At 30.8% G+C, this 72,089-nt stretch overlaps 6 protein-coding genes and 1 long non-coding RNA gene across 9 annotated transcripts; all 7 read right to left on the reverse strand.

The window, feature by feature from the left end:
* Nucleotides 1-4,555: 4,555 nt before the first annotated feature.
* LOC148199813 (uncharacterized) lies at nucleotides 4,556-8,198 on the reverse strand. Of its 3 annotated transcripts, none has more exons than XM_088113502.1 (2): nucleotides 7,488-8,198; nucleotides 4,556-4,744 (listed from the first exon to the last, which is right to left on the reverse strand). In XM_088113502.1, exon 1 carries the CDS (start codon nucleotides 8,072-8,074, stop codon nucleotides 7,538-7,540), a length of 537 nt encoding a protein of 178 aa, XP_087969628.1. In that variant the 5' UTR covers nucleotides 8,075-8,198; the 3' UTR covers nucleotides 4,556-4,744; nucleotides 7,488-7,537. The 3 variants fall into 3 exon arrangements, with proteins under 3 accessions (XP_087969628.1, XP_087969629.1, XP_087969627.1); XM_088113503.1 differs by lacking the exon at nucleotides 4,556-4,744 and adding an exon at nucleotides 4,787-4,896; XM_088113501.1 differs by lacking the exon at nucleotides 4,556-4,744 and adding an exon at nucleotides 7,025-7,278 and having other exon boundaries at nucleotides 7,488-8,197.
* A 5,592-nt stretch (nucleotides 8,199-13,790) lies between these two features.
* Nucleotides 13,791-14,844, reverse strand: LOC124831448 (thaumatin-like protein). The gene is made up of 2 exons (XM_047305437.2): nucleotides 14,710-14,844; nucleotides 13,791-14,591 (listed from the first exon to the last, which is right to left on the reverse strand). Exons 1-2 carry the CDS (start codon nucleotides 14,765-14,767, stop codon nucleotides 13,885-13,887), a joined length of 765 nt encoding a protein of 254 aa, XP_047161393.1. The 5' UTR covers nucleotides 14,768-14,844; the 3' UTR covers nucleotides 13,791-13,884.
* Nucleotides 14,845-17,165: 2,321 nt separating this feature from the next.
* Nucleotides 17,166-18,247, reverse strand: LOC148199814 (thaumatin-like protein). Its single transcript, XM_088111329.1, has 2 exons — nucleotides 18,127-18,247; nucleotides 17,166-17,847 (listed from the first exon to the last, which is right to left on the reverse strand). The coding sequence occupies exons 1-2, from the start codon at nucleotides 18,182-18,184 to the stop codon at nucleotides 17,192-17,194; spliced, it is 714 nt and encodes a 237-aa protein (XP_087967455.1). The 5' UTR covers nucleotides 18,185-18,247; the 3' UTR covers nucleotides 17,166-17,191.
* A 6,638-nt stretch (nucleotides 18,248-24,885) lies between these two features.
* LOC148199815 (thaumatin-like protein) lies at nucleotides 24,886-25,928 on the reverse strand. The gene is made up of 2 exons (XM_088111441.1): nucleotides 25,822-25,928; nucleotides 24,886-25,623 (listed from the first exon to the last, which is right to left on the reverse strand). Exons 1-2 carry the CDS (start codon nucleotides 25,877-25,879, stop codon nucleotides 24,968-24,970), a joined length of 714 nt encoding a protein of 237 aa, XP_087967567.1. The 5' UTR covers nucleotides 25,880-25,928; the 3' UTR covers nucleotides 24,886-24,967.
* Nucleotides 25,929-35,985: 10,057 nt separating this feature from the next.
* LOC148199816 (WUSCHEL-related homeobox 1-like) lies at nucleotides 35,986-38,333 on the reverse strand. The gene is made up of 4 exons (XM_088114080.1): nucleotides 38,044-38,333; nucleotides 37,663-37,959; nucleotides 37,421-37,497; nucleotides 35,986-36,571 (listed from the first exon to the last, which is right to left on the reverse strand). The coding sequence occupies exons 1-4, from the start codon at nucleotides 38,231-38,233 to the stop codon at nucleotides 36,050-36,052; spliced, it is 1,086 nt and encodes a 361-aa protein (XP_087970206.1). The 5' UTR covers nucleotides 38,234-38,333; the 3' UTR covers nucleotides 35,986-36,049.
* Nucleotides 38,334-56,210: 17,877 nt separating this feature from the next.
* Nucleotides 56,211-59,181, reverse strand: LOC148199817 (uncharacterized). The gene is made up of 2 exons (XR_015785658.1): nucleotides 57,083-59,181; nucleotides 56,211-56,990 (listed from the first exon to the last, which is right to left on the reverse strand). It is a non-coding gene; the product is annotated as an uncharacterized LOC148199817 (long non-coding RNA).
* Nucleotides 59,182-65,635: 6,454 nt separating this feature from the next.
* On the reverse strand, nucleotides 65,636-70,960 carry LOC148199818 (mitogen-activated protein kinase 9-like). Its single transcript, XM_047303576.2, has 11 exons — nucleotides 70,635-70,960; nucleotides 69,688-70,096; nucleotides 69,490-69,617; nucleotides 69,277-69,336; nucleotides 68,760-68,909; nucleotides 68,366-68,521; nucleotides 68,122-68,259; nucleotides 67,951-68,024; nucleotides 67,067-67,168; nucleotides 66,449-66,653; nucleotides 65,636-65,996 (listed from the first exon to the last, which is right to left on the reverse strand). The coding sequence occupies exons 1-11, from the start codon at nucleotides 70,650-70,652 to the stop codon at nucleotides 65,925-65,927; spliced, it is 1,512 nt and encodes a 503-aa protein (XP_047159532.1). The 5' UTR covers nucleotides 70,653-70,960; the 3' UTR covers nucleotides 65,636-65,924.
* Nucleotides 70,961-72,089: the final 1,129 nt, after the last annotated feature.

The following is a 72,089-nucleotide window of genomic DNA, read 5'->3' on the forward strand; positions in this document are numbered from 1 at the left end:
AATGGATTTTAGGGTAAATTTTTTTCTGTTTACTTGAGTGGATTTGGAGGTAATTGAGAGTGGATTTAGAGGTAAAGTTTGTGAAAATTAGTGTAGGATTTGATTGATGTGATAATTTAAAAAAATTTGTTTAACTGGTAAAAAATAAAGTTTACCAAAATGCCCTTAGTTATTAAAGTAATATAATAAGCAAATTGTCATTTAATACATTCACAGACAAGTAAGCAATTTAATCGTCTAAATGGTGAAGAATTAAGTTAACATTCTAATTAAGGTGAGCAAATTGTCGGTTCATGATGGATAAATTTGCCAAGTTTTCTTCAATACGCTGAACCCACACCTATATTTGTTTCATACCTTGCATTCTGTGTTGCAAGTCTTGAACCCCCTCCCACATTTAATTCATCAAATTAGGATTTGATTGATGTGGAGGAGGTTGCACAAGGTTCTCATGATGGTGTGGTTGGTCTTCTTCTTGATCATCACGACATTGTGTTGCCAAACACCGTTTACATGAACAATATTCAACTTCTTCAAAGAATTAATTGAAAAATGATGTTTGGTCCCAATATGAGTGTTGACATCGACATTAACATGTATGCCACAATATTGCAGGATTTGGGTGATAAGGACATCGTATGGTAGGGGTGTGTCACCGGTCTTGCATTTAAGCATATGTTGCATGATGTGATGAGGCCAATTGATAACTATATTATTTTTCAGCACCCATAACATGAAGATATTCTTCTGCAATAACTTTGCAAAATTTCCAGGTCGTTGAGTCAACATGTGCACAACAACCGCAAAAGTCTATCATTAATATTCAAACAACCAATTGTTTTAAGTCATTGACACCGCATTTCTGGTCTAACCATAGTTGCTAATGTCATATCTCGATCATATGAAAAGTCATATGAGATATTTGAATAACACAATTTTTGACCATCATACTTCATATTAGCAACATTGAACCAATCAGCAGGTTTCAATCTAATTCTTTTCTTGTTGACTTCACTAAGTAAATATCCATTACCAGAAATCTTCATATTTGAATAAAAAACTTTTATCAAATCCGGATAGAAGGGTGTCTGCAATGTCAAAAATTCAACTACTCCTTGAAATAGAAGATGATGTTGAAAATATAAGGTTGAACCGACAAATGATTCGAAATTCATTATTTTTGGGACAACAATATTCCTTGTGTAGAAATCACCTGCATAGTTTTCCATCTGATGGCCGTGACTGAAGAAACGATGCTGGTCTAATTGTTCTTCAACAGATGGTCTAACATAGGTTTCAACTTCTGCCTTAGTTACGGTCCCTTGTCCCTTACGACTTTTTCTAGGCCTTTTGATTGATAATGAGGCCATTTAACAATTTCTTCAACAAATTATTGAATAAGTCATAACAAATTATTGAATACTAATAATAACAATAAGCAAAGACAAAGCATTAGATCATAACCATAACTTAAAAATTGAACATTGATGCAAAACCAAAAAGTCACAATTACAAAACAGGTACAGTAAACATATAATAGTATAATTGTAATACAACTAATCATTGAAGACATCCCTAACCGTCACCACCGGAGATCATTTTACATAACTTATTCTACCTCTTGTGTGGTGGAAGTCTCATCAACCTCTTTGTACATGTGGGGTTTTCACATAAGGAATTATAACATTGCTCGAGCAAGTTTTCATTAGCAATATTCATAGCACTCAACATTTCATAAATGTCGCCCTCTATGTATGTGTACGTCGAGGTGCGACGGAGTATTTGATTTCTATCTTCCATTGCTAAGACTTGACACACGGTTGCATCAAAACTTACACCAAAATGAACATTTGTAGAGCCAAGGACATTTGTGAAACCATCTAGGCTGGTCGTCAACTTATTAAATTAAGCATCTATCACATCAACCATAGGTGTCTTCCTTTTGGAACCTCGTGAGGATGAAGTTCCTATGGATTCAGAAGGCACAGATTGAGTATGTCCTAGACTATACTCATCCATAGATGGAGGAGGTGATGGTGGAATTGGGTCTCTATACCCCGGATAGATAGGCTCTTTAGGAATGTATTCCATATTCTGATTTAGATCAACTTGTACACAAGGCCCAACCCGCTGTTGACGTGCTTGACGAGCGGTCTGAACACCGCTCCCAGTAGCTCGATCCGCCGCCCATAACTCCACCATTAAATCGTAGTGTCTGATAGTGTCAACTCTCCACTTTTTTGCACTTAGCCTCGACTGAAACAACATACATTAAACAGATAGTGGTTGACCTTATGTATTTTAACATCCACCAAATCTGAATATTTAAGAAATACCTTAATGAGGTTAGCCAGCTTCGTCCTCAGCTTCAAATCTAATACTTAGGGCGTTCCAATCAAATCCACTCAATCCAGCAAAGAGGTCATGAACCTCACGTCGTCTGTCTTTCAACACCTTTTGACGATTTTTGACATTACTATGAGTGAATATGTAAATTTATCATTTAAATCATTTGAATCGGTCAATGAAAATGTAAATTTATCAAACGATGTTAATGTTATTCAGTTGTATGATGACTTCTTAATTCAATGTTTAGGATTGCTTAGGTGTCATAGATGGTACTCATGTTCGTGCAAGAGTGTCAAGAACAAATGCTCTGAGATTTCGTGGAAGAAAAGATTTGCCAACTCAAAATGTGTTTACCGCATGTGACTTTGAAATGAAATTCACATACGTTCTAGCTGGGTAGGAAGGCGGGAAGGCACACAATCTGATTCTAGAATCTTAAAAAATGCTCTTCATCGAGATGATTTGTTGGTGATCCCCCAAGGTAAGTGTCTTCATTGGGATGTTATGATTTGTTCTTTATTAGTGACAAAATACTGATGTGTATAACATTGTAGGAAAATACTATCTTGGCGACGCCGAATTTATGCTGAAAGGTACGGTTATGACACCATATAGAGGCGTCAAATATCACCTTAAAGAATTTACACGCAGAGAACCACAAATATCACCTTAAAAATCGTCAAAAGATGTTGAAAGACAGATGGCGTGAGGTTCATGACCTCTTTGCTGGATTTAGTGGATTTGCTTGGAAAGCGTAAGTATGAGATTTGAAGCTGAGGATGAAGTATGGGCTGACCTCGTTCAGGTATTTGTTAAATATTCAGATTTGGTAGATTGTTAAAATACATAAGTTCAACCATTATCTGTTTAATGTATGTTGTTTCAATCGAGGCCAAGTGCAACAAAGTGAAAAATTAACATTATGGAACACTATGATTTAATGGTGGAGTTATAGGCGGTGGATCGAGCTACTGGGAGTGGTGTTCGGACCGCTCGTCAAGCACGTCGATAGCGGGTTGGGCCTCGTGTACAGGTTGATCTGAATCAGAATATGGAGTACATTCCTGAAGAGCCTATCTATCCGAGGTATAGAGACCCAACTCCACCATCACCTCCTCCATCTGTGGATGAGTATAGTCCAGGACAAACTCAATTTGTGCCTTCCGTTCCATCCGGAGGAACTTCATACTCACGAGGTTCCAAAAGGAAGACACATATGGTCGATGTGATAGATGCTCAATTTGATAAGTTGACGATCAGCCTGGATGGTTTTACAAATGTCCTTGGCTTTACAAATGTTCATTTTGGTGTAATTTCTGATGCAGCCGTATGTCAAGTCTCAGCAATGGAAGATAGAAATCAAATACTCCGTCGCACCTCGACGTACACATACACAGAGGGCGACATTTATGAAATGTTGAGTGCTATGAATATTGCTAATAAAAACTTGCTCGAGCAATGTTATGATTTCTTATGTGTAAACCCGACATGTACAAAGAAGTTGATGAGACTTTCACCAGACAAGAGGTGGAATAAGTTATGTAAAATGATCTCCGGTGGTGACTGTTAGGGATGTCTTCAATGATTAGTTGTATTACAATTATACTATTATATGTTTAATGTACCTGTTTTGTAATTGTGACTTATTGGTTTTGCATCAATATTCAACTTTTAAGTTATGGTTATGGTTATGATCTAATGTTTTATCTTTGCTTATTGTTATTATTAGTATGTAATAATTTGTTATGACTTAACTTGTTATTGTTTTTATTTATGGTTTTATTGAAGAAATTGTTAAATGGCCTCATCATCAACCAAAAGGCCTAAAAAAAGTCGTAAGGGAAATGAGACTGTAACTGAGGCAGAAGCTGCAACCTATGTCAGACAATTTGAAGAACAATTAAATCAGCATCGTTTCTTCAGTCACAGCCATAAGATAAAAAACTATGCAGCTGATTTCTACACAAGGAATATTGTTGTCCCCAAAAAGAGAATTTCGAATCATTTGTCGGTTCAACCTTATATTTTCAACATCATCTTCTATTTCAAGGAGTGGTTCAATTTCTGACATTGCAGACATCCTTCTATCCGGATTTAATAAAAGTTTTTTATTCAAATCTGAAGATTTCTGGTAATGGATATTTGCTTAGTGAGGTCAACAAGAAAAGAATTAGATTGAAACATGTTAATTGGTTCAATGTTGCTAATATGAAGTATGAGGGTCACAAATTGTGTTATTCAAATATCTCAGATGACTTTCCATATGATCGGGATATGACATTAGCAACTATGGTTAGACCATAAATGCATGGTCAATGACTTAAAACAGTTGGTTGTTTGAATATTAATGATAGACTTCTGCATTATGTTGTTGTGCACATGTTGACTCCACAACCTGAAAATTTTGCAAAGTTATTGCAGGAGGATATCTTCATGTTATGGGTGTTGAAAAATAATATAGCTATCAATTAACTTCATCACATCATGCTGCTTAAATGCAAGGCCGGTGACACACCCCTACCATACGGTATCCTTATCACCCAAATCCTGCAATATTGTGAAGTACATGTTGATGTCGATGCCAGCACTCATATTGGGACCAAACATCAATTTTTAAATAATTCTTTAAAGAAGTTGAATATTGTTAATGTAAACTGTGTTTGGCAACACAATGTCGGTGATGATGAAGAAGAAGACCAACCACGCCATCATGAGAACCATGTGCAACCTCCTCCACATCAATCAAATCCTAATATGATCACTTAAATGTGGGAGGTGATTCAAGACTTGCAACACAGAATGCAAGGTATGGAACAAATACAAGTGCGAGTTCAGCGTATTGAAGATAACTTAACAAACCTATCCATCGACATGAACCGACAATTTGCTCACCTAAATCAGAATGTTAACTTAATTCTTCACCATTTAGATGATTAAGTTACTTACTTGTCCGTGAATGTATTAGATGACTATTTTGCTTAAATTCACTTATGGTTATTCATACTTACATTATGTTCGCACTTTTTATTTTATGTCATATAATATTATAACTTCGTTTAATTATCGGCTGTATACAAAATTAATAAATCTCATTTCCATACCAAATAAATTCATATGTCTTAGAACTAAATTATATTACAAACAAATACTACATTTAAAAATAAATTCATTTTACTAAATTATAATTTTTTTACTTTTTAAAAATTAATTTTAATTAATATTTTTAATTTTTTAATCTTTATAAACGTTTTTACAAATTAAAAATAACATTAACAATTATCATCTTATATTATTTTAATAACTAGGGGCATTTGGGTAATCTTTATTTTCTACCATTCAAACAAATTTTTTTAAAATTGTCACATCAATCAAATCCTAGAGTAATTCTCACAAACTTTACCTCTAAATTCACTCTCAATTACCTTCAAATTCACTCAAGTAAACATAAAAAGATTTTCCCTCAAATCCATTCACTCACTCTCCCCAAATCATCTCTCCCAAGTGAACACAACATTATAGATTTCATGCACATTAGACTTTGAAAGTTTTTTGGTTTTCCATCTAAGTTCCTCCTTTACGAGACTCTTATATAAGTTCACATTACATTTAAATGTCACTATAACATGTTTTTTACTCCTACGTAACTCCTAGGTTGTGTTACTTGTTAAATGTCACTCTAACATGTTTTTCACTCCTACATAACTCCTAGGTGTTTTACTTTTTGAACGAACCCTTATTGTAAACTCAAACTCTTCATCACTTTGAACAAACCCTCTTCCTCTGCTCAAAATGAGGAGAGAGGAGGTGAAGAAAGGAATGCTCACAAGCTTTCCCTGTTAAAGAGTAGTATCTAGAATAATGTTGGAGGACTAGATTTCATAGGAAAGAGAAAGAATTTCTAAGCCATTTGAAATCAGGTTGTTGTGACTTGGATTACAAGGTTCTTAGCTGCAACTTGAAATTAGGAATCAAGCAATTGGCCCCAGGGGGATTCCGTTATGAAAGTGGATAATCAACTTTGAAAGACTTGATGTAAATTCTCATTACTTTATCATCCTGACCATATATTAGCTTCAACTCATTCTAGCCCTTCCTTTTTCAAAACCTTTGGTATCGTCTAGGTCGATGTGCAATGCAGTGTCAGGAGCATCTCATTAGATCTATGTTAATTCAACAATATCGACAAGCCAAAGTGTAAGACTTTAAGGTCTTTATTGTCATCTAAGAGCAGATTCTCTGACTTTAAATGATATTGATGAGTCGTTGAAAGTACTTTTTAGTGATGTTTATCTTCATTTTTCCCTTCACCACCTTGGCGAAGGGTTCCCCTCCTTTAATAGATTCTATGAAGATTTTGGCTTTAATGGTGATCACCTCTATGAACTCCAAGATATGAAAGATGAGACATTAAGTGCATGAGACAAAGCTTTGCGTTTTATCAGAAAAGAGAACAATGTTGTTAATCTACATGTTATTCTTAAAAAGGGGGGAGAAGAATTGTCCAATTTGATTAGAGTTTTTACACGAGTGTTTCTTTGACAAAATTTTAAAAATAATATAAAACATATATGTAAGATAAATTATTTAATCACTAATTTACGTGCATAACTCCAATATTTGTGTCTCACACAGGAATAAAATAGAATTAACAGTCCTATGATTGAAGAAACTCTAATACAAGAAAACAACTTTCAATGACCCATTTGGATATAAATAAAGTTTATACATAGACCTATGGGTAGCACTTTTTTAAAGCACCAAGATATTTCATCTAATAATATTGTCCTTACATTTTTATTTTCTCCGTTCAACGTCTCTCCCATCTTTCTACCCAAACTGACCCCATACACACCGATGGCGTCAACGTTTTTCACGACTCGTTGAAATCTAAGCAAAAAATCTTCCGCTACCTAGTTTGATTGAGCTTTTCTGGGGAATATAAATTTAAAATTAAGAATATTAAGCATGAACAACAAGAGCTTGTTTGCAAATTACGAATCACAAGAAAATTTCCATTTCCAATTTTCCACCATGATTCGGATTCGATCTATGTCTAATGTTTCACTGGAGCAATTCACCAGAACAATAATTATACAAAGAGAAGAAAAAGTAAAAGAGGAAAGAAAGAAAAATCGTACTCTGGAAGTAGGCACCGGAGACGCCTCGGATTTTGAATCGGCGGCTGAGACTAATGGGCGGAGCCATTGGTGGCGCCGCGGTTCTTGGAGGTCGTCATCATCGTCTTGAACTCCTCAAAGTTGACGAATCCATCGCCGTCGGCGTCGACGGACTTGATCATGTCGCGGCATTCATCGACGGAGCACTTGAGGCCGAGGCGGTTGAGCGCGAGGTGGAGCTCCTCAGCTGAGATGAGTCCGTTTTTGTCGCGGTCGTAGAGGTCGAAGGCGTCGCGGAACTCTCCGACTCCGCCGTCCGCGGAGTCGGAGCGGCAGAAGGCGGCGAACTCGGTGAGGCTGATGAAGCCGTCGCGGTCAGTGTCGAGGTCCTCCATGACGCGGCGGAGGTCTTCCGGCGAGACGCCGGATCCGAGCGTCCGGAGCACGCTGTCCAGCTCGTCCGCGGAGATCTTGCCATCGCCGTTGGTGTCGAAGCGGTTGAAGACTTTCTCCAGTTCGTTCATGTCTTCGAAGTAAGGAAATGAGTCGGGATCCGATTTAGGTTTCGGGTCGGATTCTGAAGGCACGGGTGGGTTCTTTGTTGCCATAGCTTCTTTCGTCCGGATTTAGCTTTTGGTTTGGATGAACGGTTTACGGTGCTCTTGATTGTGGGTTTGGTTTTATAGGGGTTTGGTTTGCGATTAGTGTCTGGTATGGGACCACAACAGATTCGAAAAGTAGAACAGATTCGAAAAGTAGAACGTTGCAGACTTGTGAAGGACAACGTGCTTCAAATAAAAATAATCAAAATGTAAAAATGGAAAGTGTACATTTAAAATATAATTAATACACTTTTCTTGGAAGGAAGAAAATATACCACTTGCCATACAATTTTTTCCATTCTAAGTAGAATATATTGAATAAAATTATATTTATAATAAATTTTAATGAATAAAACTTTTTCATTCATTTTTATGGTATATATATACACATAAGTTAAAATTAGTTTATTTATAAATAAATTATGAGATTATTGAATATGTCAAAACTTAATCGAAAGTTTGAAAAAACTTCCTTCAACTAATGAATTTGATATAGTGTCTATTTTAATGTTTGAATTTATATAATAATGTAAAATTGTATGTGATTTTATTATAATTTTGAACATAAATTTATAATAAAATGGTAAAATTTTAGTGGTAGTTTAATGTTTTGATGATCAAAATTAAATCTCTTATTATTCAAATGAAAAAAATATATATGAACACTTACCTCATATATATAATACTAAAGTATATAATAATAATATATTGATATCTCATACGAATAATAATTATAATACTAAATTATTAAAATTAATTATGATATGTGAATATTATTTCAATATATAATTTGAGTTATTTTATAATTGAGAGAGTCTAATAAATTTTAGAATATCTAATGAATTAAGTAGGATGAATATAAAATAATAATAATAATGTTTAGTACTTATTATAAAAAAAAATAGTATATTGACACAGTATATATTTCAATGATAAGATGATAATAAAAAGATAAATTTTTATATTTAAAAAAAAATAAGAAAAAAAACATAAAAAATAAATATAAAAAAATTGTGCGACACAAAAGTATATTTTTTTTTATAGAAGAACATTGATGCGAGATATGGTTGTGTTGAGTAACCGTGTTTGTGAAGGGGAAGATTGCAAAAGGAGGAAGAATGGCACATTCTGATGCCAAAAAAGTTAAATTAGTTGCTTGAAGGATGAAGATTGGAATTTAGTTTCCCCACTGAGTATTGAACAAAATGCGTGTACTTTAAGGGATGGGTGTCTGCTATGAATCACAGCATGTGACTCTGCCAACCCTTCAATGCATGCCTTTGACTTTCACATGTGGAGACCACCTACTATTAAATATATTTGGTATTCCATCTTATTTTAACTTGTAGGTAACCAGACAAAATCTCATTTAATTTTGCTTTTATCAAAAAGTCTAATGAGAATTTAGTATTTTAATCTAGAACATTCAATATTATATTTATCTAAATGATAATCTAAGAGTATTTATAAATTTTAAAACACTCATGTATAGTTTCTTTTAGGGATAATAAGCCTTGGATAATAAGGTACTAGCTATTTTTAATAAAAATAAAGTTATATCATTAAGCATTTCCTATTTATGTAAGTTTTGTCTGGTTATCGATTTTCGTAATTTAGTCTTTAAAAGTAAAAAATTGACCCAATTGGATCTTTCCTATTAAATTGGTTTAATAGAATTAAGTTTTTGATGACCTGTTACGTTAATATGGTAAGTTTTTTATATGTTTGAATTGGTTTAATAGAGTGTTACGTGGAATTTCCTGAGTTTGACACGAAAAATGTTTTCTTCAATACCCTAGACGAGGAGTCCCAACAACTTTTGCATACTCCGAATACACCACGAATTGCAAAAACAAAATATGGCACACCTTTTCCTAAACTTTGATTATCATTTGAAATGTTCGGAAATAGAAAACAAAATTGAAATGAGAAAAGGTTATTAAGATTGATTCACCTCGGAGGGAGAAAATTTCATGCCATTGAAATAGCTATAAAATTCATCGGCGACGAAGTGATCGACAAACTTTATCAACACGCTATACCATCCTGTCGTTCCTGCATGAAACAAGAAAATGAATAGTTAGTTAGGGTTTACACGAAAGGGGGGAGAGTGGAAATGAAGGGAACCTGATGAAGAGAAGGTGGTAAAAGTTGTCGAGGTGGGGCCGCAAAAGGGGATGAAGTCGTGGAAGGAGAGGTAGTTGGGGACAGAGAGGATGAAAAGGAGAGTGGAGGGGGAGGTTTGGGTTGGGATGGAGGAGCGGGGAGAGGTTCGGATCAAGTGGAGTGCGCCTCTACATTTGCTAAATTTAGGGTTGTTGGATTGGGAATGGGATCGAAAGATGGTTTGGGGATCGAAAGATGGTTTGGGGATCGATAACTCCAAGCACACTAGCCAAACCGAGCTTCACCCCCTTCAACGTTGTCGAGGCCTTGCAGGCCCAATCAACCCTGATAGAGGAGGTCATTCCCGGCGCCTACCGTTAGATTGGACTCCACTTCAATCTCGAACCTAATTTGATTTTAATAAATCCTAATTTGGTGGTACTTAATTTCATATTTTACAAACTTATTGGGTTTCATGAAAACCAAATTTTGTGATGAACCTTGAGCATCAATCGTTAGGGTTGAAGATGATGAACCCTAATTTGGGTTTCAATTCTCAGAATTTTTTTTAATTATATATTCCACATATAAAGCTCTGCGAATGTCACGTTTAAAAAATTGTCCACATTAACGTCCAGGTCATCAAAAACTTAATCTCGTTAAGTCAATTTAACGGCATGGACTCAATTGAGTCAATTTTTCACTTTTAAGGACTAAATTGAGAAAACTGATAATACAAGGATCTAACTAGGAAAAACTCACATAAATAGGAACTCCGAAAGTGGTTTAGCCTAAAAATAATGTACCTTTTGGTCATTAATAGGATTCTTAAATATCAAGTACTTTGAATCAGAGTTAAATATCAAATATCATGCACCATTGTCACACCTCACCTTTTAAAGGACAATATGTCACTTTAGCCTTAAATGGGAATTTTGTCTCAATATTTCTCTTTAAGCATCAAACTATAATCACTTAAATGATATTTATTTATTAATTATACATTGCTTGAGTGTGCTGTATTAATTCAAGTATATTTTTTTTTATTTAGATTCTTGTAGACTCTACAAATAAGATTCATTTATTTTGTTTTCAAAATAGAGAGTAAATAATATTTCTTACCATATATCCTTTCTTTGTGTGTGTGTATGTTTCCTTTGTTCTCTTCCCCTCTGTTTTTTCTCTTCCAAATCAACAATGGTAGAACAAGGTTCATTATGGGTCTGTGTAGTGAGAAAATGGCAAATGGAGATGAAAATTTTCTGGGTAATCTACTAGAAACTATGAGATACAAGATGTCTTAGAGGGCTGGTCTGGTTTTGACTGGTGTGGGGATAGTAGTGACAGGAGAAGCACTACTGGTTTCTTGTTCAAGTTTATGGGTGCAGTAAAAAGCAACAAGTGGTGGCTTTGTCCACCTATGAGGCAGAATACATAGCTAAATTTGCTATTGCATGTCAAGCTACGTGACTTGCCTCTATTTTGACAACAATAAGGGTGGAATTTAGGAGACACATTCAGTTGTTTGTGGATAACAAATCAGCAATCAATTTGATTAATAATCCAGTGTCACATGGAAGGAGCAAATACATAGAAATTAGATTTCATTTCTTGAGAGAACAAGTTAACAATGGAAGGTTAAAACTAATCTATTGTCCCACTCAGTTACAGCTGACAAATGTTTTTACTAAACCTTTAAAAGAAGGACAGATTTGGTAGCCTAAGATATGAGTTAGGCTTGATTAATTTAGTACTTAAATTAAGGAAAAATGTTGTATTAATTCAAGTATGTTTTTTTGATTTAGACTCTTGTAAACTCTATAAATAAAAGTGATTTATTTCTTTTCAAAATAGAGATTAAATAATACTTCTTACTACATATTCTTTATCTGTGGTGCGTGTGTTTCCTCCGTTCTCTTCCTATTTATTTTTTCTCTTCCAAACCAACAGAGTGACACTTATAACACAAAAAATCATACTTCCAGATTTTGAATACTTGCTTGTTACAATTACAATTTTAGCAAGCATAATTTTCTTTTTGTTCAAAAACATACATTTGAGCATTCTGTAATTGTTGCAAATTACTCTACCTCCACATTCTATTTAGCATGACTTAATTCAATAAACAACTCTTTTTTCTTTTTTTTTTTTAAATAAATATCATATACATAAAATTCCACCTTAATCCAACTAATAATACATTTCACGCATTTAATTTATATCAATTGAATAGATGAAAACTTAATTAGCTCTCCTTATTGAAATGCATCACTGTCTATTAGTAGAAATATTTTTATATATCTTTAGGAGCCAAACGCAATTATATTTATATCTACGAAACTTTTAACTCTACACCATCGATGTCTCTTCCTAAAAAGAATTCAATGAAAAGAAAAAAGGAAAAAAGATTTGAATCAATATTGAATCCCTTGAATCTTGCATGCAAGGGTATCAATGATTTATTACTTGGTCAAATGTTTCATCTGTCTCTCCATTATTGAATATGTAGTAAATTATATTCTTAATATATGAAAATGTCTTTCAATTAGTTAAGTAAGTGAAATATCTATTGATGTTAATCAACAAAATTGACTCAATGTCTATTAATACCATTTTTTAATAGTAAATCTTACTTTAACATTTTTTAGTAAGCAATTTTTTTTTGGATTTTACAGGAAATCCTTCAATTTTAATTTTTAGGTTATGAGAGTATAATAAAAATACCTTTTTAAAATCGTGATAGATTTTCTGTAAGAATCCTCGTTTATGATATAAATTCATCAAGATATTTTAGTGCAAGATCTTGTAAAGTAAGATCATGTACATTTAAGAATTTAAGTAAAAATATTATATTTGAAAATCCCCTGTGAGAATCTTACAATAAACATGATGATATTAAGATATGCAAATGAAGAAATAATTGTACAATAAACCCACATTTACTTAAACTAACTCAAAAAGTAGTTCTCATTAAATAACACCATTTTTAATATTTTCAAACAATTTTTGTTTTTTTTTTCAGTTTCTTGTCATTGTTTATACGTTTCTTTGGTTTTAGTGATGGAAAATCCTGAAAATGAGTTTGTGGTTTTGATCGAGGTTTTGTTTTGTTTGCTAGTTTAGATTATTATTGTAATTTGTATTGGAAGTGGTACCATTTGATTTTGGTGTGGTATGACTTAATAAACATCATTGATTAAACTACTTCCTCAATGATTTATTCCACTATTTAAAGAAAATATACTTTTAAGTTCTTACAATTAAAAGACAAGATATGGCATAAAAACATACATAAAAACATAAGTAAACTTTTCCTTGCACCTCCATATATTTTTTTTTTGCACTTTAATATAAGAAACTTTTCATTTTGTTTTTTTAATGGTGTAATCTAAACATGTTTATTCAAAAATAAGAATTTTGAATTGAACCATTTACATCAAACAAGAATTCAAATGATCCATGATGGTTTATTGTACTATTCTTTTCACCTTATATTTAAAATATACTAATTTTAATATATTAAAAATTAATATATTTTAAAATGTTTTAATTAAAATATATTTTGAAAAGACTAAAAGAAAAACAGTATAAAAAATAAACCGAAACTCAAGAAACATGCATAGAATATAAATTGGACATTAGCACTAAAATATCTCTAGTACAACACATTATTCCATAAATAAAAGTTATTGTTGAATTACCCAATACAATTAATTAGGGCAGAAAGTGATCAGATAATTAACATTGGAACAAGTAAAAAGACTAGAAGGGTCATCATAGGCATAGGAGTAAGCCTTAGGACACGCATTCTTGAAGATTCTAGAATATTTGGTGGGCCCACATGTCTGTGGGTTTGCGTAGGCGCCTGTGCAACAGTAGTTTGGCAAATGAAAGGCCATGCATGCACTCTTGCAGGCCACCACGCGCTTGTTGTCCTGTGACCTCACCTGCAGGCCCGCTGGACACACGGTATTGACATCCCTTATACAGCCTGCAGACTTGCACTTTCTCGGATCTGAGCCTGGACCCGAACCTTTGACTGGGATCATGGTCATGGGGAGGTTGAAACCATCCACCAAACTAATGTCATAGAAATCTAGGTCAGTGCTGCCAATGGAGAATTCAGCAATCGTGATAGGTCCGGTGCCGCCAAGCCCGTTGCAGTAGAGATTTCCACCGCAGTCTCCGGTGGCACATTGGCCACGGCCCGCTGCATCAAAGTTGCAGTCAAGACGGGCCCAAACTCTGCCTTTCCATTGTGCGGGGATTTGGAGGCTCTGGGACTGGTGAGGAGGGAGGAATAAACCACCCCGGGCCACAATGGGCTTTCCTGCATTGGGCTGGATCCCGGGCCAGACCGGATGAGGACAGTTGTTGGTGAGTGTTACTGTAGCTGCTGAAACCCACGGCTTGGACACTGTTGAAAACAAGTAACAAGAGTTTAAGTTCAGTTACAATGTTAGTTGACTGAAACAAAAACGGTAACTTTTTGTGTGGGTTTGAATCTGTAATGAAAAGTGTAGAAAAAAAAATACCTGAAATGTTGAAGAGAAAGATTAGGGTGAAGAAGAGACTGTGGATGATCCTCTGCATGATGAAGAGTACAAGGTGACTGCTAACCCTGCTTTTGGTGAAGAGTAAACTTCTGGCTTCGCATATATATATAAAAAAAAGATGATGAGACTCTCCAAAATAAAATTAAAAAAATTTCGGAACTCATTTTAATAATATAATTATGAAAATTAATAATATATAAGATTAATGTTTTTTTATAGATGCCAAAGTATCATCTGTTTTGAAAAGAATGGGTGTGGACATAGACAAGTTAATTGGAGAAATTATGAATAGAAAAGTCCTTTTTATCTAATGAGTACATTTCCTATCATTTATGATACTATATTATGTTTTATTCAAGTTTAACTGAAAATTATTTTCATTAATAAATAAATAAATGCTCTTATTTTTCTTACAATTTATCTCAACCTTATTGTTCTTATATTCTTACCATACTCTTACATATATTTAAATTTAATCAGTAGTATACTTTTTAAAGTTTTACAATTCTAGTTTTTTTATTTTAACATTATTTAGTTTGTATTTTATATATATTATTTTATTTTCTTTTAGTTTTATACACATAATTGTTTATCATTTTAATATATACAAACTAAATTAAATTAGTGCGTAACTGTACAAAATATTAAAATAAAAATAAATTAATTTAATGAATAAAAATTTAAATCTGAAATTTATTAAATATAGAAGCTAAAACAGTACCATAACGTTATACTTGTTAAAAGTCATACTAGTGTTTACATTTATTGTTATTTAATATTTATAGAAAGAAAAAGAATTAAATTTAATACTTTCTCACTCCAAAGTTATAATGTTTTTTGAAATTTGTAATCTCTTAATTCTACTCTTGTTTGTATTTGGTAAAACATTAAATTTTACAACCTGTTACTGATAAATGATTAAATAGGAACATTTTAATTGGTTTGACAATTAATTATATTTTTAGTGTCTGACGAAATTTATTATTATATAAAATGTGAATACATTTAATTTTCAAACTCTCATAATAATAGATATAATTTTTTAATTTTAAGTTAAGACTTCCTGTGTCAACGTTTGAGTTGTCTACAGCCTTTAACACTTCTTTCAATATCTATTAAAAACTATATTTAAAACTTTAAAAATATTTAATATAATTAAATTAAAAAAATCATATTTTTTAATTTAAAAAAAATTAAAATTTAAGATACGAATGCAAGACTAAATCATATTTATGTATATAATAAATACACTAAGCTTAAACCAGTTTGAAAAACCAATAGACGACTATGTAAAATTAACCCTGTGTGTCTTTTACCTGCATCCAACTTAAATGTTTATTTATTAGAAAAAATGTAAATATAATATATAGTTTAATATGATATAATAAAAAATAAAATTAAAATCTTTACTCGTATATATACCAGAATCTCAATTCAATCTCGATTTTAAATAGTTTCAATTGAATTATTTCTTTTAAATATGTAATAAATAAATTTTTATGTTAATTTCATTAAAACAGCGTGAAGAGTTGGTAAGTTGTAACATTTAATCAATTACTTGTTTTCTTGTTTAATAATGCACTATAGGTGATGTGTTCAATTACATGTTTATTTTACCTATTCACCTAGCGCAAGTATAAAAACAATGATGGTGACGACATGGTCAGTCGAGATGCTCAATTTAAACTGCTTCATTCAATTTGGCTATTTTAACAAATAATTATACTTCAAAATATTTCTATCAACCTCTTGGCATCACAAGACTTTTAAAAAAAAACTCAATCAAAAAAATACACGAAATTTGACGAAAAGAGATTCCAATTTTTACCACCTATAGTGGAATAAGCTCTTCAGATTCTTCATCTTGGTGGAAAATAATGGTTTATATATATATATATATTGTGATAAACAAACAAACTCATATGAATGTAATTATTATGTAATGTAATTAATGACCATCTTTATTCATTCTCGTATAACAAGTAGTTGATAAACAGTAATAATTGCATTTAATCAAATACTTTACACCTTTCTTGTTTTATATATTAATTACAATTGTTGTCCTTTTTTTTATAGAAATTAAAAAATTCTATTCGAAATTCATTAAGTATTTAAGAATAACTTATGTAAAATACACAACACAAATGTACAATAAAATTTGGTTCATTTACTTATTGTAAGGACAATATATTGTTGTATCTAGATCTTGACTGACTCTATAAGTGATAAATATGGTTCAATGTTGGTTTTGTGTTGAAATTGTGTGATTATGTGCAAATTTAGTATTTAGGCAGAAACAAAAACAAAAATGATATTTAGATTTTTTTTTTAAAGTCTTATTTTAGATCTAATGATCTTGGAGTATTGTTTTTATAACTTTTTTTCCTTATTCTTTTTTTTTTTTGAATTTCTAAACTCATTGTGTCCAAAATGACTTATATGTTGATAACAAGGTTCACCTTCATTTATTTTTAGGACAGAAAGTGATCACATAACCAACATTGGCACAAGGAACAACACTAGAAGGGGTTTTATCAAAGGTATAAGTATAAGCTTTAGGACAATATTTCTTAAAGAGTCTAGAATATTTGTTGGGCCCACATGTTTTTGCATTTTCACATGGACTATTGCACGCCACCACACTCTTATTGTCCGCTGAGCGCACCTGCAGGGCGGCGGGGCACACGGTGTTGAGGTCTTTGGTACAGCCCACAATCCCACATTTAGAATCATCTGGGCCTGTGAATGATTTTATGGTGATGGGGACGTTATAACCGTTCACAAAACTCACATTGTAGTATTGTTGATCATCTTGTATAGAAAGACTGACAATGGTGACTGGCGGGACACAGCTAAGCTTGTTGCAGTAGAGGCCGCTGCCACAGTCTCCGGTTATACATTTGCCACGGCCTGCGGCATCAAAATTGCAGCCCAAGCGGCCCCAAATACGGCCTGACCACAGATCGGAAAAACCAATCCATTGTTCCGAGTTAGGAGGGAGGAAAAAGCCCCCGCGGGCCACAACGGGGTACTGTGGACTGGATTGAATCCCAGGCCAGACTGGGTAGGAACAATTGTTGGCAATTGTTAATCCTGCTGAAGCCCAAGGTTTGGGCACTGTTAAAAACAAGGAAAAGATTGTAAGCTCAGTCACAATGTGGTTTGTTGAAGGAAAATTATATGATTTTTCTGATAATTTTTTTTATAGGCTTTAAAATATGTAACAATAAACAAATAATAAATTAGTAAAAAATAAGATAACTGTTATATTAAAATATATTTTTTTGTTGAAAGTATATGATTTTCATTGGATGAGTGTGTGAGGAAAATCATAAAAATTGTGAAAAATTTTGTATGGGTTTTAATCTGTAATGAAAAATATTAGAGAGGAAATACCTGAAATTTGGAAGAGAATAAAGAGGGCTAAGAAATTAGTGAAAAAGGATCTCAACATAATGAAGAGTTAATGTGATTGTTTTGTATTTTCTAACTCTTCTTTGGGAGAAAAATAAATTTGTTGTTTTGGGTACATATAAAAAAACAAAATTGATGAGAATGAAAGAAAAAATTAAAATTCATTCTACAAGTCATTTTAATAAAGGTATATCAACAGTTTAAATTAAAATATTAATATATTAAATTATTGAATGTTTTTTTGCTTTTTTCTTTATAATCATCTCTTTGAAATAACAGGTGTGCCAGTAAACAATTTGACATTGAAAAATCAAGAATGAAAAAATGTCCATTGCTATTTCATGAGTATATTTCCTATCATATAACACACTATTTTTTATATTTAACTCTAACTAATCACTTTGTTTCATAAATAAATAAATAAGTATTTCTTTTTATCCTACAGCTACTTTTGTCCGTGTGCATTTTTTTAATGTTTTTTTATATTATTTTATTAAATTAAAAATATTTGATTTATAATTATAACATGTTCAATATATTATCTGTATAATTTTTCTTTTATTTCTTTATTAATTTTTTTACTTGATATGCATATAATATAAGAAATTGTTTTAAAGTGTATATATATATATATATATATATATATATATATATATATATATATTATGATTTTATACATCATAGGAATAATTAATGTACAATTTTATATATTTTATGATTAATTATACATTAACTAATGTATATAATTTATTTATTGATATACATTAAAGATATATAATGGTACACTAATGGTATATGTTAATAATAGGAATAGTCAATATATATTAATTATACAATTAATTACGCATTGAAAATTTATCATATATATAATTAATATAAAAACTTAATTACAAATATTAATTGTACATTTAATAAACGTACATTTTATCGTCAGTTAGTCATAGGTATAATTATATAAAATTTAATTATACATTTAAGAAAGATAATTAACAATTTGATTAAAAAAATAATTTTAAATGTTATTCATAAATAACATAGGATTACAGTTACATGTTTTAGAAATTTTTAATTACCTTTTATATTTCAGTATTTTATTTAATAAATAAGTATGTGTATTGTTTATTTATTGATAATTGAAATTTTTGTATCGGTATATGTTATGTGTTTGATTAAATTCATGTCAAAATTTTAATATAATTGTTCATTTATAGTTGTTACTGACTCTGTTAATTACTCATTAATCATTGTCGTTACTGTTTTAATGACTATCGTTTTATGACTCTAATGTATGTCTCTTGTTCAGTTCTTTTATGACTAGTCATCCGGACACAATTTGTTATACTTTTTAATTATATTGTATTTTTCACTTACTTTTATATGTACTTTAAAAATATATATAATTTGTTCAAATGTTTATAAATATAACTTAAAATTACCAATTTGAATAAATAACATGTGAGTATTTAAAATGGTCAAAATAGTTATTTTAACAAATACATGACGAAATAAGTTGTTACTTATCATATTTTATTTATTTCACTTTTAAAAGTAAGATGTCAAATATTGAATTAGTTTTGCATAAACAAATTATGATATTATTTTTGTTTTAAAAAATCTTATCACAATCCAAATAATTCAAATTAAATTAAATTCAAATCCATTTCAAGCCATCTAACAGTTGAATTGAAATAACATGATTTATATTTTGTTAGAATTTGAATTTGATTGATTTAAAATCAAATAATTGAATTGTAGTTTACTCTATTTTAAATCCATATTTTGTAAATTAAATTTTACATGATATTTATAATTTGTTTTTTTTTTAAATTAAAACTAGATATTGAAGTGTAAGAAGAAGAGAATTGTAAAAAAAAAATTAATATGGAGGGTGATTCAATGATAAAGGAAAAGATACGAGAGATTGTAGGTTTAATCTCCACTATACAAGTTAGAACAGTGACTAATTGTTGTATTTATTTTAAAAATAATGTTTATATTTTCTATTGAATATTTATTAACACAATATTTTTATTTTAAAAAATCTTATCACAATTTAAATAATTGAAATTAAATTAAATTTAAATCCCGTCCAAAAAATCTAAAACTTGAATTGAAATAACATATTATTTATGTTGTGTAAAAAAAATTGAATTTTATTAATTTAAAATCAAATAATAGAATTGTATTACAATCATTTTAAATTAAAGTTTAATAAATGTTTATAACTTGGTTTATTTAAGTTTAAAATTAGATATTGAATTGTAGGAGGAAGAAAATTTTGCTATAACAAAGTTAAATGTTTACATTTATTGCTATTTAATATGGTTTAACTTTCTTCAAATTAGCAACTGAGCAGTTACATTTATTAAAAGTCAAATGAATGTTTACATTTATTGCTATTTAATATGGTTTAACTTTCTTCAAAATACCAACTGAACCGTTACAAAGTCAAATGAATGTTTACATTTAATGCTATTTAATATTTAAAGAAAGAAAAAAATTAAATATAATACTTTTGTTTTGAAAAGCCTTATCACTTTATAAATTATAATTTGAATGTATAGGTATAGATAAGAGAAGTATGTTAATGAATTTTAATTCAATAAACTTATTATTATTATTATTATTATTGTTGTTGTTTTCTTCTATAATAATTTTTAGAAAATACAATTTCTTAAAAAAATTGAAAACAATAAATAATTTTCGTATTAATTTCACATGCTAAATTAAGACTAATTTGATATAATAACAATATCAAATAAAACAAAATAAATCAATATATTTAGTTATATAACTAATCACATGTCTAAATATAAAAATTAAATTTCTCCATTACAAAAATTAGTTATAGACTCATAAGCAACAAAATAACACAACATTTTCTAGGCAATATGTATTGATTTTTTATTATATTTTTGTTATTAGAAATGCTAAATTTATTTTATTTATTATGTTAAATTTTTTAATATAAATAAAGTATTTTTGATTTAAGAAAAACACATAATTTCATTTTAATGTTATCTTCTTATGTTTGATATTTAAAGATAGATTTGAGAAAAAAAAAGAAAAAAGATGAAAGTGAAGTAATTTGGATTTACGAAAAAAGGGTGAAAATTTAAGACATATGAGATAAAAGTTTATGAAAATGGGTTAGTGATGAGGTATATTTGATATATTAATGTTTTAATTGAAGGGAAAGAAAGATGAAAATGAAGTAATATGGATATAGAAAAAGATGATGAAAAAATGGATATATTTGAAATAAAAGTTTATAAAAATGGGTTAGTGATGAAATACATTTGATAGATTAAAAAAATATATTAATTGATAAAATTAAAAGATTACTATTTTATTTTTAATCATTAAAGTATTTTAAAATAAAATATAATTTATATAAAATATATTATAATAAAATGTATATTATTATTTAAAATAAAAGTTAGAATGAATGAAATTTGTAAATTCTCAATGTTTTAAAAGTGAAAATAGTTGAACCATAGTAAGACTTAGTTATTTTAATATTAAATTGTTCAGTTATAAATGATTTTATTATAAATGAGTTTTATTATTTTAAAACGTTCTAGACTTCTCTACATTCTCTCAAAGAGTTTTAATTCTTGAGTCATCTCTTCGACGATCAGGAGGTATCTAATCGATCACGACGACAAGGTGTACATTTCAAGCCGATCAATTTATGTCATAGAGCAAGTAATTTTTGACTCATTTTTCCTTTCTCGTTCTTAATATATTTTTGGAAGAAGCAAGTGTTGTTACATGTGTAATCTTGATTCTTCTACTAATTATTGGTTAATCTAAAGTCCTAAGGACTTTGTCCGCTTTTAATATGGTGTTTCGTACGTTCATCTAGAAATTTCTTGCGTTTCAAAGCCAGTGATAGGACATTCTTTAGAGTTGGGCAGTTCTTTATGAGGTAAGTGAAGCTAAAACTTGTTTCAATTATGTTTGTCGTGCTAAAATAGTATCTATGAGAATAATATGATGAATTAAATGCAATAGTGTAGTATTTTCTATGTTTAAATAATGATATTTGGTAGTTTGATGTGTGTATAATTGGAATTGTGTGAAATTGAGGTTCTATGTTGTCATGAATGTGTGTGATGCAATTGTATTGTTGTTTGAAACTAAATTTAAAGTGTTTGGGATGAGTAGTGGTCAAATTCTTGAGTTTTAAGTCTAAAAAGGGGGTTTGGATGAGTGAGGTTGAGAAAAAAAGGCTAGTTGAGAAAAAAAGGCTAGGTGAGAAAGTAACTCTTTAGGTGCTATGATGAGATAATTTGAGACTTGTTAGAGGTGTTGTTAGATTGAAACCTGTTAGGGAAACAAAGGGATAGTGCTATGTTGAAGTCATAGGGTGTTTTAGTATAAAAATGGGGGTTTTGAGTAGTGGAATTTGGTATGAGTGGTATAAACTCTTTCGGGACATTTGTGGTATGTTAATAGGCCAATTATGACTTGTTTAAGCATCTAAATCAGTAAAATTGGGGTAGGAAGTGATAGAAGTGAGTTTAGGTAGTTTAGAAAGGATCAATTTGGGTTTGGAGTGGTCAATTCAAGTTAGAGGTCTGTTTTTAGATGTTTCTCAGCGTCTTAGAGTGTTTAGGAATCGTTTAAACTTGGGTAGAGGGTCACCAAATTCAAAATAGGAGAGTTTTAGAACCTGGTACAACGTTGGGTGCCCTTTTTGCGAGAGGAATTCGCCTGAGCACCCTTTTAATGGGCATTGAGCGCTACTACACTAGTTTCGGGATTTTTAGGTTTTGAAAATCTCAAATTCAAGGCTCTGAATATAATTTTGGACATTCTTTAGGTGGTTTTGGACCCTTCCGGAGCTGTTGGTGAGGGCTTCAAAGTCATTCTCTTTGCCTAATGTGGGTATCAAGATGCTATGAAAAACATTGTGTTGTTTTTGTGATTTCTGATGACTTGTAAGTGTGTTTCTAGGTCTTCAACGTATTATCAGCAATCTCATGTATTGGTATACTATGTGAATGAAAATGATGCATATGAATATTCTGATGAGTAGTTTGTGAATGAAATAAATGATGTTGATGGACGTAATTCCATAATCCTCGTGGAGGGGTTACATGGTGGTACCATGTATTGTTGTTGTTGTATCAATGTATGAAGTTAATTCGGGGTTTATCCTGAAGCTCTCAATAACCTCAATCTCAAGTAGAGATGGATTGTTATGTGGTAGAGAGTAGCAGGAGATTGATGGAGAGATTGTTGGGAATCCAAGTGTGAGTCCAAGTCCCACATTGCATATAAATGAGAAAGTAGAGCAATGTATAAAGGTGAAAGACCCATTAACCCATTGCCTTAAGGTTTTGGATAAATAGTGGTGTCGATCTCTTATATAGATGGCTCAGATGTTATTGGTGTTTGTGTAACCCACAGGAAACCTTCTCCTTGATAGACCCAACAGTGGTATCAAAGTCGTATGTTTGTTTCGGTGATCGGCTTAGACGAGTATAATGATCCCTATACCGAAAGTCTTCTTGGCAAAGGGTATTCAGGTAAGCGAGTTCCGTTAAGATGAACGGTGGTTGGAAAGAGCTACTCGTGGTTGTGGTTGGTTGGGAATGCTTCCGCTGGAAGGGGAGTGTACCTATGTAGAAGGGACTCACCCTTGAAGGAGGAGATTGTTGAGAATTCAAGTGTGAGTTCAAGTCCCACATTGCATATAAAGGAGAAAGTAGAGCAATATATAAAGGTGAAAGAACCATTAACCCATTGCCTTAACGTTTTGGGTAAAGAGTGGTGTCGATCCCTTATATAGTTGACTCAGATGTTATTGGTGTTTGTGTAAGCCTAAGTCTGTGACATGTTTATGATGAATGTTTATCTTGTAGATGTAATATAATATAATGTATGATGAAATTTTCTTTGATTAAGATGAATTGTTTATCCACTAGCTTAGCTTACCCTTGCATTTGTGTTGTCTCTCTTTGTGTATGTTTTTTTCTTTTGGGATGATCACCTAAATGGTGTGAGCTTAGGGATGACATCTTTAAGGAGATTCAACGTTTAACTGAGAGAGAAAAATAATAAGAAATAGTCTTTGGTTCGTCAAAGATAAAATCTCTTCTTCTAGTAGTCTCAAATTCCTTGTAAGTTCTCGTCTATATATGTTTTATTTTAATAGTTTTATAATACTAAATTGAAATGTTACATAATTATATTAAGTTAAATCAAAATTAGTAAACTTTAAATTAAAATAGATTATTATTATATATATATATATATAATAAATTATATTTTAGTTTTTTTAGATCTCTCTTTTATGGGTAGAAAGAAAAGAAAAGTATAAATGTACATTGTTTTTCATTTTCTTTCGCCCTTGTTTTTTTGTGCTTTCAACTCTTTTTTTCATTTGTCATGTTTCATTGCAAGTTCGTGTGGTGAAACAAATATAGTTCCAGTTTAGTATGATATTTTTAATTTTTTTTAAATTATATTGGTCTTATTTATAGATACGATGATTGAGAATTTTGTTGTCAACTTCATTTTTCTTATTCATTTTTCTTTAAATATTATATTTTTGTTATTAGAGATATTAAATTTATTTTATTTATTATATTAATTTTTTAAATATAAATAAAGTACTTATTTCATATGAAAAACACATAATTTAATTTTAATGTTCTCTTTTCTTTATAGTTTAATATGATATTTATATTTTTTTAAGTCTTTTTTATAGATCTTGGAGAATTGTTTTTGTAATTTTTTTTCCTTATTTTTTTCTGAATTTCTAAACTCATTGTGTCTAAAATGACTTATATGTTAATAACAAGGTTCACTTTCATTTTTTTTTAGGACAGAAAGTGACCACATAACCAACATTGGCACAAGGAACAACACTAGAAGGGGTTTTATCAAAGGTATAGGTATAAGCTTTAGGACAATATTTCTTGAAGATTTTAGAATATTGGTTGGGCCCACATGTCTTTGCATTTCCACATGGACTCTTGCACGCGACTACACTCTTATGGTCCGTTGAACGCACCTGCAGGGCAGCAGGGCACACAGTGTTGAGGTCTTTGGTACAGCCCACAATCCCACACTTAGAATCATCTGGGCCTGTGAATGATTTTATGGTGATGGGGACGTTATAGCCGTTCACAAAACTCACATTGTAGTATTGTTGATCATCTTGTATAGCAAGACTGACAATGGTGGCTGGCGGAGCACCGCTGAGCCCGTTGCAGTAGAGGCCGTTGCCACAGTCTCCGGTGACACATTTGCCACGGCCCGCGACATCAAAATTACAGCCCAAGCGGCCCCAAATACTGCCTGACCAGATCGCGGGAAAATCAACCCACTGCTCCGTGTTAGGAGGGAGGAAAAAGCCCCCGCGGGCCACGACAGGGTATTTTGGACTGGACTGAATTCCTGGCCAGACTGGATAGGAACAATTGTTGGCTATTGTTATCCCTGCTGAAGCCCAAGGCTTGGGCACTGTTAAAAGCAAGAGACAAGATTGTAAGTTCAGTTACAATGTTAGTATAATAATAAATAAATAATAAAGTAGTAAAAATATTTTTTTATTGAAAGTATACTATTTTCATTGGATGAGTGTGTGAGGAAAATAATGAAAATTGTGAAAACTTTTGTGTGTGTTTGAATCTGTAATGAAAAATATTAAAAAGAAAATACCTGAAATTTGAAAGAGAAGAAAGAGGGCTAAGAAAACAGTGAAGAAGGATCTCAACATAATGAAGAGTTAATGTGATTGTTTTGTCTTTGCTAACTCTTCTTTGGGTGAAGAATAAATTTGTTGCTTTGGTTATATATAAAAAAAAAGAAAAAAAAATCAAAACTGATGAGAATGAAAGATAATTTTAATAAATGTATATCAACAGTTTAAATTAAAATATTAAAATATTAATATATTAAATTATTAAATGTTTGTTTGTTTTTTTTCTTTATGATCACCCCTTTGAAATAACAGGTGTGAAAAATCATGACTATAGTAAACAATTTGACACTGAAAAATCATGAATGAAAAAAAGTCCATTGCTATTTCATGACTATATTTCCTATTATAGAGCACACTATTTTTTATATTAATTATACAATTAATTACATATTAAAAAATTATCATATATACAATTAATATAAAAAATTTAATTACAAATATTAACTGTACATTTAATAAATGTACATTTTATCTTCAATTAGTCGTAGGTGTAATTTTATAAAAATTCATTGTACATTTAAGAAAGATAATTAGATATTGAGTTGTAAGAGGAATAAAATTGTATAATAACAAAAAAAATAATAATATGGAGGGTGGTTTAGTGATAAAGATTATAAAAGAGGATGGTTTAGTGATAAAGATTATAAAAGAGGTTTCAAGAGTGTGTTCAATGTTCTTACTATAGAAATTAAAATAGTAACTGAAAAAAAGTATTAATTAAAAATTAAATGAAAAATAGTAAGTGAACAAATGTATTTATTAAATGTCAAATGAATGTTTACATTTATTGCTATTTAATATTTAAATATAATATAACAAAAAAATTAGTATGGAAAGTGACTTAGTCATAAAAGTTTGAAAGAAGCATATATTGAGAGATTATGGATTTAACTCTCGCACTGTATAAATTATAAATTAAAAGAGTTTATTGCAATTTAATATTTAAATAAAGAAAAATAAAAAATATTTAAATATATTATTTTTTTAAAAAAAATCTTATCACAATCCAAATAATTAAAATTAAATTAACTTGAAATTAAGAGCCATCTAAAAGTTGAATTGAAATAACATAATTTATATTTTATTAGAAAAACTAATTTGAATTTGATTGATTTAAAATCAAATAATTGAATTGTATTACTCTATTTTAAATCCATATTTTGTAAATTAAAGTTTAGATGATGCTTATAATTTGTTTTTTTAATTAAAATTAGATATTGAGTTGTAAGAGGAAGAAAATTATACAACAAAAAAAAAAGAATAAAAATATATAGGGTGATGCAATGATAAAAGGTAAAAAGAAAAATGTGAGAGATTGCGGGTTTAATCTCCACTGGACAAGTTAAAATAGTAACTAATTATTGTACTTATTTTAAAAATAATGTTTATATTTATTTCTATTGAATATTTAAACATAATATTTTTTTTAAAAAAAATCTTATCACAATTTAAATAATTGCAATAACATATTATTTATGTTGTGTAAAACAAAGCTAATTTGAATTTTATTAATTTAAAATCAAATAATAGAATTGTATTACAATCTTTTCAAATTAAAGTTTAAATGTTTATGACTTGGTTTATTTAAACTTAAGATTAGATATTGAATTGTAAGAGGAAGAAAATTGTACAATAAGAAAAAACTATCAAGGAGAATGACTTAATAATAAATGTTAGGAAAGATACTGTGAAAGATTATGGGTTTAACTTTCTTTAACTGAACCCTTATATTTATTAAAAGTCAAATGAATGTTAACATTTACTGCTATTTAATATTAAAAAAGAGAAAAAAAAATTAAATATCAATACTTTTGTTTTATAAAAAGATTTAAAGAATAATTTTTATTTATTATTTTAGACAGTAAAGTAATATATATATATATATATATATATATATATATATATATATATATATATATATATATATATATATATATATATAAAAGGGTCTCAATTCCTCATATGTTAAAAAGAATACAATTTGCATATAATATAATAATGTCAAAATTATAGTCAATACAATATTTGATTACTTGATATTTAATAGAATATTTGTTATATTTTAACATTTTTAATTTGAATACAAATTTATTAAACAATCTTTTTTGATGAAAACACTAGTCAACTCCAATTATGATCTTATAGAAGAAAAATAAATTATTCTAACTTCATGCTTCTCTTTGATGAAATGTCTATCAATCTCCACATACTTTGTTCTAACATCTTGCATAGGATTCTGAGCAATTGTTATAGCCGACGTATTGTCATAGTACAAATTCATAGCTTTATTTGGTTTAAAGCCCAATTCTAATAGCACATTTTTAATCCACAAAAGTTCACATACACCTACCTAGTGTCATGCTTCTAAATTCTGCTTCAGCATTAGATCTTGCTACTGCAGACTGTTGTTACTCCTCCAAGTTACAAGATCTCCTCCTACAAAAGTAGAGCTATCAAAATGGGTCACAACCTGCAGGCCAACCCAACCCACCACGGGTTCAAGCCGGATTGGTTTTGAAAAAATTGTATTTTTTTTATGCGGGTTGGATTTCAATCCGGCTCATTTAAACCCGGCTCATGCGGGTTGAACCCGTGGTGGGCCGGGTTGGCCCACCAATCCACCTACCTAATTTTATTTTATTAAAATTTAATTTTAATTTTATAAAAATATATTTTTTTTTGCTTGAAAAAAATATTTAAATTCCTTATTTTCAAAATTAATTAAACACCCATGTTAGAGTGAAATTTGGGAGTGAAATTTGTTTAGATTTGAATTATAGAAAGTTTGTAAATTTTTTTATTTAAAAATATTCTAGTTAAGTGAGTCAGTGAGCTAACCCGTTTACCCACCAACCCATGGTTGGTCGGGCCGGGTTCGAATTTTTCTAACTCGCTAATAAATGAGTCGGGTTGGGTTGGCTCATTAAGTGACCAACTCGTGGTGAGCCGGAGTGAGTGACCCGTTTAGACAGCTGTATACAAAAGTAAAGTATTTAGAGGTAGATCTTCTATCATCTTTTGAACCTGCCTAATCTGCATCAGTGTACCCTTCTACCTTTAAGTTTCCATGATTTGAGAACAAAATTCTTTTTACAGGAGCAGACTTCAAATCTCAAAATCCTCTCAACAACATCCATATGAAGTTTTCGTGGGTCATGCATAAATTGACTAACAACACTCACTGCATAGGTAATATCTGAACATGTATGGGACAAATAAATTATATTTCCTAGCCTTTGGTATCTCCCTCTGTCTATGCTTGCTGAATTTGAACAATGAAAGAGTTTATGATTTTGTTCAATTGGTGTCAATTAGTTTACTCCCAAGAAACTCAGTTTCTGATAGTAAGTCAATAGTAGATTTTCTTTGGCCTAGGAAAATATCATGTTTTGTTCTAGCTACTTCAATACCCAAAAAATATTTGAGGGTTTTGCATCATCTTAAATTCAGAAGATATTGTTGTAAACTAGAAATCTCATCTTGTTCATTTCTTGTAACAATTATGTCATCTACATATAAAATCAAAACTTTAATTTTTTTCTTTCCTCTCTTCAAAAATAATGTGTGATCAGAGTTACTTTCTTTATAGCCAAAAACCTTCATAGACTTGGTAAACCTTCCAAACCTTGTTCTTAGAGATTGTTTTAAAGATATTTGTTTCTCTTTTTTTATTTTTTATTTTTTGTTTTAAACTATATAGACTTATTATGTCAAAAATGATTTATTTTTTGGTGCACTTTTTCCCAAATCTCATTGTTTTGATATCCTTTCTAAAGATTCCCTATCCTTTAACTCTTAAGGAAAAAAATGTCTCTTAACACATCATCAACCTTCATAGTAGATTTTTTTTCCTATTTTTTAACCATATTGCTAATATTGAGAAAACATATGGAACCAACTATTATATTGATACTATTGAGTTACTTAGTGTTCCTATATTAGTGATTGATCCATCTCTTGCGATACTTGGAGGCTTTATCAAATGGTGTGTGACACACCAATCAATTAATATTATTACTTTAGTTACATGTTGATCATTTATATATTTATCTTCTTGGTCCCTGTATTATTGACTAAAGTTATTACCTGTGGTGCAATTAGTCACATATATTTGGTAATTATTTTATTCTTTCTCTCTTCACTAAAGCTTTCAATTTTTCTTTTATAGTTGTTATCAATGGTTCACAAACACATGCTTGCAACATTGGTATTAGCCAATCCATTCCATCTCTTATTGTTGATTCAATTCTTTATGACCATAAATGCTCTTTTAATTTATTACTTGTTACTCAGATTGACATATCCGATGATATTACCCTCACTTTCAATAAAAATAATATTTTGTACCAAATATTAGATCCGACAATTGACATTATGAGTCACGTAACCTTTACTATCTTTATACATTACCACAAGTATAAGTATGTGCATGAAGGATCTATTCAATGATGATTCATGCTCAATTATGACATATCTCATTTTAACGAAATTGTAGATGGTGTCAATTTTAAAATATTTGTCTACTTTGAATTATGAGTCATGTCAATTAGGAAAACATATTTAATACTATTTACCTAATATTCTTAATAAATTATCTCTTTTTTTTAGTTTACTTTGATATTTGAGGCTTTTTTAGTATTGTTACTCTTATTGGTTTTAAATATTTTGAGATATATTTAGATTTAGTTAATAAAGATCTTATCATAAATGTTTTTTTATATTTTAAACATTTTTTAATGAAATGAAAACACGATTTGATTTATCAATAAGTGTTTATCATAATATTTGTCTAATCAATTTTAGCAATTCATGAAATAGTATGGTATCCTTCGTTAAACTTTAAGTTCTCATCCTCGTCAACAAAACAAAGTGGTTGAAGGCAAAAACAAACATTTTATTGAAACTACTTGCATTTCTTCTTCACTTCATCTTCCTTTCCATTTTTGGGGAATGTTCTTACAACATGTTGTTTCATTACTTAGTTATGATGTCAATTTTTACCTATTTTTGTGTGTCTATTATCATGAATAAATAAAAAATTTCCTAGATTTTATCCTCAAGTTTAGTGTGTCTTGTATTATTTTTTGTTTTAGTTTTTTTTATGCTTGTTTTACCTCTTTGTTTAAGTATGTGAAATAAATTAATAAGAATCAATTCTGGTGGAGCAAAACACGCAAAAGCTCAATGGAACATGATAAGAAAAGATCAATTTAAAGCAAATACCTGCATTGGGCATCACTAGGATCACGCATAATGCTTCAATTACAGAATATTGTCAAACTGTCTAGGGTTTAGCGACACCAGCCTTTGCACAGGCATAGTTGAGCTGTGGAAAAAGGGCACTGAGCACCAGTTAAGACTAAAGAACTTGCACTGAGATGTAGAAAATGGAAATGAGTGGTGGAAAGTGGCGTTGAGTGCTAGTTAATATGAAAGAAATTGCACTGAGCGGTGGAAACTAGTTTGCATTTTTACTGATAATGCTTAGCAGTGTTGAGCGGTGGTATCATTTACATGTAAAAATTGAGTATTTATTCATATTTTACTAGAGGTTTTGGAGAATTCTCTTCCTTCCACACTTTCTCTCCACTTTGAGCGACCATGAGAGGTCCTTGGAGACTATTTAGGTTGTTGGGAAGGTCTCCCATTTCCCTTTGGGGTTTCAATTTTCATTTATGTGTTTTCCCACTTTTGTGGTTGATGAGGGAGAGAATTTATGAATGAGAGATGTGGATGCGAATAGGGAGCGCAAATGAAGCTTAGAGTAACTGCTTAGTTTTTTGGAAAAGGGCTTTCTCTTCTTTTTGGTTCAAATTTCTTCCTTATTTATGTTATTTGTAAAGCCTAAGTTTTCCACCATGAAGAGCTAACCTTGTTGTTATGATTATATGTAATAAATTGAATCTTTTGTATTTTGTTATGTATGGATATGTTTTTTCACTTAAATGTTAATATTTGATTTTTATGCTTAATGCTTAGTTTGGTTTGGCCAATCATAGTTTGACACTTGGTTCTTGAGGTATTAGAAAATGTCTTTTGAACCTAGAATTGAAATTATTTTCCTAATAGAGCTTCTATCTAGGGATAGAATATGATTCATTCTTTAAGACTCTTGAACTTAATGCATGGTTGCTTATGATTCAAGGGATTGGACTTTAATGAGTTATCATAGGCTCAAGGTCTAGAAATAATATTTGAGTAATCTTGTGAGTTGATTTTGACTTGAATATGAAATTGAGATGATTGTGTATCCATGAGAATGAAGTTGATGAAATCTAGTCTTAACAATTGTAAATATCTTATGTTAAATTTCCTCTTGCACACCAACTGTTCGATAAAAATAAAAAAGAAAATTCGGTGTTTTTGTGAGATTTGTTGTTTATTTGAGTTGTGTTGTGAAAGTTGTCATGTGTTGCACAAGTCCTTATGGAGAGAAAAATATTTATTACTTGCTATGTGCAATGAGTGCACTTATCACAATTAATGCACTTGTCGTTTTCCACTAACAATACAATTATCTTTCCTTTTTGGCTCTACATACTTTGTACATAACCTCACACTTGGTCAAGATAAACATTATCCCTAGTCATTCAAATGTGTCTTTGTAGGATATCATTGCTCTAAAAAAGGGTATCAATGTCTATCTTTTAATCTTTATAGGTATTTTATGTTTGTTGATGTATCTTTCTTTGAGTTTGTTTCATATTATACAACTTTTCATTTGAATGAAGATGCATGTACTCACCTTCCCACCATTTTCATTTTTCTTCATCAACACCATATGACTTTGTCATAACTCAGGATGTTTCTCCTACATCACTTTAAGTAATTCAATATCATTCATGCCGTATTGATATTTCAGTAATCCAATTTTGCAAATAATAGTATAGTGAAGTCTATACACGATAAACCACCTCCATATCAGATTTGTTCGCGTTTGAAAATAATTTGCCTACCCCACTATACAAACCTCAATTATCATAGACTTTTCTCCATACACTATACTTGTTTGTCTTTATTATCTTTTATTCTTATGTCTAAGTGTTCAGGTGAAACTTTATCTCACCAGAGTGACAACAAACAATGATTAATGAGATGTATGTCTTTCAAAGTAGTGATATTTTGGAATTTCCTCTTTTAGCTAACAAATCAATTATATTGGATATCTATAGTTGTATATTCTTAAAACAAGACTAGATAGTACATTGATATCAATATAAAATTGGACTAGCTGTCAAATGATACACCCAAATCTATGGCTAAAATTATACTGACACTTTCTCTCTTGTTGCCTTGGCAATATAATCAAATGTATACCGTTCGAGTGACACCACCTTTTCAAATAGAAGAAATCTTCATCACTTAAGTAACTTTACATTGATTGACTGACAATTCAGAGGTGTGAAAATTGGTTCAACTTGTCCCTTACGTCCAATATTCGCTTAAACAACCACCACCCTTTCTTGTTGGTCAAACATCACATAATTAAGCAATAAGCAAGAAGGCTTGTTATATAATCCAATAAGTTATAGAAACATCAAACACTCATTAAAGTTTAAGCAATCACATTGTTATTTGAGTGACTATATATTTATTTAACAACAACTATATCTCAAACTAGCTATAAATTTCACATATTTAATTAATCTAACATTAATCCACTAAACGAATCTTGATTTACTCTCCTTACCCCAATACCTATTGTCTATTTCCAAAAACACAAACTATGTTGCTATATCTCAATGTTTTAATTCTATACAACAAATATCTCTTTACAATAAATTTAAAGAAATAAAAATGTTAAATCAATAGTAAGAAATTAAATACTTACTCTATATCTAATAAAATTAGACTATTGATCTAATTACTACCTTCCAAGAGACATAAATATATTTGAAAAATAAATACCTTTAGAAAACATAAAAGCTTAAAAAGATACAAATTCTAATAAACAATATACATATACTTTTTTTATTCTTTTATCCATTAAAACTTATTTTTTTAAAATTAGTCTTATAAAATTTGTCTGATGAATGACTTAGAATGGTATTACCTGTCTGCTCGTATAATCTTAAAAGAATATATAAGAAAAACTCATGCATTTTATGTAATAATGCTCAACCGTGTCTCCAAAAACTTACAAGCTTCATATTATACCTGGTGCTTGTTAGAATTTATTTATAATTTCTCATAAATTTAAATTTGTAAATATATATATATATATAATGTTTGGTGTACATTTCAAAAAATAACATCAACAGAAAATTGCGTTTTTAAATGTTTTTTTGCCAATTTTCTTACCAAAGAATCAAATAACTATTTGATTTTAAAAAAAGTATATTTTCAATAATATTTTTTCAGTGAAGCAAAATTCAACATTCTTAGAAATTGTAATCTTCAAAATTCAGTGAATCCTAAATTTCCAGACATAAAAAAATGTTTTGATTCATTAAAAGGAAAAACAAACAGTATAATAACATATAGAAAACTATAAAATATATACACACATTTCTTTTTCTCATTTTAGTTTCTCTAGCATAGTTTTAGTTTGCCAGTAGACATAATAATTTTTTTTTCTGCAAAAGGATGCAGGATTCAAGTTTGAAGATGTATTCTTCTCATGAGCCTTGGTGGCAAGTAAAAAAGTGAAAAACTTTTTGCCCTAAGTTTCCAAAAGCAGAACGTGATTCTCTTGCTCATTGTTTTGCTTTGTTCAGTTCAGTTACCTTTAAAAGCTATCAGTTCCTGCTACACTGCACTGGTTATGTATGAATATATATATATATATATATATATATATATATATATATATATATATATATATATATATGGAATCAATGGATGCTGTGAGAAAGGACCAGGAACTGAACTTGTACGGATTAATAGTTAAGTGAGGAAGAGGAAGCCATCAATATATGAGATCAATCATTTTCACAAAACCTTGAATTGCATGCTCGTTATTCACCCGTGATCATTTTCTAAAGATACTTAAATTAGATAACCAATGTTACATATATAATTATTTTCATTGGGTAAATCTCACATTAAATGATTTTAAAGTATAACAAAATTAAATTAAATTTAAAGTTTATTTTTTAATATAATATTAAAAGTATGATGTAAAATTTATTCTAACAAAATTGGATGTTTATCTGATTTATTTTTCAACTTGGATTACTGTTGTATCAATCGTTTATGTATATGTAAGTCTAAATCTCAATGAGTGTGAAATTGAGTTTAAAATTTATTTTTTAATCTATTCAATAAATGTAATATGATCTAAAATATATGCAGAAATTATATTTCTCTACTGTTTTTCCATCCATTGGTCTCCTTCAACATAATCTTTATGAGTTTATATTATCATGCATTTTGTTTCGTTATAGCTGATATAGATGTCATAATATGTACTTAGAGAAACATCATGTGTTCTTTTTCAATCACAGTTACAGACCTAATACCTTTCACTTTGTGTAATGATATATTGTGGTCCCTGGTAATTTTTGTTGAGGATTCTTTGTTATACTGCAACCTATGACCCTGTACAATTAGTTTTGCTTTCATTTTTTCTACTTTCACTGTACAAATACACAAGAATCTAAAAACACGTTTAAAATGATTCTTTCTTTGTTCATAGAACTTGTCTACAGAAACAATAAAACAGATTTTTTCAAACAAAAACTGTAAAACCAGTTTAAATTTTTAGATAGCTCTTGAAACAAGTTTATGAAAAGGGTTCTCACTTGATATTGCATATATTCATGTCTTTGTTTGAACAGCCATTATCAAACGCAAATAACTTTGAATTGAATACAAGATTTTCACTCTCTTTCATTGATGTGATTTCTTAATTTGTCGTAAACGCACTATAAAGTTTACTTACTCCACCAGAATTAAATTAATGCAAGAAAAGAAGAAAAATCATAATTGTTCTGTCACATCTTATTCCCATTTTCATGTCTTAAAATCAAATACTAAGTTTTGATTCAACCAACATAGTCCAAATGCAGTTTAAGGTAAAATGCATTACCTTCATTCAAAGTCAGTGTCATATTACAGCACCAATTCCTTGAAACATAACATCATCTAACACCTAACAATAAAAGCAGTGCCATTTTTCAACAAAACAACAACATCAAAACACATTCCCATCATTTTACAAACATAGCATATGTGTCTCTGATATTACTCCTTCATAGGAAGGAACTCAAAAAACTGGCTTGGGGTCAAGTTATTGCAATTCATTGCTGAAGCTGATATCTCTGTCTCTTTATCCCTCATGTTGTCACTGCTAACATCACCACCACTCCTTAATGGGAAAAACTGAAGGGTTTGAGACTCCACACAGTTATCATCTTCGCTAGTACTACTGCTACTGCTTAAGTATATAACACTGTTTTCCCTCTGGGGTGAAATGAAAAAGCTGAGATCATGTGTCTTTATGAGGTTAGGGTCCATTTTTGTTGTTGTTACTGTAGTTGTTGTAGTAGCCATACTAATAGCTGAAGAGGTGTTAGGAGGGCTGTTTATGAGGTCTGTGACAGCTGCAGCAGGAGAAGGACAAGGTAACTGCATCACATGCCACGTGGCATTCCTCTCCAAAAGGTTTCTTCTTTCTTGTAATTCCCCTTCCTCGAATTGGAACCATCCAACTGTTCTACTCTCTACGGCCACTGCTTTTGCAGTCCTCTGTGTTGAAACAGATTCCTGTGGATTTGAATTGCAGCCATGCAAACGCATCAAATTGAAAACCACAGTATCTATCTCTATGTCCAAAATCAAAACCAGAAAACGAAAAGGAGAAAAAGGTATTGGCTAGCACATATTTTAATTGAGCACTCCAAGTTCCTAGAAAAATATACTTGTTAATATACACAACACAACCAATAGAAGTTTATATATACGTAGATAATGTTAAAGTGAATTCTGCACGGTTTTTGATATGAACTTTATCATAAACAATTATTGTGATTCAAATTTATATTCATTCAATTAAAGGGTGCATGCATGGTCTAAAAGAGAAGTCAAATAAAAGTAGGGCTAAGGTTGTCTTTTCCATCACAAAAGTTGGTCAGTCGGATAGAATATTATATCGGGATGCCCTTAAAACTACTGACCTAAATGACATGAATGAGCACAACACCGAAAAGCAAAGCTAAATTGCATAACAGCAGAGCCGACAGAAGGGAAGGAATTCAGCTTTTAGGCCCTTTTCATTTCCCAACAAACGAAGCTTTTGTTGGGTCCTTTCCCTATACCTAGTGCAGATCTTTCCATAATATACATATTTCCAACATCAACTTCATCTCTAGTAATCATATGCTAATAATCACCACTTAATGGATATGATTATAAACTTTTTACCATTAAGCAAATCCCAAGTTAAAAAACAAACAAACAAAAAGGCTAAGGTAAGGTAGATAGATACTATAAATTAGTCCATGAACAAGACAAATCTACACACATATATATAAATATATATATATATATATATATATATATATATATATATATATATAGCAGAATCAGGATATTAGACATGGAATATTATTAGACCTCTGCAACAGTACTGCAGTTTGTTGAGGGTGTCCAATTCTTGGTCTGTTTAACTTCAAAAACTGCCCTACTTGCAGCTGTGGACAAAGGGAAAAACAAAACAACACATGACATGAGCAACAATCAGAACAAGAAAAAGAAAAAGAAAATCTACACACATAATACCGATCTGTAACAAACTAATTATGACTAAATGATTATGGATTGATTGCGAATGGCATGAGGGTGTCATGCTAAGTTACCTGACTCTTTCTTCTCAGGAGTTTCAGCCTCTGATTCCATTTGGCGGCGACGTTTTTGCCTTTCCCTGGCTTTGTGATTCTGAAACCAATAGAACACATTCTTGCCTTCGATGTTACCAAACCTTCTAAGCTGTGAAGTGATATGTTGGATTTGCTCAGCAGACGGTGTCCTTGTTCCTCTTCTATACAACTCTTCAAGGGCTCTCAGTTGCTCTCGGGTTGGATTCCACCTGGAGCTCACCACAACAGGTGCTGCACCATTGAACTGCTCTCTCTTGTTTTGTTCTGTCACTGAGGCTAACGAAAACAACGCATTGGAAAAGGCAAAACAACAAATGCATATTAACAGAAACTGGGGAAAGAGAGAAGTTATATAAATACCAAGATGGTGATAATCATATTGTGAAGGGAAATCATTGCCATGGTGGTGAGTTAAGCTAAGAGTGGTTGTTGGTGGTGCAGTGTTAGAAGAAATCATTGGCCTTGGCATGAGGGGCCTGAGTTTCCTTCCATTGAAAGAATGATCAACCATACTGAAGTCACCACCTTCGTTGTCACCAACCATCCACATTCTGGTAGAGGCAATGAGAGCAAAAAGGCTAGGGTTTTTGGTCTCTCCCTTTTGAGTGGTCACAAGGGTGATGGTAGAAAAAGGTTATAAATAGCACAGAATGAAGCTACTAGGTACCATAGCTTTATGAGCTTATATACATACAAGATTAGAAGTAATGAAAGAGAATATATGCTAAAACAATGAAAGGGGTGTGTTATATCTGTATAAAGTGGGAGTGCTTTAAATAGATTTATTTATCTGTCTCCATCACCCCTTGTCACTTGGCAATGGGAATTGAAACGATGGAGCATAGTAGAATAGTGTTGAAGTTGAAAAAAGCAAAAACAAAGAAAATGAAGTGAGAATGTGTAGAGGTAGCATGCAAGGAGGTTTTTGTGATGAAGAGAAGACAGAAAAATGGTAAGTCGTAGCTACTTGAAATGAAAAGTAGAGAAAGTTGATGCATATAGTATATATGGATGGTAATAAAGCAGAAAACGTTGTTGTTGGAAAATGAGTTGGTTGATATGGAGAGATTGGTGTGGTGTTGGTGTAACATGGGACAAAAGTGAAGGTGTCTAGGGAGAGAAATTATGAAATGAGAAGGAAAGTAGAAAGAAGAAGAGAAGAAAACGTGGAATTCTGGTATATTTTTGGGAGTAGAGAATGAAAAACGACGTAACGATCATGAGGGTTATGAACCCTTGACCCTTTTTTTCTACTCTTCTCATTCATTTATTGGTCTCCTTTTGTCTCGTGCCTTTCACACTAATTCTCAATCCAAACTGCCCCTCTCCATCTCTCAGCTTATCCTTACCCTTTTCTCTGTCCATTATGCTGTCCAACCACACCTTCTCTCTCTCTCTCTCTTGCATATCACTGTACGGATTTTTGTCTCTTCTCTCATTTTCACCTTCACACTCACACATGCATCTTCACCCTTTTCTTTTCTATATTAAAAAACTGTAAGTTCTGGGAATTTCTTAATGCAGACTACAGTATATACTTTATACATATATGTAACAGTTTAACCAAGTTCAAGTGCAAGGTTTTGAAGATAAACTTACAAAATCATTGAATGATTACTTTTTTCCATTGACAGCAAGATTTGAACTGATATATACAAGGTTAACTATGGTTTAAGTGCTAGATTATGAGTTAAGAAAATGGTTAAGCATATTAGGATGAGTTAATTATGCAGTATATACTGCATACAAAATCAATGTATGGTCATTGAGTTAGGAAAAGCACAAGAAAGTATGAAAGAAAATCAGAGCATCAGAGAATCATTAATTATGCAGAAAAGATTAGCAAAGTAATAAAGAAACTTTTGCAGAACATTAATTAGCAAATTTCTTTTGCATGGATAGCAGTTTTCAATCAACTTCCATATAATTAATTCTATCTTTACTAAATGAACACAACTTTAAGTACAATTACTTCGAATAATATATAGTACTGTATGTTTTTTTTTTTTAATTATGTTTTGTAAAGTAGAGTTTGAAACGGGGCACGCAGTCAAATGTGTTTTTGCTTGCACACAAAATATGTCTGGTTTTTCATTTTATCTACTAGAACGTGTTTATTTCGTTGTAGATCCCGTTGCATAATATTTTTTAATATTTTTTTAAAATTTATCAAAATGGACAATTTTTAAAATGTTATTAACAAAGTTGTGTTGTTTAGAATTCAACTTTAAAAATCTTTTGAAATAAGTTATCCATATCATAATTTATATTAAAGTTGCACATTATAATAAATTAAAATAAATTACATTACTTTGGTAAAAAGACATGCATAATCATCCTTTTAATAAATCTTAAATATATCCTAGGACAAAAAAATTTAAACTATTATATATTGTTAGATATGATCTGTTATAAAATAATTTGTTATTATTTAAGTAGATTTTGTAGAATTAGTTGCCTAAAGGTTAGCCTCAATTATAGCTTGTCAGTTATAATGACAACCTAAATTATAGGTTGCAATTTGTATATATTCCTTATCAATGAATATGCAAAGTACGGATGATTTCCTCCATGGTATCAGATTAGGTTACCTTCCTCAAATCCTAAAAACCTAGCCGTCACTGTTCTTCTCTTCTTCCAAGCAATTTTTTTTCTCCTTCCTTCTTCCCATTGTTGCCCATCAATGGCCGAAAACTCCAAATTTCACTCCGCCCTAGCTGTCACCAACGTGAAGCATCTTATTCCAATCACCTTGGACATGGAAACCGGCCAATATCACTCATGGACAACCTTATTTAAGGTCCAAGCTAAAGTTCATTCCGTGCTTGAACATATCATCCCCCTACGGATGCCGCAGCCATAACAGCATATCAAACAGCCAAGGTCGCTGATCTCCCACTATGGAACCGTCTTGATGCTGTTGTCCTTCAATGGATTTATGCGACTATATCTCCTGATATTCTCACATCGATTCTCGTGGCTGATGATTCGGCTGAAAGAGCCTGGCAGCGTGTCGCTGATCTATTCCAAGATAACAAAAACTCTAGGGCGATGTATCTTGAAACTCAGTTCACAAACACGTGCTTGACTGATTTCTCCTCAACCTCCGCCTATTGCAACCACCTCAAATCTCTTGCTGACCAATTATCTAATGTCGGGGCTCCTGTTTCAGATCAACGTCTTGTGCTCCGCTTGCTCGCTGGATTAACCGAAGCCTATGCTAGTTTTGTCACGGTTATGCAACAGAAAGATGAATTGCCCAATTTTGCCACAACATGTTCTCGCTTAAAGATGGAAGAGACCACAATTAAGGAGCGAGCAACCCGTGAATCTGGTTCCACTGCCCTCTTAACCGTGGATGAAGGCTTCTCTTCACAGCCGCAACACCATAACAGCAACATCACTTCATCACAGGGTCGTAATAATTCTAATCGAGGCAAGAAAAACAACCGCGGTAGAGGCAACAACAACCGCGGTGGCAAAGGCGGACGTGGTGGTGCCTGGGTTGCAGGCGCTGGAAAGGGCGGTGCACCACAACAGCAGCCGTACCAAACCTACCCACCGTACCAGCATCCCTTCTTTAATCCTTGGGCAGGGTGGGCCCAACCTCCCTGTCCTTATCCAGCAGCCTCATGGCAACCTAGACCTCAACGCAAAGCTGGTCTTCTTGGATCAAGACCACCACAACAAGCATACAATGCATCTGTAGCACCATCCAATGTTGGTTACACACCTACAGATATTAATGCGGCCATGCATAGCCTTTCACTATCTCAACCAGATGAGAACTGGTATATGGACACTGGTGCTACCTCTCATATGACGGCGGACCAAGGTACACTCTCATCTTATTTTTATTCGAGCAAAGATCATAATATTGTTGTTGGTAATGGTCATTTGATTCCTATTCATGGTCATGGAAGCACTACACTATCCCCACCCCACCCTCCTTTAAACCTAAAAAATGTGTTGCATGCCCCAAAACTCATTAAAAACCTAATATCTGTTCGTAAATTTACTACTGACAATTTGGTTTCTGTTGAGTTTGATCCATTTGGATTTTCTGTTAAGGACTTGCAGACGGGGAACCATCTAATGAGATGTAACAGCTCCGGAGATCTCTACCCCATCCCTTCCAAAAATCAGGCCATATCTTCCCCAACATTTCCTTCAGTCTTAACTGTCTTGTCTCCTAATTTGTGGCACAATCGCTTAGGCCACCCAGGACCTACTATTCTCCGTTCTCTTTGTCGTCAAAATTTTATCAATTGTAATAAAGGCAGTAATGATTTTTGCAATTCTTGTCCTCTTGGTAAACATGTGAAATTGCCATTTAATGCGTCTTGTTCGTTCACTGAATTTCCTTTTGATATTATTCATAGTGATATTTGGACATCACCTTTATCTAGCTCTTCTGGCCATCGATATTATGTATTGTTTCTTGACGATTTTAGCAAATTCTTGTGGACTTTTCCCATTTCTAAAAAATCACAAGTTTTCCCCTCTTTCAATCGTTCAAAACTCTAATTAAAACACAATTTGAAAGAGACATCAAGAATTTCCAATGTGATAATGGCAAGGAATTTGCTAATAGTCAATTTCAAAAATTATGCCAACAAAGTGGAATGCAATTTCGATTCTCCTGTCCTCACACCTCTCCTCAAAATGGCAAAGCTGAAAGGCAAATTAAATCAATCAATAACATTATGCGGACCTTATTAGTACACTCATCCATGCCACCTTCTTTTTGGCACCATGCTCTTCAAATGGCCACTTATCTTCTAAACATTCTTCCCACCAAAGTTCTCGGATATTGTTCCCCAACGCAAGTCCTCTATCGGAAAGATCCCATCTATTCCCATCTTCGTGTCTTTGGTTGTCTATGCTACCCACTCTTTCCCGCCACTACAATTCATAAGTTGCAAGCAAGGTCAACCCCATGTGCTTTTCTTGGCTACCCATCACATCATAGAGGTTACAAGTGCTATGATCTTTCGAGTGGAAAAATTATTATTTCCCGTCATGTAATTTTTGATGAGACACAATTTCCTTTCTCAAAAATCCATGATCCATCCCCAAGTGTGTATGACCATTTAGGTGAAGACACCTCTCCACATTTAACTCATCACCTATGGCCCACTCTCCCTGTTACAAACCCCACCACACATCCAGGCCAAGACTCTCGATCACCTTCTCCTCAACCAACCCCACCAGCTCCCACCATTCAAATCTTAGCCTCACCAAATACTCCTCTTTCCTCTCTGACCACTAGCCATCAGCCCCCAGTACCCAATCCCAGGCCTCACCAAATGACCACTCGTAGTCAACATGGCATAGTTAAACCAAACCCCAAATATGCCCATAATTTGAGTACTTCCACCACCACCTCTATTTCCCCTTTACCTAAAAATCCGGTGAGTGCTCTTCATGACTTAAATTGGAAAAATGCCATGACTGATGAATATAATGCTCTAATTAAAAATAAGACATGGGAGTTGGTACCCCGACCTCTTGATGTGAATGTAATTCGGTCTATGTGGATTTTTCGACATAAACACAACTCTGATGGTTCTTTTGAGAGGCATAAAGCCCGTCTTGTAGGTGATGGCAGGTCACAAAAGAAAGGAGTAGATTGTGATGAAACATTCAGCCCGGTAGTGAAGCCGGCGACCATTCGCACAGTTTTGAGCATTGCTTTATCAAAGTCATGGCCCATTCATCAGTTGGACGTCAAAAATGCCTTTTTACATGGTACTCTCAATGAAACAGTTTATATGCATCAACCCATGGGTTTTAAAGATTCATCTCATCCTGATTATGTTTGCTTGTTAAAGAAATCACTCTATGGTCTAAAGCAAGCCCCTCGTGCTTGGTACAAGCGTTTTGCAGATCATGTGGCCACAATCGGTTTCAATCATAGTAAATCTGATCACTCCCTTTTCATATATCATAAGGAATCTGACATTGCATATATTCTGTTGTATGTTGATGATATTATCCTAATAGCCTCCTCTGACTCTCTTAGAAATTCAATTATGTCATTATTAAGTGCAGAGTTCGCTATGAAGGACCTTGGTCCACTGAGCTATTTTTTAGGGATTGCAGTTACCCGTAATGCAACCGGTATGTTTCTCTCGCAGAAAAAGTATGCGGAAGAAATTCTTGAAAGAGCGGGGATGACTAATTGTAAAACTTGTCCCACACCGGTTGATACAAAGCCCAAACTTGGTACCTCTAATGACATTCCCTATGAGGATCCTACTAAGTATAGACGTCTTGCAGGTGCATTACAATATCTTACTCTTACAAGGCCTGACATTTCTTATGCGGTGCAACAAGTATGTCTACATATGCATGATCCCAAGGAAAATCACATGAATGCTCTCAAGCGTATTTTACGTTACATTCAGGGTACTATTGATTTTGGCCTGCATCTGTATAAATCCACCATTGGCAACCTCCTCTCCTACACAGATGCCGATTGGGGTGGATGTCCGGATACTAGACGATCTACCTCTGGATATTGTATTTTCTTCGGTGATAATTTGATTTCATGGTCATCCAAACGACAACCTACATTATCCCGCTCTAGTGCTGAGGCCGAATACCGAGGAGTAGCTAATGTTGTTTCTGAATCTTGTTGGATTCGAAACCTCCTTCTTGAGCTTCATTGCCCAATTCACAAAGCTACAATGGTGTATTGTGACAATATGAGTGCCATTTATCTATCAGGTAATCCAATTCAGCATCAACGCACAAAACACATTGAAATGGACATTCACTTTGTACGTGAAAAAGTTGCGCGTGGCGAAGTCCGTGTCCTTCATGTTCCGTCCCGCTATCAAATTGCCGATATCTTCACCAAAGGCCTTCCGCGCATACTCTTTGATGATTTTCGGGACAGTCTAAGCGTTTGTAAACCTTCCGCTTCGACTGCGGAGGTGTGTTAGATATGATCTGTTATAAAATAATTTGTTATTATTTAAGTAGATTTTGTAGAATTAGTTGCCTAAAGGTTAGCCTCAATTATAGCTTGTCAGTTATAATGACAACCTAAATTATAGGTTGCAATTTGTATATATTCCTTATCAATGAATATGCAAAGTACGGATGATTTCCTCCATATATATAAAAGGGATGATAAAAGAATTTAATGATGAAAGTTAAATGGATATTTTTAATGAATATTTACATATAATGAGTATTGTAAAGATTTAGAAAATGATATTTTAGAAGTGGTAGTGGTTTAAAAATACTAAAACTTAATTATTTTAATATTAAATGGTTTTAATATAAATAGTTTCGTGGTGAACGAGTTTCATTATTTTAAAACACATAATCTCTCTAGAAATCATTTTTCTAGAATTCTTTGACTTTTCTCTAAGGGTTCTTGCTGAAATCTGAGATGTAAGTATGCTAAGTTGGTAGTTGGGCTATGGTAAGTGTGAGCTTAATCTAATGGGTTGAGTCATTGATTCGTGTTTAATCATATGATTGGTTGTTTTGGACATCTAGGGTTAGTGTTAGACTATTTTATAGGGTTGGAATAACATAAATCTACATAATTCTATTATGCAGAATTATGCAGACTTGTTGGACGAGCATATACTCATCGAGCGAAGTCAAAATCAGAGAGTTATTGACTTGGTGATAGCTAGACGAGCAAAATCTCACTAGATAAGACCAAAATCAGATAGTTCACTAGCTTAATAGTCATTAGGCAAGAATAGGGAGAATTTAAGTTTGTAAGTTCCAGTGGTTTCTTGTTGAGCGAGAAGACTTAGTTGATAAGCGAGTGTGTTGTCAAGCACTATTAGCTGAGCAAGCAGATCTGGTGGCTACACAAGAGGGCTTTAATTGAGCAAGTAAATCCTATGGCTGAGCGAGAAGGCTTTAGCTGAGCAAGTAGACCTGGTGGATGGGTTAGAGTCCTTTCACTAAGCAAGTAAACTTGGTGGCTAAGCGAAAATATCATAATTTTTAACAAAATTTTCATATACTTCTTATGATGTGTTTTATGTGTAGTTATGTGAATGTTAAAAACAATGATTGATTTATAATATGATTGTGAGCATATATAGTGGTTATGCATGTATGATTGATGTGATGACGAGTATGTTATTGATTATATGCATAATATTAATGTTTGATGTAATTTCATGGACTTCATGGTGAGACTTTATAGTGTCGTTTAGTAGTATGTTGTATTGATATATGGACTCAATCTTGAAGTTATTTTGACGCTTTAATAATCATTCTATCTCAAATAGAGAATGAGAATTATGTGGTGAGAAGTAGTAGGAGGTCCTAGTCTATTGTTTGATTCGTTGACAATAGGTGGTAGATGAATTAACCTTGTGTGCAACTTGGGTAGGCAAACAGTTTTACCACTACAAGTGCAAAACTTGTCATAGTTTGACATCAATACACATATCCAGATGATAAAGTCTAGATGTTATAATCTGTTTAAGTTCTTGTTTGAATTAAGAATGAAATTATTATGTATACTTGATTTAATTGTTTGATTGTTTCTTTGTAAAAGCTAGCTTACTGTTATGTTCTGTTTGTACGTTTTTTTTGTGGTTCTTTTTTGGAATGATAACCTAATTGGTGTGAGCAAAAGAGAATGTTTCTAGTGAGTAGGTGCTAAGAAGAGATGGAGTTTAGGCATAAAGATAAAAAATTTGTTTTAGTTTCATCTGTTGGTAAAAAACCCTATTGCACTTTTAGTTCAGTGTAATATCTCATAGTAGTATAAGATCTTATATATATTTTTTGCTATTATAAGTTATATTTGGATATCTGTATAGCATCTTATATATTTTTTGATTTAACTGTTTTGTATTAATGAAGGTATGATGAATTTCATGCTACTTGAATGTTGTGAAAATTTGTATTAATGAAGGTATGATGAATCTCATGCTACTTGAATGTTATGAAAATTTGGAATGTTACAAGTACAAGGTATATGGTATCATGATATCATACTAATAATTATTATTGAATTTTATTTAAGTATGTTATTTTTAAATTGACCAAAAAAAATTATCAGTGAAAAAAGTATTAACCATTGAAAAATTGTTTAAATTTTAATTTCATGTATTTCTATTTTTTTTATTTAGACCTATGAAGTTATCTTTTAAAAGTTTATTTTTTTTTTAAATTTATATGTTGGCGCAAATTATTTAAATATCTTTTTAGAAAACCCAATTTTTTTTTGCATTAATATTTTAGTGAGTAATTTGTTTTAAATTATACTTCAAAATAAATTTTTTTATCTAAATTTATATTTTAAATATTTGTTAATAATTTTATTTCAAATTAAAAATAATAAAATATAAAAGTATTTACAAATATCTATAGATAGTTGTATGTATAAAAAAAAATTACAAATATTTTTTTATGAGTGTTGTAATGGAACGATGTTTTTTTTAAATGGACCAGACGCTACTCTTAGCCTACTTATTCTCTTGTCATAAATGCAATAATTTTGCGTTGTACTTTCTTTGTATTAAAAATTTTACAAGAAAAAATTATATAAAATAGTAAACGACATTAAAAAATTATAAAGTATATACGGTCGGAAATTTTATTAAATCTTGTTTTATAATCTTGAATTAGATTTAAAGTCAATTTTCGCCGTATATATTTAATTCGTTGAAATTAGGTGACATGGTCTAAACTTTTAGCACAGAATATCAACTTCTAAGACTTATAATTCCTTGATTTTGAAAATTCTTTAGTATTTCAAGAATCTATTTTTTAATATTATTTAGTCTAATAAAGAAAAAAAAATATAACCTTTTCGGAACTACCTCATGCCTTTTATTCTTCAAAAGCATAAGATTCATCTAAATTGCTCATCATATATAAAAAATTACTATTCCAAATCTTTGCAAAGTGAAAAAAAAAGAGTGGTAAAAGAAAAAAAAAATAGAAGAATGAAGCGACACCAACATGTGATTCTGTAGTACCAACATGTGATTCTGGAGTGATTGAATGAAACAACATACAAATATAAAAACACCTAGAATGATGTCTTTGGCAAGTGAAAATATTTACAATTGTACCCAAATGAAAATTATATAATAGATTTGTTTCAATCTTACTTTTTGAAAAGATTGTGAACTTCCTTGAAAACCAGACAACCTAATTCCTTGAAAACCTACGTATAATTCCAGGAACCTAATTTTCATGGTCCAGACCTATAAGGGCTTGTTGGGGTCCTGATTGTGCAGCTGGGTTTGCATATCCCTATTTCCTTGCTTCTGCTTCTGTCTCTGTACATGATCTCTCTCACACAATGGTCCTTCTGTCATTAAAGAAACTGTATTCAATTATTCATACAGAAATTTTACTCAAAAAAAAGTTATACTACAGAGAGATAGACAGATAGAAAACAGAAGAAAGAAAGATATAACTTTTTCTCATCAGAGACATTGAATTGATACAAAAATTTGTGTAATTAAAAAATATTACTATAAGAAATATTGTATGAATAAGTGGCTTCTCTTGTCATCATCATCATCGTTATGAAAAGACTCAGTTGTGTTGTTGAGGTGGAATATTTGGAAAAGGAAAAAGGAGTTATACAGTGCAATTATTGGTTAATTATTTGGTAGGTTTTCTGATGTGCTGAGGGCCTACCATACTGCAAAATTCAGCAGGTTCTGCGATTTTGTGTGTTATTTGCGAGATGTGAGTGCAGAAATTTTGAAGTGGTTTTTCATGCAAAACAAAAGAGAATGCCTCCACCAAGAATCTGTTATCTAGTAGTACTGTGATCATCATAGCTGTAGTAGTGAGATTTTCCTCCTTCTTCTGCAGCTGCAGTACCAATAAAAGCTCTAATCAGTTGCCATTTCTGACTAGAAGAAAACAATTACTTGATGGAAGGCTTATTCTTTAGTAACACCTTTATTATCATTGTCAAAATTTTGGAGATTTTCCTGCTATGTTCAAAGACAGAACTGAACTGTTGGATAACTGAGTTTAAGTTTTACTTTCAGTTAAAATAAACCTTCTTTTTTATGAACTTAACAAGTGAATATTATTTTACATTAAACCTTCAAAATTTAGCTTATACTATCCAAACAAGAGCAAACATCACTGGCATACCAAAATGGCACATATCACCATTTTTTTTTTCTATCTAACATTTGAACTGTATACATTATTGACTGAATACTCGTATTTATTAAGACGATGAAGATGTCTTGGATAAAAAATAAAATGTGTTATACCTAACAACCGACCGGCTGACAGATAAACTAATCAGGAAACGTAAATATCATCAAATGACCAATTAATACGTTTAATAGTCACATTAAGGACGAATATACGATATTTATGAGTGATTGACAAGTTATATCCAGCTAAACAAATATAGACCTCCTTATGAAATATGTCTGACTTGAATGTCGGAATGTCTTCTCCATATCAACAACCCATTAGAGTGGATAGTGTTGTCGGAGATGATGAAAGATCAAAAGAGAGCAGAGAAAAAAAGACGACCGACCATCATACCAATCCAACCAAAACATAAAATTAATTTAAAATATATAAATGGATGTAAATTTTATTGTTTAAATTGATTTTAAAATATTGAATTATACGGTAAAAAAATTTTGTAACCTTAATTAAATTCATTTATATATTATTCATTGGTCCTTAAAAAGTTCAATTAAAAAGTTGTCACTAGTGTGATTCATCTATTAAGATTGTCTTATAAGGTGGATGAAAGTTAGTTAACGAACTTAATTTTTTTGGTGTCATATTAAATGATAACTCATCTTTTATATAAATTCCTAAGTAGATGTTAGTTCATAACAGAGCAATATAAATGGTTAATTCTTTAAGGTATATATATATATAATATATATATATATATTATATATATATATATATATATATTGTTTCATGTTATTTCCTCTTCTGTTTCTTTTTCATATTCTGTTTCTTTTTTATTCATCCTCCATTATGTTAATTTTATTGGAGAAAAGTGAACTTTTTTTTTGTTAATTTGAGTTTAGTTTTCATGTGTACTCATTGTAATGCAACTTAATTCTTCAAGTTTCTCCATACTTTTAATCGAAGTAGTAAATGTAATGAAGAAGAAAATGGAAAGAAAGTGAAAGAAGAATAAGGAAGAATAGAGAAGAACTGGAAGAAAAAGATATGGGGTATCAAGAAGAAGATGGAAAAAAAAAACACAAAAATAGAAAAAAAATGAAAAAGAAAAATAAATTATACAAAACAGTTTGCATTTTTCCATTTGCAAAGTAACAACTTAGAATGAATGGCTAGAACAGAACATGTGGTCGGCTATTACTCCACACAATACTACCAGGGGGTAGAACAGTCATTTTGTTTTTATTTTATTTTATTATGTGTATATATTATCATTTGTTGCCCTATAAATTTTTCTACTTATTTTTTATATTTAATATTTCTCTCATTTAGCAATTTTGTTATTACTTATTAACTATTTTATCATGATTTTGCAACACGATTTTGCAGGGAATTATATCTTATTATCGTATATTTACAATTTAAATTTAAAAAGTTTCATAATTACGACGATTTCCGTACTAATCAACGACAATAGATCATTCAACAAACCCAGTAATTACAACGGGATAGCATTGGCTAGAAGCAGTATTCAGGAGTACAAAAACAAATAAATAACTACATAAAATTTACTGTAGCTTTTTCCTTTATAAAAAAGTTTTGACTTAAATCTAAAAAATTTCACGTTATTGCACTCTATTTTTATTGTTTATATCTCACTTTTTTGACATTCTTTAGTTGACGTACTCTTCACTAAATAATTATGATTTGACAGTTAATCACAAATTTGATATAGTTTGTCATATTCTACAATGAGTTTGATGTCACATTGCTTTGATTAAGAATGATGGAATATTGTTATTAGTATTGATATGATGTTGTTGTTGGAAGTCTAATGAAAAATATACTTGTGAATTGGTTTAATTGTTAGTCTAATAAAAATAAATTATATCTAAATCTTTGTATTTAGATTTAAAATTTATTTCATAATTTGCACGATGAAATGAATCTCATTCATATATAACTGATTAATGTTAATATAGAGGTTATATATATATATATATATATATATATATATATATATATATATATATACTAATAAAATATTATCCATTTCGGGTCAAATTTTTTTAGATTTGTTTTTTATACCATTCTAAAAGTCTTTTACCAATGAAGAAATTTATGTGTATATAAACTCATATTTAACTCTTCTTTTATTCGATACGAAACTTTATTTGTATCCAAAATATAACTCAATAATCATGATGATAAGTGTCAAAATTCTCTTGATCATTCTAACATAACTGTGCAAGGATATGTGCTTTTCTTCTTCCTTGCCCAATTCTGTCTGCCAGATTTGTACTGCAAAATCAATTTGGCTTTTTGAAAGCCCAGAATCATGATTTGAGAAAGTTATAAAACAAGTTCAAAAAAAACACTGGTAGTTCACTTATCTGAAAGTGTTTTTTTTTTCACTTCTTGTATTTTTTTTACATTTATTTGTAAATATATATCCAGTTAAAACAAGTCATCAGTATTATTAACTGATAATGATCAATAATATAAACAATTTAATTTATAAAAACGAAAAAAGGCTTTTGTTGATATGATTTTTCAGAAAATTTGTACATTCACTCGTTTAATAATGAAAACATTTATTATCAAATATATTATCCTGAAAATTTTCAACCAATTTTTTTATAAAAATTAGTTTAGTACTAATTTAATAAAATAAAATAAACCTACGTTCGATATTTTAAAAGTTGAAAAATAAATTTAATTTATAAAATAATGTTTGAATAATAGTTTAAAAATGTATTATTATTATATAAAAGAAAAATGATATATTTTTTTTAACTAAATTTACATAAGTGTAGCATTGAATTTGTATAGAAAAAATATAATATTACCAGTGATTTTTTCTTTCTCGCATATCAAGTAGTTTTGTTTTAAAAAAAAATTAAATAATAAACGTTAAATTTTAATTTTTAACTTATTTTTTTATGACGAAAATAGTTTTATATGCCTAAACGAAATGAATATGTTAACCATTGATTTGTTGGAAATAGCAACATGTGAATACTAAATGACGTCATGCTTCTAACTTTCTAACTTTCAAGATTTGTAGCTTCCATTATTGAAAACATGCATTCTAATTTTGTGCAACAATGCAAAAAAAAATTGAGGATTTCTTATAGTTTATTATTGTGATTATGTATCAAGAATTGAGACGATTGTCAAGTTGATAACTATGTTCTACGTAATTGATTCTAGGTATTCCATTAAGAAAAATCTTTGAATATAAAATTAATATTAATGGTAAAAATATTTTTTTAGTTGTTGAAAACTTAATTCTAATATTTTTAAATGATTTTAGGTCAAAAGAAAGGAAATACTTGAGTTTAGATTGAATTGACTAGTTAAATATTGGAATTGATTATAAGTGAATTTCTCAATTTTTTTAAAACACCTCATGACATTAAATAAAAAATTAAAACAGCCATAATATTATCAAGAAGTATTTTGATTGTCACTATGTTAGCAAATTATGCGATTGAAGTAAGAATTATGTCCCAAAAAGTTTAATAATATAATCTACATTTTAAGATTTTTAATTTTTTTCTTAATCCCATGATATTTCTTTCTAAAATCTTTCTATCTTTTCTCTCTTGTATTTTCATATTTTCATTGATGAAAGGATACCTTTGGAATCATTGCAGCAAAATCTACCTATCAAACCCTTAAGTAGAGTAAATTTCCCTTCATCCCCGATCTAAAGAAATCCAATCTTTTAGGATGTGTTTGTTTGAATATAATTTACTATTTGAAAGAAACGAAGGAGACAGATTAATGATTAAAACCATGTTTGTTTGTGTGAGATGAAAAGAATGGAGAGTGTTGAATTACGGAATTCATTGTTTTAATTTAAACAATATTATTACTATAAAAAAATTTCTCATATATTTATTTTAAACACAATAATTTGACTTTATTTAAATAAAATTTTGTTTTAATTTTTTAATTAATTTTAATTTAACTTTATTATTTAATACTTTTTTACCGATAAACATGTTATGAATAAATATAATTTTATATTACATTTATTATTAAGTGTATTTTGATAATCTTTAATTTTTATTATTCAAAATATTTTTTATTTATCATATCAGTCAACTTCTATACAAACTTGTACAAACTTTATTTTCAAATTCATTCTCAATCACCATCAAATCTTTAGAAAACAACACATAATTTACTCTCAAATTCATTTAATCTCCCTCGAATCTGTCCCTTGAGTGAATACAAAATAATGAAATGAAAAACGAAAAAAAATTACCAAACCAAAGCAAAGTGTTATAACTTTTACATGTATTATTTTATTTTTAAAAAATAGGTTATAACTATATTTTTATAACAAGCACAAACACCAACGTACCAACCCCTTAAGAAAAAATTTATTATATTATTTAACATTAATAAAAAACCAAACAAATATATATATCTACAGTTACATCGTATTGACTTTAACTTTATAAAAAAAAACACTATTCACCAACATGTATTATTATTCCATACGCATAAAAAATGTTCGGTTATCATACTTAATATATATAGCATACATACATACTATAATACATATTATATACAAATCCATATTAACATTGTACTTTGTGTTACATTAATAATCATGTGTACCATAAGTCGTGTAATATTATGATATCATAATAAAAGATTATTATCTACCGTGTTTATAATATTTTAACACAATATTTTTGTGTCATTTCATATAATAACAAAAATCAAAGCATAAATCTCAAAATCACTATTACTTTGTTAATAAAAATCTAAAGTCACTAAATTACTAAAGTATTATACTTTTACTAAAACATAATACCTTTAAAACTAACCATACAAAATAAAATATTGCAATTTCATATGTTTTACTACATAAAAATACCAAACTCGTAATTTTGTTTCTATTGTAAAAAATACTAAATAATCAAATTTCATTCTTGTCAACTTTTTTAAACGAAGCTTAGGCTTTATACTTAAATTTATACCTAACAAAAAGGTTAAATTTATACCTAAATCAACAATCTAAACATACCATCTATTATGAACTAACATTTATTCATTTTAAAAAAAAAAATACATGCAAAGCCCTATCACTAAGTATACAACCATTTTCATTCAATCAACCTAAGAAAAAGAGACACATAAAAATTTACGAAGAATGATTTCTTATCATGTAGAAATATTCTAATCTATACAATGATTTGTGAGGTGAACTTGGATCTAAAAAAATAACAACTAATTCAAAAATTTGAAAAAATAAATAAAGAACAAGTGTTTGGTCCCAAGAGTCATGAGAATTGAACTTATGGAATTGTGTTTATATGTGGTATCACAAAAATATGTTTTGTTTATATATTTTATTCTTGTTGAATATGAGTTGATAAATTGTTTTAATCAATTTGATTGAGTCATACATGTTGATAAATTATTTGAGTTGTGTATTGTTGAGTCGTGTTATTAACTTAAATTATTAATGTACTAAATGGTTTGTGATGATGATATATGAATAAGAGAAGTTGAATGAAAAATTTGTGTAACACAGTGACACAAGTTATTTGTAAATTTTTTTAAATTACTTATTTTAGTAAATAAGAAAAACATTATTTTGATAAAAAAAAAAAAACAGAGACTCAGTGTCTCCATTGTAATTCATATTTGTCGTGTAAAGAATAAAAGACTGATTAAAAAAAACAACAAAAAGTGAAGTTCAATTAATAAAAGTGATGACACAAAAATCTTAGTTAGATAAATTTAAGTATTTTTATTTACTTTATGAAATTTAAATCTGTTGTCTTTGAAAAGTTAAAAATAAATAGTTTTAGTAGTTATTAGCTTATAAATTACAAATTATTTGAGCTGATTTTTCACTTGTAACCTAGTAATTATTTTTTACTAATAATCCGTATATTTAATAAATTTTCTTATTACCTTTAAATTTTCTTTACTTATTTTTATCAGTTTTCAATTTTCTATAGATAAAAGGTATAATGAAATAAATAAAATAAATAAATAAAAAGACTTATCCAAATAACATAATATAAAAATTTAAAAACTAAATATAAACATTATATGTAAAACCTCATAAAATGATATTTTAGAAGTCCTAATGGTTTAAAAAAAAATAGTGAGATTTAGTTATTCTAATATTAAATGATTTATTTATAAATAGTTTTTGTTATAAACGAGTTTCATTATTTTAAAACGTATCATCTCACTAGAAACCATTTTTCTAAAGTTTCATACCTTCCCTCTAAAAGATCTGACTCCTGATTAATCTCTTTGACAATCAGGAGGTACCTAATCGATCACGGTAACAAAATCTACGTTTCTACCCAATCAATTTTTTCAATAGAGCAAGTAAATTTCAATTCTTTTTTCTCTTATCGTTCTTAATTAAGATCATGCTTAATGATCTCTTGTCGCATGTGCGTTGTAATGTTCTTTCCTAGTTTCATGTTGATGAGAGGTCTTAAGGACTTTTGATGATCTTTATTAGGTGTTTTTAGGCATTTTTAAAGTTCCTTGAGCACTAAGCAAGGGTTCGGTGTTTATAGAGCTCTCTTGCTTCGGTGTAAAGTAAGAGAAGCTAGTGTTTTTATTTTAATTTGAGTTACAAAGTATGTTAATTTTGATGTTTGACTCGTGTGTTTTGTTTTAATATGCATGTGTGATTGAATGAAAATGGTTGTATGAATCTGATTAAATGTGATTATTGTCTTGTGTTTGGTTAGTGTTGTGAAGGTTGATGGTATGAAATTAATATAGCATAGAGGAAACAAAATATATGTTGAGATGTTAGTCATTTTGACCTTAAAAAGGGGGTTTTCGGTGTGGGAGTTTTTGAGCTAAGGGTTACATAGAGTAAACTTAATTTTAGAGTTTGTTTATATGTGAATTGTGATTGGTTAAGGTTGTTAATTAGTTGAAATTTGTTTTGGACAGAGGTATTAGTTTTTTGGTGATGTTTTTGGATGGTTTTTAGGTGCGAATTGGGGCTCTTTAGTAGTGAAATTTTGATGTGCATGTTCTAAGATAGGTTGGAGTGGTTGNTTTAATACATTTTGATATTTAAATTTGAAAATTATCATTAATTTTAATAAATTTTGATATTTAAATTTGAAAATGAATATATATACTTATTTGAATTCACCAATGACATTAATTTATTTGTATTTGTTAAACTATGTTTGTTTTAAACTGACATTTAAATTAAAAATGATCAAACGATATATACAATTCAATAATAAAAAATATATTTCACAAGTCAAAAAATTTAACACAATTAAATTAAAAATAATATATATGTTCATTTTTCAATTTTGATATCAAACTCTATCAAAATTTGAAATATAAACAAATTCTAATTATGCATTACTTTCAAATGGAAAATAAGACCGTTATAAAAGAAAAATTAAGGTGATTGGTACAATTGGTACATACTCCCATAAATATTATAGGACACTATATGTTGCAATAATAAGCACTATTATACAAATATACACTAAAATAAGTACATGACTTCTTGTAAATGTAAAAAAAAAAATGATACTTAAATACAAGGATTAAACATGTTTAGTCTCTAAACTATCAAGCGAATTTGCTTTTAGTCCCTCTTTCAAAGTAAGGTACATTTTAGTCCTCCTCCTTAAGGAAACCTTAATTTTTGGTCCTCCAAAACTAACACCGTTAAAAATCAGCTGAGTTGACTGACGGCGCAACGCCCCCCCCACCCCCCACCGCGCTTGAGATGTTCCCACCGCCCCTCAGCCACCGATGACCCTCCCCTCCCTTCGGGATCTCCTCCTCACGGTTCTATCCGTCTGCTTCCTCATCTCCTCCTCCAAGCCCAACATCGCTTCCACCCGCTGCCCCTTCCCGCGCCGCTTCCTCAAATTCCCCACCATGTCCCTCACCACAACACCTTCCAAAAATACCACCACAGCCACTGCCCTCAACACCCTACCCCCACACCGCATCTCCCCAATCCCTCTCCGACTGGCTCAAACCATGCCTCCCCTCCGAGTCCTTCGCCTCGTGGGGCGTCAAGCCCGACATAAAAAACGTGCACAACCTCTGACTCGAACTCTCCCAGGGAGAAACCTCCCTCGCCGATTCCACTCCTTTGGTTCAGACGGTTCACGTCGTCCTCGTCCCCGTCACCGCTAAACACGATCATAGAATTGCAAACAATTCACAAAATTAATAACATCAAACTCTATAAAAAAACGAAAATTGGGGGGAAATGGTGATGAACCTCAAGCATGTCTTTGGCGAGAACAATGGTGATGACGCCGGCGCTGCAGCCCATGCCACCAAGGTTGAAGCTTTTGACATTGCCACGGAGCTTGTACTTCTTAACGATCATGGCAGAAAGGGAGGGCGTGAAGTTGACGACGAGGATTCCGATGTCCTTGGATTTGACGCAGGTGTTAGCGAAGAGGCTGTCAAGGGCGCCGAACATGACCTGCTCGGCCTCTTCCCTGGCAGTAGGTGTCCTTGTCGAGGCAAGAGCGGAGGAGAATCTTGCGCTGGAAATCAAGGGAGGATGGGAGGAAGTCGCCGGTGAGGGTGGAGTGGTGGATGAACTTTTGGAAGTGGACAGTGAGGTGATTTGGGGGACGGTAGTAGGAGAAGTCGAGGAGGTAGATGGAGGTGGGGCAGGTCATGATGTACAGGGTGGATCCGTGTCATCACATGTGCCAAGAGTTAGGAAGGAAAACGGTGAACACACGTGGCAAGACGTTAGCTGATGCCAAGAGTTAGGAAGGAAAACGGTGAACACACGTGGCAAGACGTTAGCTAACTCAGCTTGTTTTTAACAGTGTTAGTTTTGGAAGACAACAATTAAGGATTACTTAAGAATGAGAACTAAAATGTACCTTACTTTGAAAGAGGGACTAAAAACAAATTCGCTTAATAGTCTAGGAACTGAAAACATATTTAACCGTAAATACAACATAGTCCTACGGTTAACTTCAATGCCAACAAAAAAATATAAAGGGTTTCTTTGCAACAATTATATCTCTCTCGTAAATTTAGGAGGATTGGAAAGTTAGATCAAAATCATGAATCAAATATACAGGGAAACAACCTTTATGCTCCTCCTATATTGAATAAATAGGATTAACATAACTAAAGGAATAATCAAATTGGACTATCGTAATACACATAGTAAAGTAGCTAATATAATGATTGAGCCAGTCAAATTGGACTATCGTAATAAGTTTAAAAGTATGTTTAACATAAGTAAACTAGATGTTTTCTTAAGTATTTGATTTAAGGAAGAGATTGTTAGTAGTTAAGTTATTAAAACTTCTATTTTGCATTTAAATTGTTTTAGATTTGATTCAATAAGATTAGGTTATGTTGACTGATACTCTCGGAAGATGTTAAAATTTAGCTTCTGATTTTTAAGTATCATACATGATGTGGGTAGTTTTTTATGCTTCTTCTAACTATCTCTGTACTTTTGAAACCGTGGTTTGAAAAATGGAAACTACGTTAAAAACATAAACCAGTTTGGTTAGCTTCTGAAGCACTTGAAGTAACACAAAGGATTATGCAGAGAAAGGGGAAAATAACATTATTTGTTTACTACTAATTACTGCGACCTTATCAGAAAAGTTAACCTTTTTTCCCTTTTTTCCTCTCCTGTCTATATATATAAGGTTGTGCTGAAGCCGGATCGATCACATTCCGGCTATCGGCATGGTATTTACATCAGATCCGACAGTAAGTCCCCTGCCGGCACCTTGTCGGTCCGAGACGATTCAATATCATTGCATTTACAAAACCAATAGCTTCTGGTAAATTATCAGCAATGAAAAGGGCATAAACTAGACTATTATAGATCAAAGGATTATGAAAAATTCTCTTGGCAATAAATAAATTCAGAATACAAACCATAACCGTCGTCTGCAATTGTACCTTTGAATACGGTGTGATCTGGCTTTGTTGACAACTCCTTATGATAGAGGCGTAAGTATTCGATTGACATATTCTTGTGTAATCACTTATCGTGAATTTGAATGCTTTCTTGAACTATAATTGATAAATCCTAACGTGATTTATCTGAATTAGATCAAGGAAGCACTCAACCTTCACGACAAGTGACGCTTAAAGAATGACAAATTCAGGGCTAATTATTCCCTCGATCTCCATCTGCTTGGAAACGAAAACAGAAGTAGCGTGGAGAAGATTGAGAACATGATGGAAAGGGGAGTCAGGGTGAAAGGATTTGGCAAAACAGAAGAAAGCTTGGGAATGAAACAAGAGAGACAACCCTAGCCGCTATTTGTTTCCAGCAATAGATAACAGGGGAGCACCAAATTGGAATAAATTAGGTCAAATCTGATGTCATATCTTTTTCCTTATAAACTTTCCTTCCTCGTATATATAGATAAAGTAGAAAAAGTCTGTACATGATATAATAATAATGCAAAAAAATTAATATTACAATTAATAAACAAATTTATATTTTGATACTGAAATAATAATAATTAATAATATAATGATACTAATAAAAAATATTAATATACATCTTTTATTTTTTATTATTTTATATAATATCTCATATCTCTTTTTTATTTCTCTTCATCTTTTATAATCTTTCCCTTGTTCAAACGATTTTACTTCCAAAATTTCTTTGTTTTTTATTTTCAATTTTTTAAATTTACTTTCAATTCAAACATAAACTTATTAAATTTAAAATTATTGTTACTTTTATTTTATTTTTTTATCATATTAATCTCTACCTTAAAGTAAAACTAGATAAGGTATCATTAAAAAAAACCTAGAAAATATAATAATAAGACAATGCAATTACATATTACAATTATTTATAATTTTCAAAATAGAAAGAATAACATTAAAAAATTGTATAATAACACAAAACTATATAATTTATCTTTTCAATAAAAACTATAAAAGAATATAATATTTTAACAAAAACAAAAACGATTAAATTATATTATTTACATATTAAAATTTCTAAGTATATCGACCATGTTATTCTATTTTACTGAAAAATGAACAAAACTATCCAACTACTTGATTTCTAACGATTTCTAAGTATATTGACCATGTTATTCTATTTCACCTCTCTCATTCCTCTCAATCCTTTCTCTTTCATCTCTCTCACTCCAACCTTTTCTCTGTCATCCCTACTGTAGCCCCAATTAAAAAAATTAGAAACACTTGCCTTTAAACAATTTGTCTTTCTAAAGAGTTGAGTCATTGACATATTCACCTTGAGGCAAAGGTTCATTCAAGATCTCTTCAATTTCACCATCTTTACTAATTTCTCTAATTTCATCATCTGCATATGTTGAATCATCATCTCTAAAAAAACCCTCCAGGCCAATTACCAATTCTTTCAGATAAGACAAAAATTATAAAATAAAAACCTCATTATAAAGTCAATTTTTGTAAGAAAGTGTTTAACAACAAGTATTTCTGATTTTTTCCAGGTCAATTACCAATTTGAAAATTGGATAAAATTAGATAAGACAAAAATTATAAGATCAAAACTCATTATAAAATCATTTTTTTGTAAGATTGTTTAACGGTTTCTGATTTTTTCAATTGGGGCTACAGTACGGATGACAGAGAAAAGATTGGAGTGAGAAAGATGAAAGAGAAAGGGTTTACAGGAATGAGAGAGGTGAGTAAGGGTTTGGGGTTTCTTTTTTTTTTTTTTTTAGTTTTGAGAATGAAAATTATTAAAATACCCTTAACCTTAAAACTTAGAATCCATGATATATAAGGATATTTTTGTCTACTAAAACCCGGTACACATTGCTAAAATGTACCAACTGAAAAACAGGCGTATGCGCGTTAGCAAACCCCTATATATATATATATATATATATATATATATATATATATATATATATATATATATATATATATATATATATATATATATATATATATATATCATTTGAATCCAATTACACAAATTTATTTGAACTTGTTAAATAGTGTTTTAGGTTTATAGGTGTTACGGGCTAACATTTGAATTACAACGTATCAAATGATATAAACAATCCAAACACCAAAAATATATTTAACAAGTCAAGAAATTTAACATAGTTGAATTAGAAAGAGTATATATAATATATTCATTTTTCAAGTTTTAATAACAAACTCTATCAAAATTTAGAATATAGACAAATTCTAATTTTAGATCAAAGTCAATGAACTAAAAACAAATTTAATCCAAATAAAATCTACAATATCATATTTAAAATCTACCTTTGGTGATTCCTAATTACACATGACTTTAAAGGTTTTTGAAATTTCAAAAACGTGCATGACGTAGTTTCAAGGATATTGTGCATCTTCAATGAGATGAGAACATAAATAATATATATCGATTTGACACCTTGAAAGAGATGAAAAACAAGACCAAAATATGCTATAAAAGAAGAATTAAGGTGATTGGTACAATCTCTACTTATTCTAATAAGTACTATAATACATTGTGTTGCAATAATAATTACTAGTGTTGTCAAAATGGGTTAGAACCCACGGATCAACCCTGCTCATCACTCGTTCGAGCTGGGTTAGGTTTGAAACAAATGTAATTTTTTTATATAGACCAATTTTCAACCCGGCTAACTTAGAATATGCGGGTCAACCCGGTCCATCATTAGTTCGAGCCAGGTTGGGTTTGAAACAAATGTAATTTTTTTTATACAGACCAATTTTCAACCCGGCTCACTCGGATTGAGCCTGTGGTGAGCCGGGTTGGCTTGCCAACCCATCTAGTTTAATTTAATTAGTTATTACTTTGTGTTTCAATATTATTAGTTAATATATTTTTATTATATTGTAAATGAGGATAAAAAAGATGTTTCAAGAGAGCAAAATATTATAAATTTATCTATTCAGAACTCTAATCTTAAACATGGATAAGTGACACAAAAATGATCAATATTAAAAACTTATTTATTCGTTTTTTGAGCTTGTTTTTGAATTTCATTTGAGTTGTATGTGTTACTTTTTTTGCATTATTTTTGAAGTTTAACATCATTTTAAAGTGAAATTTATTTATATTTGAATTACAAAAAATATAAACCTTTTTTTGAATTTAAAAAAAGAACTTGTAATTAAGTGAGTCGGTGAGTCAACTCGTTTAATCCATCAATCCGTGTGAGCTGGACAAGTTCGAATTTTTTTCGACTCGCTGATAAGTGAGCCAGATTGATATGACTCACTAATAACCAACTCATAGTAGGCCGAACCGAGTCGGACCAGATGACCCGTGTTAGACCGGATGACCCGTTTTGTTAAAGAGTTTGTAGATGTTTCAGACTAACATTTGAATTACAACATATCAAATTATATAAACAACCCAAACACCAAAAACATATTTGACGAGTCAAGAAATTTAACATAGTTGAATTAAAAAGAGTATATATATATATATATATATATATATATATATATATATATATATCCATTTTTCAAGTTTTAATAATAAAGTCTATCAAAATTTGGAATATAAACAAATTCCAATTTTAGATCAAAGTCGATGAACTAAAAACAAATTTAATCCAAATAAAATCTATAATATCATATTTAAAATCTACCTATGGTGATTCCTAATTACACGTGACTTTAAAGGCTTTTGAAATTTCAAAACCGTGCATGACGTAGTTTCAAGGATATTGTGCATCTTCAATGAGATGAGAACATAAATAATATATATCAATTTGATACCTTGAAAGAAATGCAAAAACAAGACGAAATTCTACTATAAAAGAATAATTAAGGTGATTGGTACAATAATCCCTACTTGCTCTAATAAGTATTATAATACATTTGTTGCAATAACAATTATTAGTGTTGTCAAAATGGGTTGGAATCCGCGGATCAATCTGACCCATCAATCGTTTGAGCCGGGTTGGGTTTGAAACAAATGTAATTTTGTGATACAGACCAATTTTCAACCCGACTCACTTAGAACTCGTAGGTCAATCCGACCCATCACTGGTTCGAGCAAGGTTGGGTTTGAAACAAATGTAATTTTTTGATAGGGATCAATTTTCAACCTTGCTCACCCACTCTCTCATCAGTCCATTAAGCGTGACATTTTAGCTGTAAAAGTCACGAGTTACTCCCATTTGAATCATAACTTTGAATACATGTTTCGCATTTTTCACTTCACTGAAAAAGTAATACTCATAACACTATTAGGTTTTACACCAGCTTTCTTCATATCAGCTAACACATTTTTGCCTTCTTTGACCTTTCCTTCTTTGCATAATGCATCTATCAAGAAATTATAGGTATAAACATCCACCCCGAATTCCATGGTGAGTTTCAAAATGTTCTTCCATGGTCCCATTGTCACCATAACTGCGCAGGTTATTAAGTTCTCAACCTCAGAGAAAAGGTACCTGTCAAAATAACACTCCGACCATCGGTACCTGTAAAATCAAAAACACTCCCACCATCAAATCAGCCAAATCTAGTAAAGGGATTAAAAAAGTATAAGTTCTATCGGCAAAACTACCTTTCAATACACTGAATAATTGTGCTGTACATTGGCATAAGTAATTTGGTTGACATGTCCTTGTGTAATCACTCCTCATGAATGTTGAGTGCTTTTTTGAACTAATGCAAAAATCCTAACGTGATTTATCTGAATTAGGTCAAGAAAGCACTTAACCTTTATGACAAGTCACGATTTCAGAACGACAAATTGAGGGCTAATTTCCTTTTTCCATCTGCTTAGAAAGGAAAATAGAAGTAGCGTGGAGAAGTTTGTGAGCGTCATGGGAAGGGAACTCAGTGTGAAAGGATTTGACACAAGAAGAAAACTTGGGAATGCAACAACAAAGACCAACCCTAGCAGCTATTTGTTTCCAGCATTGGATATCAGGTAGCACCAAAGTGGAAAATATTAGGTTAAATCTGATGTCATATTTTTTCCCTTTTAAATTTTCCTTCCTCATATATATAGATAAAGTAGAAAAATTTTGGCTTAATTTTCATCATAAGACTTTTTAGAATGTTTAATATCGTTTTGATTTGTATTTTTTTTTTCAATTTTGTTTTTTTAATGATGTATAAATTATTAACGATAGAATATTCATGTGTATATTTGGTGGATGAAGTGTTCTTTTTTGTTTACATGGTTTGTCGATACTAGGATTTCTCACTTCCACCTTATGTTATCATTATATACTAGTATTTCAAACTTTTACTTTCTTTTTCTTTCCCTTTAATTTTCATATCTCATTTTCCTTTAATTCACGTCTTTTATTTTCATTTTTTTTCTATAATTTGGATTTACAACTCAAATTTAATAGAATTACATTTGTGATATTTTGTTTTGAAAATAAATATAATGAATGTGTCTTATGTTTTTTGTTTTTTTTATTGATCGGAGAAAATGTTTGGTTTTATTTTTCACTGTGGGAAATAAACTAAAACATGGAAATTGTATCTACATATATCATTTTATGTTGTTTTATGAAGTAATGATTTTGGGATTTATTTAAAAAATTGCATCTCGGTTTTAGATGTGTGCGCAAGTGTTTCATTGCAGTGTGTCATTGATGTGTGTGGTGGCTGACATGGTGGCTATGGTTTTTGTGTTGGGAGGTTGAAGATAGTAACGTGATAATGTGAATATTGTGTTGGATGAGCCACGTAACAAAAAATAAACACCTCATCCATTTGATTGCTCACATGGACATTACGTCATTAACAATTCAAACGTCATAAGAAAAAACAAATGAAAATTGAAACCATATTAAACACTACAAAAATTGAGTTCTATATTATAAAAAAAATAGAGAACAAAATTTTTATTAAACTTATAATAATAAAATAAAAATGTTAATAATATTAAATATTACAAATAATAATAATATGAAAAGATTTATATTTTGATGATGAAATAATAATAATAATAAATAATCATAATAATACTAATAAAAAATAATAATATACATCTTTTATTCTTTTACTATTTTATATAATCTTTCATATCTATTTTTTATTTCTCTTCATCTTTTATAATTTTTCTCTTCGTTCAAACGATTTCACCTTCAAATTTTCTTTTTTCTTCTTTTCAATCTTCTAAATCTATCTTTTCAATCCAACCTAAACTTATTGACATTAATATTGAAAAATAGGCATAACCGCAGCTCTTTATATACTCAGTAGATTAAAATTAATTAAATTTAAAATTATTGTTATTTTTCTCATATTTATACGATATTAATCTTTACCTTAAAGTAAAATTAAGGTAAAGTATTATTAATAAAAACCTAGAAAATATAATAATAAGACAATGCGATTACATATTACATTTATTTATAATTTTGAAAATAGAAAAATAACATTATAAAAAAAATGATACTCCAATATTTAATTTAAAAAATTATAAAATAACACAAAACTATATAATTTATCTTTTCAATAAAAACTTTAAAAGAATATAATATTTTAATAAAAATAAAAACAAATAAATTATATCATTAAACTATATATCATTTAAATCCAATGACACTAATTTGTTTGGACTTATGAAACAGTGCTTTAAATTGACATTTTAATTGAAATATATAAAATATAAACAATTCTAATTTCACGTTAAATTTCAAGAACTAAACATATTTAATCGAAATGAAAATTACAATATCTTTAAATTCTATCCATGGTGATTCCTAATTACATATCAATTTAAAAAGGCTTTTAAAATTTCAAAAGCATGACATAGTTTCAAGGATACAGAGGATATGCAATGAGGATGAAAACATAAATAATATACATGACACCTACATAGACATGCAAAACCAAGACCAAATTCTGCTATAAAAGAAGAATTAAGGTGATTGGTACAATCCCTACTTGCTCCAATACGTACTATATATAATACATTGTGATGCAATAATAATTACTATTACACAAATATATATTGACATGACTTCTTGCAGATGTAAAAAAATGATACTTAAATACAACAGAATCCTACAGTTAACTTCTACACCCAAAAAAATGTGAAAGGTTTCTGTGCAACAATTCATTCTCTCTTTTGTAAAGGGAGGAACATTGGAAAGTTAGATCAAAATCATGAATCAAGTATGCAGGGAAGCAACCTTTGTCAACTCATCCAGAGTCTCATCACTGACCTCTGTAAGTGGCTCCTCCTATATTGAAGAAATAGGATCAACATAACCAAAGGACAAATGTACTCAGAGTAAAACATCAAAAATCAACATTGATCAAGTGAAGGCAATTGGGTATTCTATATCTTTGGTAGAACAAGAAATCATAAACAATTATTGGCCATGATGCACACATACAAAAGGTGGATCAAATATAAATGATAGCCATTAATTATGAATTGTTTTCTACAGTGTACATACAACTTGGAGTTGTATGAATCTTTGAGTTTTTGATTCACTAAAGGCAATGTTTCTATGTTTATATACTCTACATTTTTAAGTCTTATATATAGTTGCATTGGATTTTCAAAACTTCTTTTTAAAGGGTTTGAAACTTCAAAGACACACATCAGTGAAGAGTAGAAAAATATTGGTATTGGATTTCACTTCACACAATGCAAGAACAGCAACTGAGAGGAGAGTTAGGTAGGTACCTCTTGATCATTGCTTTTTTTCACATCTATACACTTTGAACCACTAATGCTGGCACTCTTCAATAGGCTACGTGCACTGCAGTTTGGCTTGGAGGGTCCGTTTTGTGCATCTGGATTTCCAGAATCTGACTCATCAACTGCTGCAGTTGGATTTTCACCATCATCATTTTGATTATTTTCTTCCTTGGGAGCTGGAACTCGCTCTCTGGAAAAAGTAAATTGAAACAATCAATTTACAAACATTGTAAAGATAATGTCAATAACAGTTTTGTAGGAATAACTACCAGTCTCATCCACAAACATTGTAAAGATAATGTCAGAGACAGTTTTGTAGGCATAACTACCAGTCTCATCCACAAACATTGTAAAGATAATGTCAGAGAGGCATAACTACCAGTCTCATCCACCAACATTGTAAAGATAATGTCAGAGACAGTTTTGTAGGCATAACTACAGTTTCATCTACAAACATTGTAATGATAAATACTACCCTAGATTATAATTTTGAACCAATGATGGTAATAAAAAATATAGATAAAATAAATCTCCAAAAGAACAAGATTGTTAGTGTGCAAATCAAGTACTTGAACAGGTTTGCCAAGTTTAACAAAGACTTACCTAGGCAAGGAGGCATGGTGCCTCAACAATGGAGTGCCTCGTTCACCTTTGCCAGAATGCTCCTCAAGATGAGCAAACTGTCGCTTGAATCGATCAACCCCACTGCAACAAGATAACACACAATTACAGATTAGAATCCCAAGAAAGCAGTGATTTTAAAGGTCCAACATTACACAGTTCTGAGGTATGCAGAAAAAAAAAAGGACAAGAAACCATCAGTTGCTTCTCAAGAGTAACCAACAAAAACTATACATGCATGCCAAATCAGGTGCAAGAATCATAAACAAAAACTAGACATGCATGTTAAATGTTTTGCTAGTGGAGGCTATAGCTCTTTATAAAAAATTGTGCAGAAAAAATCTAACAGAACTTTGGTGCAGTGCAGCAACAATAAATGTAAGGGATCCAAATCAAGTATCATAAAAGCTGGCTCAATATCTTATATCCTTTAGCAAAGGACATACATGTCTACCAGTCTCATCAGCTTTCACAAATACATGAAGCCATTACTTTTCAAATGCATAGGCTGTTCAAGCATGGAGGATTGGATTCATTTTAACAAGTAAATTCTGTTTTTCAGACCATCAAGTACAATGCATGAAATGTGAACCAGACTAATAATCATTAAGGTAGAAGTTCTGCTAAGTACCAGTTTGGTTTAAAGTTGAGAAGAATTGATTTTCATAGAACTGAGAAGATGAAGCATGAACATATTATAAAGCAGGAAAAACTACTTCAATTATGAACAATATGAGAAAAGTTCCAAATCACGACAAGAACTATTTGATATTTTAGGGGATAGTTTCCTAAAAAACTATAATAAGGTAGCACTATCAGAAATTTCAAAAACAAATCGAGTTAGAGGGAGATAAAATGCCCCCTACCTTGGATACATGAAGCTAGTTTGTTCTCCACCGCGAAGATATTCTTGGAGCATCTGGGGATGATACTCTAAAATCTGTTGAGTACAAATGTAAAAGTCATTATTACCAAGCCAAAAAAGAGAAGACAATAAATTATAAAGTGAATCAAGCCATTGAAATGCGTGGCCATACCTCTCGATAAATCAATTCTCTAACATCATCTTTGGTCAATTTTCTCCTCTCAAACTCAAACTCCAGCTTTGAAATGGGTTGAGTGGATGGTTCACGGTCCACATTGGCCAAACCATTGAAATAAGGGTCACTTAGTGCCTGCAATCACAGGCATAACAAAGAAGAAGTAAGGAACTTGGGAAATTATCTGCATAATCAAACGAAATTTCCTCTTTGGTAGCTATCTAGGTAACCAAAGATCAACCTCTTCAGCTGCTGGACGATCTTTAGGATCAAATGCAAGTAATCGCTCCAGTAAATGAAGACCCAAAGGATCTACATTTGGAAATTTTTTGGTGAATGGAATAGGTTGTTTTTTCCTCATGCTACCAAGGTACCTTCTAGCCTTCTCATTTCGAATCTGTGAAATTAAGATTAAAAATTACTAACATGAGGACAAGCTATAGGAAATAAAGTAACCATTAGAACAGACATGGATGTTTTAAAACAGGAAAATCAGAAGCTTATAATTAATACCATTAGCATGTTACAAGTTTGTTTTAGACCTCTCAGACCTTGAGTAGTCTCTGCAGTCCAGCATGTTACAAGTTTGCCTATTGATGTTAAAAAATGGATAATGGATTTTTGAATAAACTGACCTTAGAAATGGTTTCAGTAGGAGGAGTACCAAGCAGGTCAGTTATGAGATCCAATTGGTGCACTACATTTTTTCCTGGAAACAATGGCTTCCCAGTGAGCATTTCTGCAAATATGCATCCAATGCTCCAAATATCAATTGCGGGAGTATACTGCAAAAGGCAAGGATATAAAATTACACACGTATATCAATACTTTTTAAGTATTCTTCAACTTCATATTTCGTACACAAATTCAAATCTTTGCAAAAAGATGATGAAGAAGCAACTAAAACAGAATGACATGTACATGTCACATATATAATAATTGAAATTTCAAATAAACAAATCAACTCTAAATTCAAGAAGTATTTTCATGTGGGGGAGTACTATTATATATGCACATCAAGCTAATTTTCAAAAATAAAAGGTATAACAAGAGAATTGAACTATATCATATAATTAAGCACAAACAGATTTGGAGCCATAACATACATGTCACAAACTACAGAAAGAGGTAGAAAGAATACAAGAAACTTACTTTTGAGAAAAAAGAGCCGCATAGTTCAGGTGCACGATACCACCGGGTTGCAACATAGTCCTTAATAAGAGTAAGTAAAATTAGTCAGCAAAATGTTTAGAAGGATAATTCTGGCACAGAAACCATAAATTTGATTGCACTTTTCAGCTGAAAATCTTAGAAAGCAGAAGCAGAACAGAAATAACAAGTGAATCAATTTCCAATAATACTTACGGTCCAGAATATAGCTGACGGAGCCTCATTAAATGAAACTCGAGCAAGTCCGAAATCACATATTTTTAGTTTGCAATCAGCATTAGCTAGAATATTTTTTGGCTTCAAATCACGATGAAACACATTTGCTGTAAGAAAACAATTGTTTGGGTTCAATATCACTATCTGAAAAGGTTAAGTACTTAATCACAAGTATACCTGTGTGTATAAATTTGAGGCCTCTAAGAAGTTGGTACAAGAAAAATTGATAGTGCTCAGGGCTAAGATCATCGTTTGCCTTAATCACTTGATGAAGATCAGACTCCATCAACTCAAACACAACATAGACATCCCTGAACTCTCGTCGGGAGGGAGGAAGCATTATGTGCTTTATCTCAACTATATCAGGATGTCGAAGCAAACGAAGGAGTTTTATTTCTCTTAGGATCCGTGTGGCATCTGACACATGCTCGAAAACATCATTGATTTTCTTTATTGCAACTTTTTCCCCATTATGACTGTCAACAGCAGAACACACAACACCGTAACTCCCTTTTCCAATCACTTCCAGGATGTCATACCTACTTGCCTCTCCATACTCAGTAAAAAACTCTGCCTCCCCTGTTCCCTGTTCGATGAATCAATATTTAGAGACAGACAAATAGCATGAAAATATTATTTGATTAGAGTACTATAAATTAATTCGTGTTCTTGTCTTTCAACCAACTACAAGCTCTATGGTAATAGATGTAAATCACAGATACAGTATCAAAAAATATAACTTGGATTCCGAACAAGTTACCCATTATCAGGCTAACTTAATAATTGCCAAATGCTACCTCTTTAGTTTCTAATAGTTTGATTCATAACCAGAAAGAAGCACCAAATGAAATCAATTCCAACCTATAAAATCAAACCTCTCTGGTATATCCTTTTGCATATTCTCAGACAAAACTTGAACCAGATTCTAAACATAACTCTTTGCCATGATTTACAAATACTAATTGTTAAAATAAAAATGGACGCAAAAGCAAATCAAAAACAAAAATTGAAAATACGGATTGGAATAAGATTGAAACTTGAACGACACCCGTTGCTCAGAAAAGCTACAAAAAGGCATGATCTTTCACAAACAGAAGAAAAAAGTAATTTTGTATAAAAGGGACCTTTTTGTTACGATCCATGGAGGAAGATTTGAAGTGGGAGCGTTTGGGGGCTTTGAGAGAAGGTTGAAGGAAGATGTTTGAACGTAAATGTCTCTCAGGAGGAGAATGTTGTTAACGTTGTTGTTGGCATTTTTGTTGAGGTTGTTTTTGTTGTTGTGAAGGTGAATGTGAGAGTTAATAGAATTGCATCGATGGAAGAAACGAAGAATGCCATCCACGAAAGAGTGTTGCTCCCACACCACCCATATACACTCACTCTTCCTCAATCTGCGCCTACCCCATTTCTCTCTCTCTCAATTTCCTTCCCTCTCTTCTTTTTCTTATTCTCTATTTTGGTTTTATCTCTGTCGTCTTTCTACTGTTTTGGAATTTTCTGCGCCTGCGGAAAACATGGCAAGAAAATCTTGATGTGGTCTTTTCGACATTGACATCTAACTATTATTATTATTATTATTATTAAATTATTAGAAAAAAAAAACTGAAATTCTTATCCAAATAAACTACCTTCACGATGCTGTATTCTCAGTCATGTTTATCTTTTTCAAGTCAATCTGAAATCTGAATCAGAAACAAAAACTATATAACTAGAAGGATTTTGACAATGAAGATTTCCATTTAGGAAAATAGAAGTAAAAATATGAATTGACACAACTTATTCTTCTCAATGTTATTACCTTTTACAGTAAGAGCTACTTTTACAAGAACAAGACAATAATAAAAAGAAAAACTATACTCACTGTTTTTCTAAATTTATATGGATGAATTTTAAAATAGATATATTTCTTTTATGTTTTTGATATAATCATTCTTAAACTGCTTAAATTTGTAAGTAATCTTTTAGTTCTCTTATATTTTTAATGAATCAAATTAATTTTAATAAAAGTATGTATAAAATAATAATAAATTTGATCATATACTTGATAATTGTTTTGTATGGTAAAACTATATTTCATTAAAAGTGTATGGACATTATAGGAATAATATCAAGATTTGAAAAATTTAACATAATTAACTAATTTCATTAACGAGTCTAAAGTTATTTGTTATTTTTACATTATTATATGTTAAATTTATTAATTATTATAATTATTATTTTAAAAACTTCTAACTAATAAAAATATATATATAATAAATCAACAGAAAATTTGAACTTTTAAGTTTACCCTTATATCCCATCAAATTATACTAATTTCATTTTATTGGTTTCACTCATACGATTATAAATTTTTCTAACATTATTGAGTTTGAATTATTAGAATAGAAGTTTATTAATTTCAAGAAACATATTTTTAACATAAATAAATAAATAAATAAATTGAGCATGAAGATTCCAAAGTTTGATTGCTCTTCTCCATCCATACTTTGTCTTTACTGTCTTCCATCATTATCTACACTTCTTATTATTTACTTTTGCTTTCTTAAGTTTCTCACCATTTTAATTTCTTTATTTTAACT

Source organism: Vigna umbellata, chromosome 4 (genome assembly GCF_029865625.1).
Source record: "Vigna umbellata cultivar VRB3 chromosome 4, Vumbellata_1.0, whole genome shotgun sequence".
In the NCBI taxonomy this organism is placed as follows: domain Eukaryota; kingdom Viridiplantae; phylum Streptophyta; class Magnoliopsida; order Fabales; family Fabaceae; genus Vigna; species Vigna umbellata.

What these genes read in the sequence shown, in the direction of transcription:
- LOC148199813 (XM_088113502.1), bottom strand. Translation starts at nt 8,074, where the DNA reads ATGGCAACAAAGAACCCACCCGTGCCTTCAGAATCCGACCCGAAACCT.
- LOC124831448 (XM_047305437.2), bottom strand. Translation starts at nt 14,767, where the DNA reads ATGCAGAGGATCATCCACAGTCTCTTCTTCACCCTAATCTTTCTCTTC. An exon ending in CTTTCTCTTCAACATTTCAG is followed by an intron (nt 14,592 to 14,709) that starts GTATTTTTTTTT and finishes TGTTTTCAACAG; the next exon opens with TGTCCAAGCCGTGGGTTTCA.
- LOC148199814 (XM_088111329.1), bottom strand. Translation starts at nt 18,184, where the DNA reads ATGTTGAGATCCTTTTTCACTAATTTCTTAGCCCTCTTTATTCTCTTC. An exon ending in TATTCTCTTCCAAATTTCAG is followed by an intron (nt 17,848 to 18,126) that starts GTATTTCCTCTC and finishes TGTTTTTAACAG; the next exon opens with TGCCCAAACCTTGGGCTTCA.
- LOC148199815 (XM_088111441.1), bottom strand. Translation starts at nt 25,879, where the DNA reads ATGTTGAGATCCTTCTTCACTGTTTTCTTAGCCCTCTTTCTTCTCTTT. An exon ending in TCTTCTCTTTCAAATTTCAG is followed by an intron (nt 25,624 to 25,821) that starts GTATTTTCTTTT and finishes TGCTTTTAACAG; the next exon opens with TGCCCAAGCCTTGGGCTTCA.
- LOC148199816 (XM_088114080.1), bottom strand. Translation starts at nt 38,233, where the DNA reads ATGTGGATGGTTGGTGACAACGAAGGTGGTGACTTCAGTATGGTTGAT. An exon ending in TCCTGAGAAGAAAGAGTCAG is followed by an intron (nt 37,498 to 37,662) that starts GTAACTTAGCAT and finishes CTTTGTCCACAG; the next exon opens with CTGCAAGTAGGGCAGTTTTT. An exon ending in ACTGCAGTACTGTTGCAGAG is followed by an intron (nt 36,572 to 37,420) that starts GTCTAATAATAT and finishes TCAAATCCACAG; the next exon opens with GAATCTGTTTCAACACAGAG.
- LOC148199818 (XM_047303576.2), bottom strand. An exon ending in ACTAGCTTCATGTATCCAAG is followed by an intron (nt 67,169 to 67,950) that starts GTAGGGGGCATT and finishes ATCTTGTTGCAG; the next exon opens with TGGGGTTGATCGATTCAAGC. An exon ending in AAAAAAGCAATGATCAAGAG is followed by an intron (nt 65,997 to 66,448) that starts GTACCTACCTAA and finishes TCTTCAATATAG; the next exon opens with GAGGAGCCACTTACAGAGGT.